The 72,089-nt window shown below is 44.2% G+C and overlaps 1 protein-coding gene across 1 annotated transcript; it reads left to right on the top strand.

Annotated features, from left to right (window-relative positions):
• Positions 1-15,628: 15,628 nt before the first annotated feature.
• LOC123167833 (sm-like protein LSM2) lies at positions 15,629-20,988 on the top strand. The gene is made up of 3 exons (XM_044585693.1): positions 15,629-15,915; positions 15,987-16,145; positions 20,731-20,988. Exons 1-3 carry the CDS (start codon positions 15,913-15,915, stop codon positions 20,848-20,850), a joined length of 282 nt encoding a protein of 93 aa, XP_044441628.1. The 5' UTR covers positions 15,629-15,912; the 3' UTR covers positions 20,851-20,988.
• The last annotated feature ends 51,101 nt before the right edge of the window (positions 20,989-72,089 follow it).

Raw genomic sequence — 72,089 nt, 5'->3', positions numbered from 1 at the left:
ACCTATTGGGTAGCGTAGCAGAAATTCAAAATTTTCTACGCATCACCAAGATCAATCTATGGAGTAATCTAGCAACGAGGGTAAGGGGAGTGCATCTACATACCATTGTAGATCGTGATGCGGAAGCGTTGCAAGAACGCGGATGAGGGAGTCGTACTCGTAGCGATTCAGATCGCGGTTGATTCCGATCTAAGCACCGAAGAACGGTGCCTCCGCGTTCAACACACGTGCAGCCCGGTGACGTCTCCCATGCCTTGATCCAGCAAGGAGAGAGGGAGAGGTTGGGGAAGACTCCATCCAGCAGCATACGATGGCGTGGTGGTGGTGGAGGAGCGTGGCAATCCCGCAGGGCTTCGCCAAGCACCGCGGGAGAGGAGGAGGAGGGAGAGGGGTAGGGCTGCGCCGAAAGAGAGACGTTCTCGTGTGTCTTGGGCAGCCCAAACCTCAACTATATATAGGGGGGAGGGGGCTGCGCCCCCCTTAGGGTTTCCACCCCCAAGAGGAGGCGGCCAGCCCTAGATCCCATCAAGGGGGGCGGCCAAGGGGAGGAGAGGGGGGGCGCCCCACTAGATGGGCCCTAAGGCCCATCTGGACCTAGGGTTTGCCCCCTCCCACTCTCCCATGCGCCTTGGGCCTTGGTGGGGGGGGGCGCACCAGCCCACCTGGGGCTGGTCCCCTCCCACACTTGGCCCACGCAGCCTTCTGGGGCTGGTGGCCCCACTTGGTGGACCCCCGGGACCCTCCCGGTGGTCCCGGTACATTACCGATTTCACCCGAAACTTTTCCGGTGACCAAAACAGGACTTCCCATATATAAATCTTTACCTCCGGACCATTCCGGAACTCCTCGTGACGTCCGGGATCTCATCCGGGAATCCAAACAACATTCGGTAACCACGTACATACTTTCCTATAACCCTAGCGTCATCGAACCTTAAGCGTGTAGACCCTACGGGTTCGGGAACCATGCAGACATGACCGAGACGTTCTCCGGTCAATAACCAACAGCGGCATCTGGATACCCATGTTGGCTCCCACATGTTCCACTATGATCTCATCGGATGAACCACGATGTCGGGGATTCAATCAATCCCGTATGCAATTCCCTTTGTCTAACGGTATGTTACTTGCCCGAGATTCGATCGTCGGTATCCCTATACCTTGTTCAATCTCGTTACCGGCAAGTCTCTTTACTTGTTCCGTAACTCACATCATCCCGTCATCAACTCCTTGGTCACATTGTGCACATTATGATGATGTCCTACCGAGTGGGCCCAGAGATACCTCTCCGTTTACACGGAGTGACAAATCCCAGTCTCGATTCGTGCCAACCCAACAGACACTTTCGGAGATACCCGTAGTGCACCTTTATAGCCACCCAGTTAAGTTGTGACGTTTGGCACACCCAAAGCATTCCTACGGTATCCGGGAGTTGCACAATCTCATGGTCTAAGGAAATGATACTTGACATTAGAAAAGCTCTGAGCAAACGAACTACACGATCTTGTGCTAGGCTTAGGATTGGGTCTTGTCCATCACATCATTCTCCTAATGATGTGATCCCGTTATCAACGACATCCAATGTCCATGGTCAGGAAACCGTAACCATCTATTGATCAACGAGCTAGTCAACTAGAGGCTTACTAGGGACATGGTGTTGTCTATGTATCCACACATGTATCTGAGTTTCCTATCAATACAATTCTAGCATGGATAATAAACGATTATCATGAACAAGGAAATATAATAATAACCAATTTATTATTGCCTCTAGGGCATATTTCTAACAGTCTCCCACTTGCACTAGAGTCAATAATCTAGTTCACATCACCATGTGATTAACACTCATAGGTCACATCACCATGTGACCAACATCCAAAGAGTTTACTAGAGTCAACAATCTAGTTCACATCACTATGTGATTAACACTCAATGAGTTCTGGTTTGATCATGTTATGCTTGTGAGAGAGGTTATTAGTCAACGGGTCTGAACCTTTCAGATCCGTGTGTGCTTTACGAATATCTATGTCATCTTGTGGATGCTACCACGCGCTATTTGGAGCCATTTCAAATAATTGCTCTACTATACGAATCCGGTTTACTACTCAGAGCCATCCGGATTAGTGTCAAAGTTCGCATCGACGTAACCCTTTACGACGAACTCCTTTTCACCTCCATAATCGAGAAAATTCCTTAGTCCACTAGGTACCAAGGATAAGTTCGACCGCTGTCATGAGATCCTTTCCCGGATCACTATTGTACCCTCTTGACCAACTCATGGCAAGGCACACTTCATGTGCGGTACTCAGCATAGCATACTGTAGAGCCTACGTCTGAAGCATAGGGGACGACCTTCGTCCTTTCTCTCTCTTCTGCTGTGGTCAGGTCTTGAGTCTTACTCAATACTCACACCTTGTAACACAGCCAAGAACTCCTTCTTTGCTGATCTATTTTGAACTCTTTCAAAATCATGCCAAGGTGTGCGTTCTTTGAAAGTATCATCGGGCGTCTTGATCTATCTCTATAGATCTTGATGCCCAATATGTAAGTAGCTTTATCTAGGTCTTCCTTTGAAAAACTCCTTTCAAACAACCCTTTATGCTTTCCAGAAATTTTACATCATTTCGGATCAACAATATGTCATTCACATATACTTATCAGAAATGTTGTAGCGCTCCCACTCACTTTATTGTAAATACAAGTTTCTAACAAACTTTGTATGAACCCAAAAACTTTGATCACTCCATCAAAGCGTATATTCTGATTCCGAGATGCTTGCTCTAGTCCATGGGAGGATCGCTGGAGCTAGCATACCTTTTAGCATCCTTAGGATCGACAAAACCTTTCTGATTGTATCACATACAACCTTTCCTTACGAAAACTGGTAAGGAAACTTGTTTTGACATCCATCTGCCAGATTTCATAAATGCAGCTAATGCTAACATGATTCCGACGGACTTAAGCATCGCTACGGATGAGAAAATCTCATCGTAGTCAACTCCTTGAACTTGTGGAAATACTCTTTGCCACAAGTCGAGCTTCATAGACGGTAACATTACCGTCCATGTCCGTCTTCTTCTTAAAGATCCATTTATCTCTGATTTCATGGCTTCTAACCATTTGTCGGAATATGGGCCCACCATCGCTTCTCCATAGCTCGTAGGTTCATTGTTGTCTAACAACATGACTTTCAAGACAGGATCACGTACCACTCTGAAGTAGCACGCATCCTCGTCGTCCTACGAGGTTTGGTAGTGACTTGATCCGAAGTTTCATGATCACTATCATAAGCTTCCACTTCAATTGGTGTAGGTGCCACGGGAACAACTTCCTGTGCCCTGCTACACACTAGTTGTAGTGACGGTTCAATGACCTTATCAAGTCTCCACCATCCTCCCACTCAATTCTTTCGAGAGAAACTTTTCCTCGAGAAAGGACCTGTCTCTAGAAGCAATTACTTTTGCTTCCAGATCTGAAATAGGAGGTATACCCAACTGTTTTGGGTATTCTATGAAGATGCATTTATCCGCTTTGGGTTCGAGCTTATCAGCCTGAAACTTTTTCACATAAGCGTCGCAGCCCCAAACTTTTAAGAAACGACAACTTAGGTTTCTCTAAACGGTGTCGTCTCAACGGAATTGCGTGGTGCCCCTTTTAAAGTGAATGCGGTTGTCTCTAGTGCCTAACCCATAAACGATAGTGGTAATTCGATAAGAAACATCATGGTATGCACCATATCCAATAGGGTGCAGTTATGATGTTCGGACACACCATCACACTGTGGTGTTCCAGGCGGTATTAATTGTGAAACACTTTACACAATGTATTAATTGTGTGCCAAACTCGTAACTCAGATACTCATCTCTATGATCATATCACAGACATTTTATCCTCTTGTCACGACGATCTTCAACTTCACTCTAAAATTACTTGAACCTTTCAATAATTCAGACTTGTGTTTCATCAAGTAAATACACTCAGCATCTACTCAAATCATCTGTGAAGTAAGAACATAACGATATCCACTGCATGCCTCAGCACTCATTGGACTGCATACATCAAAATGTATTACTTCCAACAAGTTGCTCTCTTGTTCCATCTTACTGAAAAACGAGGCCTTTCAGTCATCTTGCCCATGTGGTATGATTTGCATGTCTCAAGTGATTCAAAATCAAGTGAGTCCAAACGATCCATCTGCATGGAGTTTCTTCATGCATATATACCAATAGACATGGTTCGCATGTCTCAATCTTTTCAAAAACGAGTGAGTCCAAAGATCCATCTACATGGAGCTTCTTCATGCGTTCCATACCAATATGACTCAAGTGGCAGTGCCACAAGTATGTGGTACTATCATTACTACCTTATATCTTTTGGCATGAACATGTGTATCACCACGATCGAGATTCATTTTAGGTGCAAGACCATTGAAGGTATTATTCAAATAAACAGAGTAACCATTATTCTCCTTAAATGAATAACCGTATTGCGATAAACATAATCCAATCATGCTCAACGCAAACACCAAATCTCGATGGTAGAGGGAGCATGCGATGCTTGATCACATCAACCTTGGAAACACTTCCAACACACATCGTCATCTCACCTTTATCCAGTCTCCATTTATTCCGTAGCTTTTATTTCGAGTTACTAACACTTAGCAACCGAACCGGTATCTAATACCCTGGTGCTGCTAGGAGTACTAGTAAAGTACACATTCATATAATGTATATCCAATATACTTCTGTCGACCTTGCCTGCCTTCTCATCTACCAAGTATCTAGGGTAGTACTGCTTCAGTGACCGTTCCCCTCATTACAGAAGCACTTAGTCTCGGGTTTGGGTTCAACCTTGGGATTCTTCACTAGAGCAGCAACTGATTTGCCATTTCATGAAGTATCCCTTCTTGCCCTTGCCCTTCTAGAAACTAGTGGTTTTACCAACCATCAACAATTGATGCTCCTTCTTGATTTCTACTTTCGCGGTGTCAAACATCGCGAGTTGCTCAAGGATCATCATCTATCCTTGATATTTATAGTTCATCACGAAGCTCTAATAGCTTGGTGGCAGTGATTATGGAGAACTATCACTATCTCATCTGGGAGATTAACTCCCACTCGATTCAAGCGATTGTGGTACTCAGACAATCTGAGTACATGCTCAACGATTGAGCTTTTCTCCCTTAGTTTGCAGGCTTAAGAAACTTGTCAGAGGTCTCATACCTCTTGATGTGGGCACTAGTCTGAAATCCCAATTTCAGTCTTCGGAACATCTCATATGTTCTGCGACGTTTCAAAAAACGTCTCTGGTGCCACAATTCTAAACCGTTAGCATTACGCACTGAACTATCATGTAGTCATCAAAAACGTGTATGTCAGATGTTTCGTAACATCTACAGATGACGCTGAGGTTCAGCACACCGAGCGGTGCATTAAGGACATAAGCCTTCTGTGCAGCAATGAGGACAATCCTCAGTTTACGGACCCAGTCCGCATAATTGCTACTACCAACTTTCAACTAAATTTTCTCTAGGAACGTATCTTAAACAGTAGAACTAAAGCGTATGACATAATTTGCAAAGAATTTTGACTATGTTCATGATAATTGAGTTCATCTGATTAATGAACTCCCACTCAGATAGACATCCCTCTAGTCATCTAAGTGATACATGATCCGAGTCAAACTAGGCCGTGTCCGATCATCACGTGAGACGGACTAGTCATCATCGGTGAACATCTCCATGTTGATCGTATCTGCTATACGACTCATGTTCGACCTTTCGGTCTCTTGTGTTCCGAGGCCATGTCTGTACATGCTAGGCTCGTCAAGTCAACCTAAGTGTTTTGCTTGTGTTCCGAGGCCATGTCTGTACATGCTAGGCTCGTCAACACCCGTTGTATTCGAACGTTAGAATCTATCACACCCGATCATCACGTGGTGCTTCGAAACAACGAACCTTCGCAACGGTGCACAGTTAGGGGGAACACTTCTCTTGAAATTTTATAAGGGATCATCTTACTTACTACCGTCGTTCTAAGCAAATAAGATGCATAACATGATAAACATCACATGCAATCATATAGTGACATGATATGGCCAATATCATTTTGCTCCTTTGATCTCCATCTTCGGGGCACCATGATCATCTTTGTCACCGGCATGACACCATGATCTCCATCATTGTGTCTTCATGAAGTTGTCACGCCAACGATTACTTCTACTTCTATGGCTAACGCGCTTAGCAATAAAGTAAAGTAATTTACATGGCGTTATTCAATGACACGCAGGTCATACAAAAAATAAAGACAACTCCTATGGCTCCTGCCGGTTGTCATACTCATCGACATGCAAGTCGTGATTCCTATTACAAGAACATGATCAATCTCATACATCACATATATCATTCATCGCATCCTTTTGGCCATATCACATCACATAGCATACCCTGCAAAAACAAGTTAGACGTCCTCTAATTGTTGTTGCATGTTTTACGTGGCTGCTATGGGATTCTAGCAAGAACGTTTCTTACCTACGCAAAAGCCACAACGTGATATGCCAATTTCTATTTACCCTTCATAAGGACCCTTTTCATCGAATCCGTTCCGACTAAAGTGGGAGAGACAGACACCCGCTAGCCACCTTATGCAACTAGTGCATGTCAGTCGGTGGAACCTGTCTCACGTAAGCGTACGTGTAAGGTCGGTCCGGGCCGCTTCATCCCACAATGCCGCCGAAACAAGATAAGACTAGTAGCGGCAAGAAGAATTGACAACATCAACGCCCACAACTACTTTGTGTTCTACTCGTGCATAGAAACTACGCATAGACCTAGCTCATGATGCCACTGTTGGGTAGCGTAGCAGAAATTCAAAATTTTCTACGCATCACCAAGATCAATCTATGGAGTAATCTAGCAACGAGGGTAAGGGGAGTGCATCTACATACCATTGTAGATCGCGATGCGGAAGCGTTGCAAGAACGCGGATGAGGGAGTCGTACTCGTAGCGATTCAGATCGCGGTTGATTCCGATCTAAGCACCGAAGAACGGTGCCTCCGCGTTCAACACACGTGCAGCCCGGTGACGTCTCCCATGCCTTGATCCAGCAAGGAGAGAGGGAGAGGTTGGGGAAGACTCCATACAGCAGCAGACGACGGCGTGGTGGTGGTGGAGGAGCGTGGCAATCCCGCAGGGCTTCGCCAAGCACCACGGGAGAGGAGGAGGAGGGAGAGGGGTAGGGCTGCGCCGAAAGAGAGACGTTCTCGTGTGTCTTGGGCAGCCCAAACCTCAACTATATATAGGGGGGGAGGGGGCTGCGCCCCCCTTAGGGTTTCCACCCCCAAGAGGAGGCGGCCAGCCCTAGATCCCATCAAGGGGGGCGGCCAAGGGGAGGAGAGGGGGGGCGCCCCACTAGATGGGCCCTAAGGCCCATCTGGACCTAGGGTTTGCCCCCTCCCACTCTCCCATGCGCCTTGGGCCTTGGTGGGGGGGCGCACCAGCCCACCTGGGGCTGGTCCCCTCCCACACTTGGCCCACGCAGCCTTCTGGGGCTGGTGGCCCCACTTGGTGGACCCCCGGGACCCTCCCGGTGGTCCCGGTACATTACCGATTTCACCCGAAACTTTTCCGGTGACCAAAACAGGACTTCCCATATATAAATCTTTACCTCCGGACCATTCCGGAACTCCTCGTGACGTCCGGGATCTCATCCAGGAATCCGAACAACATTCGGTAACCACGTACATACTTTCCCTATAACCCTAGCGTCATCGAACCTTAAGCGTGTAGACCCTACGGGTTCGGGAACCATGCAGACATGACCGAGACGTTCTCCGGTCAATAACCAACAGCGGGATCTGGATACCCATGTTGGCTCCCACATGTTCCACGATGATCTCATCGGATGAACCACGATGTCGGGGATTCAATCAATCCCGTATGCAATTCCCTTTGTCTAACGGTATGTTACTTGCCCGAGATTCGATCGTCGGTATCCCTATACCCTGTTCAATCTCATTACCGGCAAGTCTCTTTACTCGTTCCGTAACTCACATCATCCCGTGATCAACTCCTTGGTCACATTGTGCACATTATGATGATGTCCTACCGAGTGGGCCCAGAGATACCTCTCCGTTTACACGGAGTGAAAAATCCCAGTCTCGATTCGTGCCAACCCAACAGACACTTTCGGAGATACCCGTAGTGCACCTTTATAGCCACCCAGTTACGTTGTGACGTTTGGCACACCCAAAGCATTCCTACGGTATCCGGGAGTTGCACAATCTCATGGTCTAAGGAAATGATACTTGACATTAGAAAAGCTCTGAGCAAACGAACTACACGATCTTGTGCTAGGCTTAGGATTGGGTCTTGTCCATCACATCATTCTCCTAATGATGTGATCCCGTTATCAACGACATCCAATGTCCATGGTCAGGAAACCGTAACCATCTATTGATCAACGAGCTAGTCAACTAGAGGCTTACTAGGGACATGGTGTTGTCTATGTATCCACACATGTATCTGAGTTTCCTATCAATACAATTCTAGCATGGATAATAAACGATTATCATGAACAAGGAAATATAATAATAACCAATTTATTATTGCCTCTAGGGCATATTTCTAACACTACCACTGATGGACCCCACCCCCGTCACTCGGAGGGAGCCAGCTGGACGGGTGTGGGACAGACTGACGACCAGGCAGTCGGCTTTTGACCGGCTCAATGACCAGACCGGCAGCCGTGCAGTGATTGGCGGGATGTCCCCAATTATTTCAAACGGGTTGGGCGCGGATCAGGTGGGGGTGGATGCCGCGGGTGGAAGCATCGCGCCCACCAACTCGCTCGTGGTAAGAGATCCACTGCATGTGGCGGGCTCGGAGAGGATTCTGGAAGCACCTGCGGGCACGGTAACCCCGCCAACCACGGGTGACGCTGCTGACACGACGGTTGCGGCGTCGTTTGATTTGGGAGGCAACAACTCTTGCGAGCCAATCCCGGTGATCCCTGTCGCTGGACCCCAGGCTCTGGGCCCGGTGGTGGGGCAGACCTTGGTCGTGGTAGACCCCAAGGAGGTGGATGTGGCTGCCGCGGGTGCCCCCCCTGGAGACAGCGACACGGCGCCCCGTCCGGGGGAGGCAGATACCGCGAGTGGGCCCCCTGGTGAAAGCGACTTGCCACCCCGTCTGGAGACATGCTCGGATCCCAAGGAAGATGCGCTAGTTGTGGCCTGTGTGCCGGATATTGGTGGGGCCCTTGATGGGAATCATGCAACGGGACGTGAATCACGTTGCTCGGCTGCTTTGGAGACGGCGATCTCTGCTGGTATGGATGTAAACCCTCCCCCGGATGTGAACATGACTGCCCAGGAGAATCAGACTGCTCCATTGGTGGGGGAGTTGGACGACCCAGCAGCCACTTCGGCTGACCATGGCATGCATAACACAGTGCTGAACTTGAACGCTGAGGGCGACATGCAGCCCGTGCAATCGTCAGATCTGGGAGGAATGAGGCCATAGGAGGTAGTTGCCTTTGATAAGCTCAAATGGTTCTTCTCATGCCTTGTGAATAAGCTTTCCCCCCATTGCTCAAGGAAGTTCAAGCATCCGGACTCAGGCCCGAGGCGGAGCCTTTCACACCGCGGCGCACTACACGTGCTACGAAGAGGGCACCCCACAGCAAGCAAGGCAAGGCCTCTCCGGCCGAGAATGTTCTCATGCATGCGTTGGGATTGGCGCCGCAAGACCTGGAGGTGGACGAGGCTATAGTGGATGAGCTACAGCAGCTATTTGACTCCCCTCTTTGAGCCCAGCATGTTAGGGTGATTGCTGCGTTGTTTGGGAAGGAGGTTCCATCAGGGATTGAGCTGCGCAACGAGCCTGGGCTGTCGGTTGTTGCACACTAATTGTGCGCTCGGTGTTGGATGTTTCTTCTTCTATATGGATCTAAACCCGCACATTTTGTGTTGGAATGTTAGGGGCCTAAACAGCCCGGCTAGGAAAAAGGCTGTTAGAGAATTTGTGTCTTCGGTGAAAGTAAATCTAGTATGTCTTCAAGAGACTAAGCTTGATGTAATCGACCCCTTCATTGTTATGCATTGCATTGGACCGTCTCTTGACGGTTTTGCTTATCTTCCGGCGCATGAAACACGTGGTGGTATCCTATTGGCATGGGACAAAACGGTAATGGAGGTTGACAACATCATGCTTGACAACAACTCCCTTACTGGTCTTGTGCACACTAAGGATGGAGTGAATTGGTGGCTCACAGTGGTGTATGGCCCCCAAGGAGACGATCTTAAATCTCAATTCCTGGAGGAGCTTAAGAATAGAAGGGTGGCTTGTCAGGGCCCGTGGATGATTCTTGGAGACTTCAACATGATCCTACGTGCCTCGGAGAAAAACAACACCAATCTCAACCATGCGATGATGAGAAAGTTTAGGGACTTTGTGGACGAGCATGAGCTAAAACAGCTATACATGCATGGTCGAAATTTCACCTGGAGCAACGAAAGGGATGCGCCGGTCATGACCAAAATCGTTAGAGTCCTGGTGTCGGTTGATTGGGAGCTCCACTTTGCGGACAGCTTGCTGCAAGCAATGTCCACTAATGTCTCGGATCACGCGTCGCTGCACTTGTCTACTAGTGCACAATTCTGCCCTAAAAAGAGATTTCGGTTCGAGATTTTTTGGAATAATCTTGATGGTTTCATGGAAGCGATTCAGGAAGCTTGGGTCTGCGACGATTCCATCACGTACCCCTTCAAGAGGCTAGACGCGCTACTCAGGAATACCGCGACGTTTCTACAAGCTTGGGGACAGCGGAAAGTTGGAAATATCAAACTCCAAATGGCTGTGGCTAACTATGTTATCCTCCGATTGGAGAGAGCCCAGGAGTCTAGACTGCTTACCCTCGAGGAGTTGTGGCTTCGGCGCTCCCTTAAGCTTGCTGTGCTGGGCCTGGCGTCCTTGGAGAGAACTATAGCTCGGCAGAGATCTAGGATCAGATGGTTGAGAGAAGGGGATGCCAACACAAAACTTTTTCAGATTGTGGCCAATGGGAGAAGAGCTAAAAACTATATCCTTAAAGTTAAAAAAGGAGAGGAGATTGCCACCGATCAGGAGCGCAAGGGTGAGATCTTCACGGAAGCATACGAGGAGTTGTTGGGAGGGGGGATGCTAGGGAGGAAAGCCTCGACCTGGATTATCTGGACATAGATGAATGCGACGTGCATGAGCTCGAGGGCATGTTCATGGAAGAGGAAGTGTGGAACACCATTAGAGAGTTGCCGCCGGATCGCGCCCCCGGTCCGGATGGCTTCATTGGTGCTTTCTACCAGAAGGCCTGGCCCATCATTAAGCATGACGTGGTGGCAGTAATGATGAAGTTATATGTAGGAGATGGCAGAGGGTTTGGCAAGCTTAATCGAGCACACATTGTGCTTATCCCTAAAAAGCCGGACGCGGAACTTGTTGGTGACTATCGACCCATAAGTCTAACTCACAGCCCGGCTAAGCTGTTTGCTAAAATGCTCACGCTCAGGGCAAGGAAGAGGATGAAAGAGGTCGTTGATTCGAACCAATCGGCTTTTATCCAAGGACGAAATCTGCATGACAATTTCTTGTTGGTAAGGCAAGTGGCTAGGAAGATCCATGAACGAAGACAACCTGGGGTGTTTCTCAAGCTTGATATCTCATGCGCTTTCGACTCCCTGTCGTGGCCTTTTCTCTTTGAGGTTTTGAGAAAGAAAGGATTTGGTGCTAAGTGGATTGGATGGATCTGGATCCTGCTCAGAACTGCTTCAACTAAGGTGATGGTGAATGGCGTTCCTGGGAGAAGTATTACTCATGCTTGTGGTCTTAGACAAGGAGACCCGGTGTCCCCCTTGTTGTTTGTGATTGCCATGGACGTCCTCACGAAGATTTTCAGCAAGGGTGTGGAACAGGGAGTTTTGAGCTCGTTTCGCGGGATCTAGGCCATGCAAAGGGTGTCTATTTATGCGGATGATGTCGCCCTTTTCGTCAGGCCCTCGGAAGGGGACTTGAGCTTTGTCAGCAGCGTGCTTCATGCCTTTGGAAAAGCTTCGGGGCTATGCGTTAACTACCAAAAGTCGTCGACCATCCTCATCCGTGGCAATGAGATTGATCAAGCACGTGTCGAGGCGATGTTGCAGTGCAATATTGGGGAGTTTCCTTGCAAGTATCTCGGACTGTAGTTGGCGATCAGGCAGCTTACGCGTGCAGAGTGGCAACCGATCATGGACAAGGCAAAAAAGCTAGTTCCGGCTTGGCAGAGGGGACTCATTCAATGCCCAGGTCATCTCATCCTTGTTAAGTCGGTAATGTCAGCGAGGCCGGTGCATCACTTCATGGTTATGGATGCCCCGAAGTGGGTTTTCGAGGAATTGGACAAGTGGATGCGAGCTTTCTTCTGGACGGCGGAGGAGAAAGTGAATGGTGGGAAGTGTCTTGTTGCTTGGGACGCTATTTGCAGGCCAGTTTGTTTCGGCGGGCTGGGCGTCAAAAACTTGCAGTTACAAGCGTTGGCACTTCGAGTTAGATGGAAATGGCTACGGAGAACCGATCCAAGCAGGCCATGGCAGGATATGCACTTGATAGTTGACTTGGAAGCTAGACAAGTTTTTGATAGTTTGGTCTGCATCACAGTGGGAGACGGAGCCAAAACTCTCTTCTGGCGAGATCGTTGGCTGCATGGAGCGTCCATTCGGGATTTGGCACCCCTGGTTCATGGCATGGTGGACTTAAGAAGAAGAAATTATCAAACGGTTCAGCAAGCTCTGGATAATAACAGTTGGATCCAGGACTTGGAGGGAGAGCTTAACTTTACTGGCCACATCCAATTCCTAAACCTTTGCCAGGCTATAGCCACTTTCCCACGGGATCCTCACACCCCAGACCAATTCACATGGCCAGCGGATGCTTCGGGGCAGTACACGGCTCGATCGGTTTACAACAGGCTATGCCAGGGCTTGGAGAGGGTGCCTTACGCTAATTGCATATGGAGGAGTGGGGCGCCGCTAAAATGTAAAATTCATATCTGGCTTGCTATCCAGCATCGGATTTGGACGTCGGATCAGCAAGCTCGCGATGGGCTGCAAGACCACCCATCAACTTGCTTCACGTGTTTGCAAGAGGAAGACAATGCGGAGCATATACACATCCAATGCCCCTATGCGAGACAAGTGTGGCACCAATGCTTCACTACTTTGAATCTGGTAGTAACTCGGCCGCATGGGCAGGATAACCTGCTGGAGTGGTGGTTGCTAGCTAGAAGCAACTTCACTAGGGCTAGCAAGAAAGCTTTTGACACGCTGGTGGTTGTCGTGGCATGGTCGCTTTGGAAGCAAAGAAACGCGAGGGTGTTCAACCGGATAAATCAACAAAAAACGGTCGATGAACTACACCAACACATCATGGACGAGATCAAAGAGTGGAAGGAGGCCGGATTAGGTGCTGGATGTTTAGATAGTTTTATGAGAGAGTAGGCTTTGCTGCATAGGTGTGGGTGTAGGTGTTTCTTTTTTCTTTGTGTGATGCTCGCATCACTCGCAACTTCTTGTAAATATTTCTGCCTTCTATAAAAATATGGTATGCCTTTGGCGTACTCTCGAAAAAAACCGTGCCATTGAATGGTTTGAGATAAAATTTCCTCATTTGTGCAACGAACCCTAGCTCTTAAAACCCCATGTTTACGTGGGACCCTAGCAGGCAATCTCCCCACCCCTGAAGATCCCATCGCCCACAAAACATAGAGTTGCTGGGATCCAACAGAGTAGTCGCTGGTGCCATTGTCGTGTGAAGGGGCCTCGATGGATTTCGTCGAGTGTGATGAATCCTTGTCGGACGTGAGCTTGGGAGAAATCGTCTGCTAGGGTTCCAGGGAGACAGAGGAACTCGAGAGCTAGGGTTCATCTTGCAAACGGGAAAATTTCTTCCCAAAGCGTTTAGTGACACATCATCGTACCATTCATAATTCAACCAGCCTTATTACAACCGAAACCACCCTCGATGTGTCGCAAAACCACTCAGAGGCTACATTTACCCTTTTCTTTATTAATCATGGGTCATGGCTCTGTTGAAGTGGATTCGGGGTGAAAAGTATACTTTTCTGAAATCACTAGTTGGAGGGTACCCGTTACAAAGAACACTCCTATCTTCTCTTATGGTGACGAGTGACTCACTGCATGTGTAATACTTGTCGCAATCTGAGAGTTTCGTATTTTTTCTAAATGTATTATCTCTTGAACCATACACCTAAATCATTTTCATCGTTGTCTTTCTCGCATCGAGATCCTCTAAAATAGATCCCATGTTAATAGGTTTGGACGGATTCTTTTCATGAACCATTTTTCCGAGAAGAATAGTTGTGCTTCTCACGGAAGCACAAGTATGCTTTTTTACTTTTCAAAAAGCAAAGTTGTGATTTCTGTGCTTCCCTAAAATGAAAAGCATGTCTGCGCTTTACTGTGAAGCACACTATGTTTTTTCACACGGAGTGCTTCACACGATAAAAAAAGTCAAAAATAGTATTTCCCCACAAAAACCTAGGAAAAACAAGCAAAATCCACCCAAACCAAAAAGTTTCCAAAATGCATGCAGAAATGAATATAAAAAGACGTCCCCGCAGGTGTGCCAAGTGCGTGACATGTGACGGCGGCTGGGTGCACCATTTGTCAACGCAGGAGCGTCCCGAGTGACCCCTAGAGGTCCTCGCGAAGGGGTATCCTCTAGTTAGTCGCCAGAGCTATGTATCACCCATTGCAATGTGAAGTTCAATCTCGCCTCTCGTGAGCGCTCTACTGGCCCGACCCTTTACTGTAGGACAAGGTTTTTCTGTTTCTCATGTTATGCACAATTTTGTTCTCGTTTTTTTTCCTTTCTTTGGATTTTTGTCAGTTTCTTTCTTCTTTCCATTTTTCATCTGTTTTCCTCTCTTTATTTTCAATTTTTTTAACACGTGTCTACTCTTCTTTACATAGAATGTACATTTATTATACACGCTTAAGATATTTCAAATATATATATTTTCCAATATATGCCTTTGACATCTGCTTTTTTCATGTACGTTGTTTTCCTATACACCAGGAACATTCTTTTATACCAGTTTAACATTTTTATACATAATTAACATTTTTTCTATGTTTTGATGTCTAATTTTTTTTGTGTATGTTTTACATTTTGATGTTTTCATATCGGTTGTACATTTTTTCGTATACATTAGGAATATTTTGTATAGATGTTTAACATTTTTTCTAAATACCCGGTTAACCTTTTTTTAATATCACATGCATTTTTTCGAAACACGTGAACATGTTTTTGTTACTATATGTATTCATAAAATTGTTTGCATTTTTCAACGTTTTCAATATTTTTTAATTTCCTGAACTTTATTGAAAATTTAAGTTTTTGTAGGTAATATTGAAAATCCAAGTAGTATATAAAACAAAAAAAGATAAAACACGCTGAGCAGTATGTGGGTCGGCCCATTGACCGGGCTCCCCAGAGGTGAGTTGCTGCTTCCTCGAAGAAGTCGTGCCCCCCGGTGAAAAAAATCGCCGAACAGTATATTTTTTTTAATTTGCCTACTTTAGGCGGTCGGATTTGCTCAAAAAACAAAAGTTAGTCGGTCGGTCCCATACTTTCGTCGTGAAAAAAACAAGTTGTCGAAAGAGCAGGCTGGGCCTTGTCCGCCCAATCAGCCCGCGACGCTAGCCTAGGGTTCTCGTCGTCCGTCTCCCAGAAACCAGAGTCCCTGCCACTCAATCTCCCTCTCCCCCCTTCACCACCCCCATCCGGCGGCGGCGCCCCAACCCCGTCAACCACCGCCTGGCTCTGCCGACCAGCGTCCTCACCCCCTCCGGTGAATCGGCGGCGAGCTTTCTGAAGCCAATATGGTGAGTAGCTCAGGCTTTTGAGCCAGGTCCTGAAGCCGGCATGGTTGATTTGATGCTCGTTTGTTGTACAGCTGTTCTTCTCCTACTTCAAGGAGCTCGTCGGGAAGGAGGTTACGGTCGAGCTCAAGAACGACCTGGCCATCCGCGGCACGCTCCACTCGGTGGATCAGTACCTCAACATCAAGCTCGAGAACACTCGGGTCGTCGACCAGGACAAGTATCCTCACATGGTATGATCATCTTCATCCGGCTTATGCCAGTGCGTAATTAGTCAATGCCTATAAGCCGCCTGCCTGTTTTAGTAGAGCACTATATGGATCGCTTGATTCCCTAGATGAAGACTAACCCAATATCTTGCTGCTTAGGTGATTGTTTTTGTGTCATACTCTTGTTATAGGCTGCAAGGTGCGTTCGTTGACTTAGGAAACACAGGGTAGTGGTTGGTTCCTGTTGGGATTGTAGACTTGCGATTCCAGATTCTTGGTGCAATGGTTAAGGTTTATCTTAGAAGTAAATACCAAAGAGTAGCTTTAAGCAAGCGATCTAATTGTAAGTTATATACTAGTGATGGTTGCTCTGCTTCATTCGACTTCCTAGCAGTCTACCTTAATATCATTAGTTATAGCTCAATTCAGGGGTGTTGTCTAAATGGATGGTATCCACGCTTCCTGAAATACATACAATTTGGGTCTAAAGTTCTAAAGACATGGTAGAAATAATAAGTAAGGCATCACGTGTGCGACCTGATTATATTCTGTATATTCTATATGTTGATTCAATTAAAGTCTTAAACGAGTATCTCTAGTGGGTCTCTGTGTTATGTTTCACATACCTCATATGTTGATTCCGTTAAGTTTTAAATTAGTGCCTCTAGTGTTAACCAGACATGGTTAGCTCGTTCTGTACCAAAAATCTGCTAGTACTCGTTTGATCTTGGTAGGTTAAGCTTCTTGTAATAAATAATGCCAGGTAATTTCATAAGGTTAAGATTCTAGCCGCATACATGCAACAAATTTTGTAGATTGGTAATGAGTGCTTCACCTGGTTTATAACATGTTATAGAAGGTGTTGTTAATACCTGAACATGAAATGTTGGTCCCTTAATCCCAGTACACATTACTCATGTAACAATCTGAACAGTCGGAATTGAATTGTTGTGTGAACCTTGTGGTTTAAAAGCTAACATTGTGCTGTGATCAATGTTTGTAAGGCGAGGCGAGGCACTAAAACGCAAGGCAAGACGACGCCTTAGACACATACATATACAATATATGGCAGACAATTAGGAGATTTAACAACTAGCACTAACATAATAAACTGTACATACATATGTGTTTAAGGAATTGCACATCTCTATCCTAATCTCCATGGATGCCTCGGGACACTTATCCACATCACTAGAACCCCCAGAAAGGTGCTGCTTCAGCCTTCTCACTCCAGCATGGATCATCTTGCCACACAATGTACACTGGAGTAAGTCCTTCCTCTCTAAATCTGGCCAGAACCCATACTTCCAAGCCGGATCGTCGGATGTAGCTCTTCTCCTAGGATCGTTGAATAGATCATAAGCATTACCAGCCACAGGATCCATGAGGACACCTGGCTACTGCAGCAACACTGAGAGAAGGCCCAATCAGCCATGAAATAAAAAGAGAGAAGAGCCAAATCACTAGAGCAACCAGATCAAATATGGGGAAGGAGAGAAGAGGTGGTGGGGCTGCTGCCTTGTGGATGGAGAAGCAGATTTGGGAGGATCTGGATGCAGAGGAGAAGGAACAGGCAAGCAGCCAAGCACATCTAGCTACACTGCAGGGAGAAACAGAGTATTGGAGGGGTGGGATAGAAGCAGTGAAGGGCAGGTGAGAAGCGAGACTAGAATGGGAGCCACACCTTGCTGTTGCACCAGAGGAGGGGGAGCTGAGCCCGGAGAGGAGAGGCACAGATCGGAGCCGTGGAGGAAGGAGCCGCCACCAAAGGTGAGAGAGGAGAAAAGGAATCCCTCTTGCGTGGATTGGACGTTTGGTCCGATCCTCTCTCCTGCCCTCCGCCTTGTACCTGTTTGCGGTTGCGTGTGGGCCCAATCTTTCCCATGAAAGTTTCCCGCTCGGGCCACTCTTCCCCGCGTGGGAGCAGCCAATGGCATCTGATCTGGCCCAAGGCGTCACCTTGCATGCCTAGGAAGACGATTCATATACCCTATGGTCTAAAGTGAATGCTTTACGAAGCTGTCTAGGGCAGGCTCGACGCTTTGCCATCGGAGGGCGCCCCTATTGCCATTACATACGCCTTAGAAACAATGGATGGCATATCCTTTTTTCCATACAACCAAATAGGTGATGCATGCCATTTTGGATAGCATATAATGCACTGATCTAGTATTGTAGATATGTAGTTGTCCTTTTGGGCAGCTAAGTTGAACTAATGATATTCTGTGGAGGTATTTCAGAGTGGATACCCTTTTGAACTGCTCTCATTGGTATTTAGAGTAGATAACCATTAGTGAAGATTGCTTGTTACTAGAAGTGTATGGGCGCTATGCCGCACCGCTTGCCTCCGAGCGTCTCTCTGGTTGCTTCAGTGTTCCTTGTATTGATAGAACACGGTCAGCCACATACACAAGAACAAAGGCCTAGGCAACACAAGAACAAAGAAACCGAAGGACTCCAACCAACAAACGCAGAGAAATAACAACAAAATCGTAAGACACCGCCCCTAATAAAGTGACAGACGGCACCATCCTCCCCAACGCAAGAACACATAGCACGTGCGCACCATCGCAACAACCATAACCCCAAAGATCCATCAAATCAAAACGGAAACAAGTCGCCCAAAACCCATCAACCAAACACCCCATCAACATTGAATCTCAGGATTCAGAATGACAGGACCTCTCCTCATTGCCTATCCCCAAACCAAATGAAAACTGAAAGAAGGATCACAGCAAAAGGGAAAATAAAGGATGGTCAATGAACTAATCGAAATGCAGTCACACGACATGAAGTAGTTCTTACACATACTCGCTGGACTCGCAACATATTCTGGTGGCCTTGGTGATGTTGATCCCAACCTTGGGCTCCATGATGCCGACACTGAACTTGTCCTTCCCCTCCTTCATCCTTCGCAAGTTGAACTATCTGTGCCTATACGACCAAAATCAGCACCCACGAGGCCAAGAAATCATTCATCCATTGTGGCGGCATTACATCGGTTCATAGTGTCAACGGTGAATAGAAGGTGGTGAACCCCGCGAGCTTGAGGGCCATGCTGAAACAGTCGAGGTCCAACACGGAGGAGTGGACGACTTCTACACTCTGCCCAATCTTGTTGATGCAATAGGTCGAGGTTCAACATGGAGGAGCAGACGATGTCTACACTCTGCCCAATCTCGTTGATGCAGCAGGTGCGGAAGAGCACGGACTTGAAGGGAAGCTAGAACAGAAAGATAGAGCGACACAACAGTCGAATGAACTGACGCCACAGTCTCCGGTTGCAAGTAGCAAAGTGACCCTTCTCGTCTCTCCTAAGGACCCCAATTAAGCAAACACATGTGCAGCCGACACACACCGCCGAAAAGGGCAACTAAGTGACACGGGACATCATACCGGGCTAGGTGTAACAAGTGTCCGGTAGGGGTGGGCAGAAATCCATGAACCGAAAACTGGATCGAGAAAACCAAGACCAAAGTCGAAAAAGGTTAGCAATGTTCAAAACCGAACTTAGCTCTTTGGACTGAGATATTGCATCAAGGCCTAGCAAACTAAGCCGAATAGGCAATAGCCCATCTACCAATTACACCTACGTAGCCTTACATCCGCCCAAACGTACGCAACCCCCAATCCTAATGCGTTCCATTCTTCACCATAGCGCCTCCTCCGTTCTCCTACCTCGCATAGTCCCAGCGTCCATGACTTGTACGCGGCTGTGGCCATGGCTCCTTCTGTCCTTCATGGCCGGAGGTTGTGCCAGAATCTCCTAACGCATAGTGTCCGGTCGTTCACATGGCTTCACATGGCTTCCTCGCGCGATGGCCATGGCTTCTTCATGGCCGATGATAGCATTCATAGCACTCGCATAGCGGCCGGCGGCTCGCCTGCAACGATTTCTGGCATTTCCTTCCTCCTACCATTCCTGCGAGTGCTTGATTTCTGCTCGTATGTTCCATCGTTTCTTGCTTATTAAGATTTGACTCGTGATTTGTTCCTCTCAGAAAATAGCGGTCCTCTTCAGTCATGACCGAGGGCTGAACCGAGTTCTAGGTGCAAAAATCAATCGGTTTTGCATTTGTGGAGTAACCGACCAGTCATCACATATACGAAGGAACCAAATTTCTTTATTAATTGAAGAACCGAACTGATCGATTTGGTTAGACCAAACGCCTAGTCTAACTGACATGCCATACAGTGACAAAAAGTAAATCCCATGTAGGTCACCCACCGAGTGACCAAGTCAAAGTCGTGGGGCAAAATCTGAAATTGTACACCTTAATTGATTGTGAGAGCTTTAACCCCTAGGTAGCTTAGAGTGAATTAAAGGACGAGTGCATGAACATGGGGTATTCCCAAAGGGAAGTAAAGCTAGTATCATATAGTGTAATGTTTTGTTGGCCGTGATAGTTGCCTGTATGTCAGATATCGTTCATGTCCATGTTTGGTCAACAAACCATGTATGTTACGCCACTCGTGTCATACTCGACCGGTTAATTAGTATATCTGTAAAACACTCGATGCATCTGTTCGTGGCTACTATGGAAACTAGTAAAGTAGTACTAACATTGATCTCATTTGCACACGCTAATCTGACAATTCCTGTTGGCAGCTATCGGTGCGGAACTGCTTCATCAGGGGATCTGTGGTGCGTTACGTCCTGCTTCCGCAGGACGGGGTTGACATCGACATCCTCCATGACGCCACCAGGAGGGAGGCACGGGGCGGCTGATTGATATAGTTTATTCCCTTTTCTCGGCCGTGAGATAATTCTAATCTGATTTGTGGAACTGGAACATGTATGGACTGACATCGGCATTGCTTAACTCCGCTCGTGGTACACTTGCAGTGCAAATTATCCAATGTTACATATGTCAATGTGCTATTATCAAAGAGCAACAACCAAGCATTGCCATGCTATACTGCTGGTGTTGATGCAAATTTCGATTGACGTCATTAGATCAGGTCCTTCGGTTTTTTGAGATTTTTCAGGCCCTGTTTGGAACGCCGAACATTTCCCTGCGACTAATGAAAACTGTGGCCTGTGTGACAATCCCTGAAATTTCCTGAGACTCAACCTATGTTGTTGCGTGTTTTCCCATGGTTGCTTGGGCAATGTTGCTGAGAAGTGCTAACATTGTTGGCATGTACTCCCTCCGTTCCTAAATATAAGTCTTTTTAGAGATTGCACTATGGACTACATACGGAGCAAAATGAGTGAATCTATATTCTAAAATATGTCTATATACATCCGTACGTAGTTTGTAGTGGAATCTTTAAGAAGATTTATATTTAGGAACGGAGGGAGTAGTCATGTACTGGCATGCTGCTGACTGAGTGGTCAAAGATGGATGAGTAGAGCATGCTGCTGACTGAGTGGTCAAAGATGGATGAGTAGAGCGCATGGTTTGGTTGGGAATCAGGTTGAGTGCGACCTGTACTTAAAGCGAAGCACAAACACTGCTGGAAGCAAAAGATGGGCATTTCAACCTTTTACAGTTGGTGATGAGATGACGCCACCATCCCTCGTTGTTCGTGTGTCTGTCTGTGTAAGATGTTGGTAGTATTAACGGTGACTTGTACTCTACTCCTGCGCTTGGTTGCTCCCAAGCAAAGCACCTAGAGATGCTATCCTCGAGAGAAAGAGAAAAGTAAGGTGTGGTGTGGGTCGAGAGAATGATACACGTTTTCTTCTGCTAGCATCAGGAGACGCGTACAATAAGACGATGTAAGCATGCCGTAAGAATTAAAGTGGTATTATAATGTATTTCGAAAATGATAAGTACATGACGTCGGGTACGAGCATATGGCAGATCGAACCTTTTTATGGAAATTCTGGTAATGTAAGGATAACAAGTTAATTGACACACAACAATTTTCTCTCAAAAAATAAACTGAAGCACGAAGTTACTATACTTGCCAGCTAAAGTTGTCATCCTCGCGTCACTAAACTTATCATCGAAAGCGTTCGATTTGCCATGTGCTCGTACATGATGTTCGGGCGTTACAAGATTCCTTACATTTTTGTTGAGTTGGATGAGAGAGAAAGAGTAGAGAGAAGAAAAAAATGTAGATTAAAAGATAACTGCAACACGAAATCTAAGAAAAAAAGTGAGAGTGTAAGTTAAAACAAAAGAGAGGCTAAAGGCACAAATCCTTAAAAAACTTATAGAAATTATAAAACATATCCAGATACTTGAGGATGTCGATGTCTTCTTCCTCCTGCATCTATCAGCGGGCAACGTGAGCAAAGTTTGCTACACCTCCGTCTCAGCATATCAAACTTGTTTAAATCAAGGAGGTTGTATAAGCAGTGGCCTTGGAAGTTGTCGATGTAGACCAGAAGACGTCGGCAAGTAGAACGCCCTACGTTGCAAGTCGCTGTCTCGGAGAAGAAAACACAAAGTGGGCATGTAGAACGCCCTAGTTCCAGTAGATGAGGCCGAGGCTGGCAAACCTTCTCGTCAGTCGAACCTGTAGTCGGACGCGCAACCACTTTGTTCATTTCGCATAACCGATACAAATCTGCATGAAAAAAAGCCAGACCCAAAGAACCAGATGAGGGACACACCATCTTCCACATGCCTCATGACACGACACGTAGAATTATCATCGGTTCAAGGGCGAGGTGGGGAGACCTTATTCCGCATTGCTGATGATACCATCATGTCGTTAGCACTGAACAGAGACAAACCCCAAAATTTATTCTTAGCCATCCCCGTCACCATAGTGAAAAATGAAAGGAAAGAGTCCCTCAGACTTGCCGGAAAGTAGTGTAGATCAATCGCCGCCGCCCGTTGCTTAGGTCAAAGTGGCAGGAGCGGAAAGTGATGTCTACTATGCAACTTTTATTCTTGTAGATTCGGTTGGGTATCCAATCGCGGAGTTTTGTAGGACAGTAGCAAATTTCCCTCAAGTGGATGGCCTAAGGTTTATCAATTCGTGGGAGACGTAGGATGAAGATGGTCTCTCTCAAACACCCCTACAATCAAATATAAGAAATCTCTTGTGTCCCCAACATACCCAATACAATGGTAAATTGTATAGGTGCACTAGTTCGACGAAGAGATGGTGATACAAGTGTAGTATGGATAGCAGATATAGGTTTTTGTAATTTAAAATAATAAAAGCAGCAAGGTAGCATGTAGTAAAAGTGAGCACAAACGGTATTGCAATGCTTGGAAAGAAGGCCTAGGGTTCATACTTTTACTAGTGCAATCTCTCCACAATGCTAACATAATTAAATCATATAACAATCCCTCAACGTGCGACAAAGAATCACTCCAAAGTTTCTACCAGAGAACGTAGGACAAAAACGTGTATCAACCCCTACGCCTAGATTACGCCAATGTCACCACAGGAATCCACAAGTTGATTAGCAAAACATACATCAAGTGACTCAATAGAATACCCCATTGTCACCACGGGTATCCACATGCAAGACATACATCAAGTGATGTCAAATCCAATATTCAATTCATATAAGGAAACCTCAAAGAGCAAGACTCAATTCATCACAACAAGATAGAGAGGGAAAACCACCATATGATCCGACTATATTAACAAAGCCCATGGTTACATCAAGATCATGCCGGATCAAGAACACGAGAGAGAGAGAGAGAGAGAGAGAGAGAGAGAGAGAGAGAGGGAGAGAGAGAGAGATAGAGAGAGAGATCAAACACATAGCTACTGGTACATACGCTCAGCCCCGACGGTGAACTACTCCCTCCTTGCCATGAAGACCGTCGGGATGAAGAAGATGGCCCTCGGTGATGATTTTATTGGAGATATGCCCTAGAGGCAATCATGTATGATGATATTTCCTATGTGTTTATGAATAAAGATTGTCCTTGGACATTATCAATGACGTGTATCAACAAGTACGTGACTTATTTGTGGGACTATGCATTGTATGATGACTGTCCTAAAAAGGTCCCTAGTCGAAAGGGTTGTGTGGACGCCCAGCCGACTAGACTAGCATATGACACGGTGGATGACTCGGTCTCACTAGCCATGGAGCATTGGATGGTAGCCAGATAATATGGGCTCGGGAGGATCTGGTCAAATTTGACATAGTCAGATCCGAGTCGAGATAAGGTCTGAGTCGGACATACCTGACTATGAGACGCAACGATAGGTTAACTGTGAGTCTCTAGTACAACATATGTTCTATGTCCTAAGACCTGAGCCGGCGCATGTACTCGGGATGGTGACAGACCTGCTTTGCGCCGACCAAACGCTACTCCGTGACTATGTAGTTACAAAGGTAGGTTCCGGGTTTGTCCAGACCCATGCCGCGAGACATGGTCGAGCAAGATGGGATTTGCCCCTCCGTTCGGGAGAGATATACTCTGGGCCCCTCATGTGATCCGACCAAGATAAGCATGGCCATGCGACAAGGATTATGAGATAATCCGGTTTGTGGTTGGCATCACTAGAACGAGAAAGAGGTCGGGCTAGCACAAGGATGATAGACTCGCCTTGAGCCCAACAACATATATCATGTGGCAAAGGGAACAGAAGTGTGACATGTTATACAGGTTCACCAACCGGCTTCATTGTCTACTTGGTGGTCGGCACGCCTTGCTAGAGGTCGCTACCAGCCGAGTGTTGGGAAACGTAGCATGCAATTTCAAAACATTTCCTACGCTCATGCAAGATCTGTCTAGGAGATGCATAGCAACGAGGGGGGAGAGTGTGTCTACGTACCCTCGTAGACCGAAAGTGGAAGCGTTTGACAACACGGTTGATGTAGTCGAACTTCTTCTAGCTCCGACCGATCAAGTACCGAACGTATGGCACCTCCGAGTTCTGCACACGTTCAACGCGATAACGTCCCTCGCCTTCTTGATCCAGTGATGTCTCCAACGTATCTATAATTTATGAAGTATTCATGCCATGTTTACAACAATTTTATATGGTTTTGGTATGATTTGCATGGAACTAACCCGGACTGACGTTGTTTTCGGCAGAACTACCGTGGTGTTGTTTTTTGTGCAGAAATAAAAGTTCTCCAAATGAGCTAAAACTTTTTGACAATTTTTTTGGAACAAAAGAGACCCTCGAAGCTTCGTGGAAGGACCAGAAGGTGAAGGAGTAGGGCACAAGACACCGGGGCGCGCCTGGGCCCTTTTCCGTGCCCCGGTGGGTTGTCCTCACCTCGAGGCCCATCTTCGCGTGAAACTGACGCCAAAAAATCCTATAAATAGAGAAACCATCAGAAGTTAACCTAGATCAGAAGTTCCGCCGCCTCAAGGCTCTGTAGCCACCGAAAACCAATCTAGACCCCGTTCCGGCACTCCGGCGGAGGGGAAAATCATCACCGGTGGCCATCTTCATCATCCCGGCGGCCACCACAGTGAGGAGGGAGTGGTCCACCCTTGTGGCTGAGGGTTTGTACCAATAGCTATGTGTTTAATCTCTCTCTCTCTCTCTCTCTCTCGTGTTCTTGAGATGTCACGATCTTGATGTATCACGGGCTTTGTTAATATAGTCGGATCATATGGTGTTTTCCCCTCTCTATCTTGTTGTGAATTGAGTTTTCCCTTTGAGATTTCATTTTATCGGATTGAATACTTTTATGGATTTGAGAAAACTTGATGTATGTCTTGCTATGAATACCCATGGTGAAAATGGGGTATCGTATTGATTCACTTGATATATGTTTTGGCACTCAACTCGTGGATTCCCGAGGTGACATTGGGGTAATCTACGCATAGGGGTTGATGCACGTTTTTGTCTTTGTTTCTCCGGTAGAAATCTTGGGGCACTCTTTGAGGTTCTTTGTGTTGGATTGAGTATTTTGAATCTGAAATTATTTGGTGTTATTTTAGTACGAACTCTTGGATAGATCGATCGAAAAGAATAGCTTCGAGGTGGTTTCGTACCCTACAAATAATTTCTTCTTATGTTCTCCGCTAGATAGGAACTTTGGAGTGATTCTTCATCGCACTTTGAGGGGTGGTTATATGATCCAATTATATTAGCAATGTTGAGAGATTGCACTAGCGAAAGTACGGACCCTAGGCCTCATTTTCAAGCATTGCAATACCGTTCGTGCTCCGTTTTATCAATTGCTACCTTGTTGTTTTTATTGTTCCTATTACAAAAATCAATATCTACCATCATTACTACACTTGTATCACCATCTCTTCGCCGAACTAGTGCACCTATACAATTTTCCATTGTATTTGGTGTGTTGGGGACACAAGAGACTTTTTGTTATTGGGTTGCAGGGTTGTTTGAGAGAGACCATCTTCATCCTACGCCTCCCACGGATTGATAAACCTTAGGTCATCCACTTGAGGGAAAGTTGCTACTGTCCTACAAAACTCTGCGCTTGGAGGCCCACCACGTGTCTACAAGAATAAAGTTGCGTAGTAGACATCATCCAGCAAGGTGTCGAGGAAGTAGATGAGTTCCGTCAACACAACGGCGTGGTGACGGTGATGGTGAAGTGATCCACGCAGGGCTTTGCCTAAGCACCGCGAAGATATGACTGTGGGAGTAAACGGTGGAGGGGGGTGCCGTACACAGCTATGCAATAGTCTGTTGTGTGCTATGCGCCCCCTCCCACATATATATAGGTGGGAGGGAGGGAGGAGCAGCCAAAGGAGGCGTCCAAGTAGGAGGAATCCTACTTGGGGTCCCTCCCAAGCCGTGCCTCCCCTTTCCTTATTTGTAGTGCGGGGAAAGGCAGGGGAGGGTGGCGCCCCCCCTTTTCCTTTCTCCCATGAGAGGGAAAGGCTGGAGGGGCTAGCCCTCCCCCTTTTCCTTCCCTAGGGCTGGCCAAACAAGGGAGGGGGCGCACCAGCCCCCTTGTGGGCTGGTATGTCCCCTCCTTTGGTCCATAAGGCCCATAACTTGCCGAGGGGGTGCCCGAAACCCCTTCCGGTGACCCGATTCTTTCCCGGTACGCCCCGAAACACTTCCGGTGTCCAAATTGTTGGGGGAACGTAGCATGCAATTTAAAAAAAATCCTACGATCACGCAAGATCTATCTTGGAGATGCATAGCAACGAGGGGGAAGAGTGTGTCCACATACCCTCGTAGACCGAAAGTGGAAGCATTAGCTTAACGCGGTTGATGTAGTCGAACGTCTTCCCGATCCAACCGATCATGCGCCGAACGTACAACACCTCCGAGTTCTGCACACGTTCAGCTCGATGACGTCCCTCAAACTCTTGATCCAGCAAAGTGTCGAGGGAGAGTTTTGTCAGCACGACGGCGTGGTGACGGTGATGGTGATGTGATTCGCGCAGGTCTTCGCCTAAGCACTACGAAATATGACCAGAGGAGTAAACTATGGAGGGGGGAACCGCACACGACTAAGAGAACAATTGATCTGCTTTGGGGTGCCCCCTGCCCCCGTATATAAAGGAGGAGGGGAGGAGGCCGCCGGCCGTAGGGGGCGCGCAATGGGGAAACTGACTAGGATTCCTAGTCCAAGTTGCCCCCCTTTCATTCTCTTGGAGGTGGAAAGGGGGAAGGAGAGGGAGAGGGGGAAGGAAAGGGGGGCCGCGCCCCCTTCCCCTTGTCCAATTCGGACAGCCCATGGGAGGGGGGCACCCCTTGCGGGCTCCCCTCTCTCTCCCCTATGGCCCATGTAGGCCCATTACTTTCCCCGGGGGGTTCCGGTAACCTCTCAGTACTCCAACAAATATCTGAAACGTCCCGAAACCATTCCGGTGTCCGAATACTATCGTACAATATATCAATCTTTACCTCTCGACCATTTCAAGACTCCTCGTCATGTCTGTGATCTCATCCGGGACTCCGAACAATCTTCGGTCACCAAAACACATAACTCATAATATAAATCGCCATCGAACGTTAAGCGTGCGGACCCTACGGGTTTGAGAACTATGTAGACATGACCGAGACACATCTCCGATCAATAACCAACAGCGGAACCTGGATGCTCATATCGGTTCCTACATATTCTACGAAGATCTTTATCGGTCAAACTGCAATGACAACATACGTCATTCCCTTTGTCATCGGTATGTTACTTGCCCAAGATTCGATCGTCGATATCCTCATACCTAGTTCAATATCGTTACCGGCAAGTCTCTTTACTCGTTTCATAATGCATCATCCCGCAACTAACTCATTAGTCACATTGCTTGCAAGGCTTATCGTGATGTGCATTACCGAGAGGGCCCAGAGATACCTCTCCGATACTCGGAGTGACAAATCCTAATCTCGATCTATGCCAACCCAACAAACACCTTTGCAGACACCTATAGAGCATCTTTATAATCACCCAGTTACGCTATGATGTTTGATTGCACACAAGGTGTTCCTCCGATATTCGGGAGTTGCATAATCTCATAGTCAAAGGAATATGTATAAGTCATGAAGAAAGCAATAGCAATAAAACTTAACGATTATTATGTTAAGCTAACGGATGGGTCTTGTCCATTACATCATTCTCCTAATGATGTGATCCCGTTCATCAAATGAGAACACATGTCTATGGTCAGGAAACTTAACCATCTTTGATTAACGAGCTAGTCAAGTAGAGGCATACTAGGGACACTTTGTTTTGTCTATGTATTCACACATGTATCAAGTTTCCGGTTAATAAATTCCTAGCATGAATAATAAACATTTATCATGATATAAGGAAATATATAACAACTTTATTATTGCCTCTAGGGCATATTTCCTTCAGTCTCCCACTTGCACTAGAGTCAATAATCTAGATTACATTGTAATGATTCTAACACCCATGGAGTCTTGGTGCTGATCATGTTTTGCTCGTGGAAGAGGCTTAGTCAACGGGTCTGCAACATTCAGATCCGTATGTATTTTGCAAATCTCTATGTCTCCCTCCTTGACTTGATCGCGGATGGAGTTGAAGCGTCTCTTGATGTGTTTGGTTCTCTTGTGAAATCTGGATTCCTTCGATAAGGCAATTGCTCCAGTATTGTCACAAAAGATTTTCATTGGATCCGATGCACTAGGTATTACACCTAGATCGGATATGAACTCCTTCATCCAGACTCCTTCATTTGCTGCTTCAGAAGCAGCTATGTACTCCGCTTCACACGTAGATCCCGCCACGACGCTCTGCTTGGAACCGCACCAACTGACAGCTCCATCATTCAATACAAATACGTGTCCGGTTTGCGACTTAGAGTCATCCGGATCAGTGTCAAAGCTAGCATCGACGTAACCATTTACGACAAGCTCTTTGTCACCTCCATAAACGAGAAACATATCCTTAGTCCTTTTTAGGTATTTTAGGATGTTCTTGACCGCTGTCCAGTGATCCACTCCTGGATTACTTTGGTACCTCCCTGCTAAACTTATAGCAAGGCACACATCAGGTCTGGTACACAACATTGCATACATGATAGAACCTATGGCTGATGCATAGGGAATGACTTTCATTTTCTCTCTATCTTCTACAGTGGTCGGGCATTGAGTCTGACTCAACTTCACACCTTGTAACACAGGCAAGAACCCTTTCTTTGACTGATCCATTTTGAACTTCTTCAAAACTTTATCAAGGTATGTGCTTTGTGAAAGTCCAATTAAGCGTCTTGATCTATCTCTATGGAGATTGATGCCGAATATATAAGCAGCTTCACCAAGGTCTTTCATTGAATTTTTTATATTCAAGTATCCTTTTATGCTATCCAGAAATTCTGTATCATTTCCAATCAACAAATGTCATCCACATACAATATTAGAAATGCTATAGAGCTCCCACTCACTTTCTTGTAAATACAAGCTTCTCCAAAAGTCTGTATAAAACCATATGCTTTGATCACACTATCAAAGCGTATATTCCAACTCCGAGAGGCTTGCACCAGTCCATAAATGGATCGCTGGAGCTTGCACACTTTGTTAACACCTTTTGGATCGACAAAACCTTCTGGTTGCATCATATACAACTCTTCTTTAAGAAATCCATTAAGGGATGCAATTTTGACATCCATTTGCCAAATTTCATAATCATAAAATGCGGCAATTGCTAACATGATTCGGACAGACTTAAGCATCGCTACGGGTGAGAAGGTCTCATCATAGTCAACTCCTTGAACTTGTCGAAAACCTTTCGCAACAAGTCAAGCTTTGTAGACAGTAACATTACCATCAGCGTCAGTCTTCTTCTTGAAGATCCATTTATTTTCTATTGCTTGCCGATCATCGGGCAAGTCAACCAAAGTCCATACTTTGTTCTCATACATGGATCCCATCTCAGATTTCATGGCCTCAAGCCATTTTGCGGAATCTGGGCTCATCATAGCTTCCTCATAGTTCGTAGGTTTGTCATGGTCTAGTAACATGACTTCCAGAGCAGGATTACCATACCACTCTGGTGCGGAACGTATTCTGGTTGACCTACGAGGTTCGGTAGTAACTTGATCTGAAGTTTCATGATCATTATCATTAGCTTCCTCACTAATTGGTGTAGGTATCACTGGAACTGATTTCTGTGATGAACTACTTGCCAATTCGAGAGAAGGTACAACTACCTCATCAAGTTCTACTTTCCTCCCACTCACTTATTTCGAGAGAAACTCCTTCTCTAGAAAGGATCCATTTTTAGCAACAAATATCTTGCATTCGGATCTGTGATAGAAGGTGTACCCAATAGTTTATTTTTGGTATCCTATGAAGACGCATTTCTCCGATTTGGGTTCGAGTTTATCAGATTGGAGTTTTTTCACATAAGCATCGCAACCCCAAACTTTAAGAACCGACAGCTTAGGTTTCTTGCCAAACCATAGTTCATACGGTGTCATCTCAACGGATTTAGATGGTGCCCTATTTAACGTGAATGCAGCTGTCTCCAATGCATAACCCCAAAACAACAATGGTAAATCGGTAAGAGACATCATAGATCGCACCATATCCAATAAAGTACGGTTACAACGTTCAGACACACCATTATGTTGTGGTGTTTGAGGTGGCGTGAGTTGTGAAACTATTCCACATTGTTTCAAATGAAGACCAAACTCGTAACTCAAATACTTGCCTCTGCGATCAGATCGTAGAAACTTTATTTTCTTGTTACGATGATTTTCCACTTCACTCTGAAATTCTTTGAACTTTTCAAGTGTTTCAGACTTATGTTTCATTAAGTAGATATACCCATATCTGCTCAAATCATCTGCGAAGGTCAGAAAGTAACGATACCCGCCGCGAGCCTCAACACTCATCGGACCGCATACATCAGTATGTATTATTTCCAATAAGTCAGTGGCTCGCTCCATTGTTCCGGAGAACAGAGTCTTGGTCATCTTGCCCATGAGGCATGGTTCGCAAGCATCAAGTGATTCATAATCAAGTGATTCCAATAGCCTATCTGCATGGAGTTTCTTCATGCGCTTTACACCAATATGACCTAAACGGCAGTGCCACAAATAAGTTGCACTATCATTATTAACTTTGCATCTTTTGGCATCAATATTATGAATATGTGTATCACTATGATCGAGATTCAACAAAAATAGACCACTCATCAAGGGTGCATGACCATAAAAGATATTACTCATATAAATAGAACAACCATTATTCTCTGATTTAAATGAATAACCGTCTCGCATCAAACACTATCCAGATATAATGTTCATGCTTAGCGCTGGCACCAAATAACAATTATTCATGTCTAAAACTAATCCCGAAGGTAGATGTAGAGGTAGCACGCCGACGGCGATCTCATCGACCTTGGAACCGTTTCCGACGCTCATCGTTACTCGTCCTTAGCCAATCTCCGTTTAATCCGTAGCTCCTATTTCGAGTTGCAAATATGAGCAACAGAACCAGTATCAAATACCCAGGCGCTATTACGAGCATTAGTAAGGTACACATCAGTAACATGTATATCAAATATACCTTTCACTTTGCCATCCTTCTTATCTGCCAAATACTTGGGGCAGTTCCGCTTCCAGTGACCAGTCCCTTTGCAGTAGAAGCACTCAGTTTCATGCTTAGGTACAAACTTGGGATTCTTCCTGGGAGCAGCAACTTGTTTGCTATTCTTCTTGAAGTTCCCCTTCTTCCCTTTGTCCTTTTTCTTGAAACTAGTGGTCTTGTTAACCATCAACACTTGATGCTCCTTCTTGATTTCTACTTCCGCAGCCTTAAGCATTGCGAAGAGCTCGGGAATCGTCTTGTTCATCCCTTGCATATCATAGTTCATCACGAAGCCTTTATAGCTTGGTGGTAGTGATTGAAGAACTATGTAAATGACACTATCATCCGGAAGATTAACTCCCAGCCGAGTCAAGTGGTTATGGTACCCAGACATTCTGAGTATGTGTTCACTGACAGAACTATTCTCCTCCATCTTGCAACTATAGAACTTGTTGGAGACTTCATATCTCTCAACTTGGGCATTTGCTTGAAATATTAACTTCAACTCCTGGAACATCTCATATGCTCCATGACTTTCAAAACATCTTTGAAGTCCCGATTCTAAGTCGTAAAGCATGGCACACTGAACTATTGAGTAGTCATCAGATTTAGCTTGCCAGACATTCATAACGTCCGGAGTTGCTCCTGCAGCAGGCCTTGCACCTAGCGGTGCATCAAGGACGTAATTCTTCTGTGCAGCAATGAGGATAGTCCTCAAGTTACGGACCCAGTCCGTGTAGTTGCTACCATCATCTTTCAACTTAGCTTTCTCTAGGAACACATTAAAATTCAAGGGAACGGTAGCACGAGCCATTGATCTACAACATAGATATGCAAAAAACTGTCAGGACTAAGTTCATGATAAATTTAAGTTTAATTAATCATATTACTTAAGAACTCCCACTTAGATATACATCCCTCGAGTCATCTAAATGATCACGTGATCCATATTAACTAAACCATGTCCGATCATCACGTGAGATGGAGTAGTTTTTAATAGTGAACATCTCTATGTTGATCATATCTAGTATATGATTCACGTTCGACCTTTCGGTATCAGTGTTCCGAGGCCATGTCTGTACATGCTAGGTTCGTCAAGTTTAACCCGAGTATTCTGCACATGCAAAACTGTCTTGCACCCATTGTATGTGAACGTAGAGCTTATCACACCCGATCATCACGTGGTGTCTCGGCACGACGAACTGTCACAACGGTGCATACTCAGGGAGAACACTTATACCTTGAAATTTAGTGAGGGATCATCTTATAATGCTACCGCCGTACTAAGCAAAATAAGATGAATAAAAGATAAACATCACATGCAATCAAAATATGTAACATGATATGGCCATCATCATCTTGTGCCTTTGATCTCCATCTCCAAAGCACCGTCATGATCTCCATCGTCACGGGCTTGACACCTTGATCTCCATCGTAGCGTCATTGTCGTCTCGCCAACTATTGCTTCTACAACTATCGCTAACGCATAGTGATAAAGTAAAGCAATTACATGGCGATTGCATTTTATACAATAAAGCGACAACCATAAGGCTCCTGCCAGTTGTCGACAACCTTCTACAAAACATGATCATCTCATACAACAACGTATAACTCATCATGTCTTGACCACATCACATCACAACATGCCCTGCAAAAACAAGTTAGACGTCCTCTACCTTGTTGTTGCAAGTTTTACGTGGCTGCTACGGGCTTCTAGTAAGAACCGTTCTTACCTACGCATCAAAACCACAATGATTTTTCATCAAGTGTGCTGTTTTAACCTTCAACAAGGACCGACCGTAGTCAAATTCGGTTCAACTAAAGTTGGAGAAACAGACACCTGCCAGCCACCTTTATGCAAAACAAGTTGCATGTCTGTCGGTGGAACCAGTCTCATGAACGTGGTCATGTAAGGTTGGTCCGGGCCGCTTCATCCAACAATACCGCCGAATCAAAATAAGACGTTGGTGGTAAGCAGTATGACTATGATCACCCACAACTCTTTGTGTTCTACTCGTGCATATCATCTACGCATAGACCTGGCTCGGATGCCACTGTTGGGGAACATAGCATGATGATGACCCACAAGTATAGGGGATCAATTGTAGCTCTTTTCGATAAGTAAGAGTGTCGAACCCAGCGAGGAGCAGAAGGAAATGACAAGTGGTTTTCAGCAAGGTAATGTCCGCAAGTGCTGAAATTGTAAGTAGTAGAGTAGTCTGATAGCAAGGTAATTTGTAACAAGCAAGTAACGATAGTAGTAACAAAAGTGCAGCAAGGTAGCCCAATCCTTTTGAGGCAAAGCACAGGCCAAAACGGTCTCTTATGATAAGCAAAGCATTCTTGAGGGTACACGGGAATTTCATCTAGTCAGTTTCATCATGTTGGTTTAATTCGTGTTCGGTACTTTGGTAATTTGATATGTGGGTGGACCGGTGCTTAGGTGCTGTTCTGACTTGAACAAACCTTCTACTTATGATTAACCCTCCCGCAAGCATCCACAACTACGAGAAAAGTATTAAGAATAAATTCTAACCATAGCATTAAACTTTTGGATCCAATCGGTCCCTTACGGAATAGCGCATAAACTGGGGTTTAAGCTTCTGTCACTCTCGCAACCCATCATCTAATTGCTACTCCACAATGCATTCCCTAGGACCAAATATGGTGAAGTGTCATGTAGACGATGTTCACATGACACCACTAAGGGAATTACAACATACATACTATCAAAGTATCGAACACATATCAAGTTCACATGATTACTTGCAACATGATTTCTCTCGTGACCTCAAGAACAAAAGTAACTACTCACAAATGATAATCATGCTCAAGATCAGAGGGGTAGTAAATAGCATAATGGATCTGAACATATAATCTTCCACGAAATAAACCATATAGTAATCAACTACAAGATGTAATCAACACTACTAGTCACTGGCAAGCACCAATCTATAGTTCCGGTAACAAGATTGAACACAAGAGATGAACTAGGGTTTGAGATGAGATGGTGCTGTTGCAGATATTGATGGAGATTGCCCTCCCCAAGATGGGAGAGTTGTTGGTGACGATGATGACGATGATTTCCCCTTTCGGGAGGGAAGTTCCCTCGGCGGAATCGCTCCGCCGGAGGGCAAAAGTGCTCCTGCCCAAGTTCCGCCTCGAGATGGCGGCGCTCCATCCCGAAAGTCCTCTCCTTATTTTTTCTAGGTCGAAATGACCTATATACCAGAAGATGGGCACCGGAGGTGGGCCTGGGTGAGCACAACCCACCAGGGCGCGCCTGGGCTCCCTAGCGCGCCCAGGTGGGTTGTGCCCACCTGGTGGGCCCCCTCTAGTAGTTATTTGCTCCAATATTCCTCAAATATTTGATAAAAAATCTCTGTGAAGTTTCATCTTGTTTGGAGTTGTGCAGAATAGGTGGCCTGACGTAGCTTTTCCAGGTCCAGATTGCCAGTTGTCGGAATTCTCCCTCTTTGTGTATACATTGCATATTATGAAAGAAAAGGCATTAGAATTACTCCAAAAAGCATTATTATGGATAAAAACATCATAAATACCAGTAAGAAAACATGATGCAAAATGGACGTATCAACTCCCCCAAGCTTAGACCTCGCTTGTCCTCAAGCGAAAACCGAAATCGAAAAACATGTCCACATGCTTAGAGAGAGAGAGGTGTCGATAAAAACAAAATACGGACATAGAATCATCATGTAGATTATTATAACAGCAACAAAATTAAACATAAGACTTTTATCATATAACTTTCATCATATACTTCTCATGAATAAGTAACAATTCATCACACAATTGAAGTATAAAGCAAAAACTCTATTAAAAACCATCAAACTATGTTCTCGGTCAACTTTGCAATTACAATTCATCATCTTTTCAGGAAGGGTCACGTATCGGAGCCTTTAGGCAAGTCCACATACTCAACCATCATATAGTCTTCTATGATTTCTAACACTCACCGTGTACACATGAGCAAAACGTTTCAACCGGACACATAGAAAGATAGGGGCTTATAGTTTCGCCTCCCAGCGTATTCACCTCAAGGGTGATGTCAACAATAATAACTCATGTTATCTATATTCAACTGGACATATGTGTCTAGATCTTTCCTCACCACATGATGCTTGACAAAGGAGAAAAAAATAAAAAGGAATATAGGGAAAACTTTTGACTCTTTGCATAAAAGTAAATACATAAAAGTAAAAGAGCCCTTCGCAGAGGGAAGCAGAGGTTGCCATGCACTTATTTGTTTGTATGCTCAACCCCTTAGTGCAAAAGAACGTTACGTTGCATTGCCCCTTGTGATAGCGACCTTTATTATGCAATCTGTCGCTTTTATTCTTCACCATCACAAGTTCGTGCAACACTCAATTTTCTCTTACACTAAATGATCTTACACTTTTAGAAGCAATTTTTATTGCCTTTTTTCACCGATGACAACTTACTTGAGGGATCTTGCTCAATCCCTAGGTAGGTATGGTGGACACTTGAAAATAAGATTTGGGTTTAAGGGTTTTTGGATGCACAAGTAGTATCTCTACTTAGTGTGGAATTTTTGGCTAGCAAAGATAGGGGGCAAGCACCACATGTTCAAGGATCTATGACAATATGACTTCTATGTGAATGTAAACAAACATAAACCATTAAGTTGTCTTCCTTGTCCAACGTCAACAATTTTGGCATATAATATTTTGATGAGGGCTCACAATCACAAAAGATTTCTAGGATAGTATATTTATATGTGAATCTTATCTTCCCTTATTAATTCTTTCATGAGTTGCATCATCAACTAATGCTATGTTTGTCAATCTCAAACAAAATTTTCTACTTATACTTTTCCTTATGTGGTGTCATCACCTACCATAATATTAGTATATGATCTTTTCTTCATTTACTTCCTTTATTTTAGTTTTTCTCTTTTTCTTTCTTATTTCTTTTCTTTTATTTGCAACATGAAAGTGAAGAAAGCAAAAACTCAAACTAAACTTTATTATATAACTTGCACACGATTACAAGGATAGATCACTAAGCAAACTCTCAAAGAAGAAAGGATCGAAATAACTTTTATTCATCTAAAGCAAAAGATCAAACTAAAATAAATAAAGGCAAAAGATAGTGGGATGATACGATACCGGGGCACCTCCCCCAAGCTCGGCAGAAGCCAAGGGAGTGCCCATACCCGATACTCAGTTTTCTTTTGGTAGTGAAGAAGATGATGTTGGTGATGAAGAAGAGATCTTGTCCTCAGATTTCCATGGCAGTGGTCCACCATCATAAGAAGAGGAGTGAGTCCCACGGGTCCTACAAGTAGCAACCAAACTCATACCTTTGAACCTTGTCTCATATTCAAAGACTTGGTTTTGGAGGTCGTAGATCTGGCTTTAGAGGAAGTTGATTTGCTCGTTGAGGGTGAAGACGATGTCCTTCATGGGCTTGCCATCCACCTTGAGATCACGGGAGAGGTCCGTGATCATGAGGTGATTGGCATTGAGTCCACGCTCCACCATCCCCTTGCACTGGAAGACATCTTGTTCCATAGCTTCAAGCCTGGCCTCCACGGTTCCCGTCCCTTTGGGGCCTTGCACATCACGGATGTGGAGCAACCCCTCATGCATCTGGATGACCTGAGGGTGCTGCACCACCTCCCGCAGATATGGGTTGATGATGTTCTTGAAGAACTTGTCCATAGAGGAACCGGAGGTGGCCATGGTAGATGGGATCTGGCAGAAAACAACAAGGAAAAGAAAATAGAGGATTTCTCTGCGATACGGTGTTTAACATGTTCGGGAAGTATATATAGATTTTTTTAATCTTGGGAAACAAGCAAGCTGTGGAAAAACGGAGTCCAGAAGGTGTCCCAGGTGGGCACAACCCACCTGGGCGCGCCAGGCAAGCCTGGCGAGCCCTGGTGTCTTGTGCCCACCAGGGTACGCTTCCTGGGAGTTTGTTATTTTCCAAATATTCTAAATATTCCAAAACTGATAAAAAATATTTTTGCGGATTTTTCGGAGTCCGTTTACTTACCGTATCACGTACCTCCTTATTTTCACGATTCTAGGGTGTTCCCGAAGAACTCTTTTATGTGTTCTTCCGGTATCAAAGTTTGGATAATATTACTTTCAACATTAATGGGTGTACCTGAGATATAATGTTTTATTCGTTGCCCATTGACAACCTTCGGGTTAGTACCTTCGGAGTTATTTATTTTGATGGCTCCAAACCGATAAACCTCCTCGATAACATAGGGCCTTCCCATTTTGAGAGGAGTTTTCCTGCAAAGAATCTGAAACGCGAGTTGTACAAAACAACATATTCTTCGACTTTAAACTCACGCTTTTGGATTCTTTTTTCATGCCATCTTTTAACTTTTTCTTTGAGTAATTTTGCATTTTCATAAGCTTGGGTTCTCCATTCAACTAAAGAGCTAATATCAAATAACCTATTTTCACCAGCAAGTTTGAAATCATAATTGAGCTCTTTGATGGCCCAATAAGCTTTATGTTCTAACTCAAGAGGCAAATGACAAGCTTTTCCATAAACCATTTTATAAGGAGACATACCCGTAGGATTTTTATATGCTGTCCTATAAGCCCAAAGTGCATCATCTAATTTCTTAGACCAATTCTTCCGGGACCTATTGACAGTCTTTTGCAAGATTAATTTGATTTCTCTATCGCTAAGTTCAACTTGACCACTAGACTGATGATGATAAGGTGATGCAATTCTATGGTTAACATCATACTTGGCAAGCATTATACGGAAAGCACCATGAATAAAGTGTGAATCACCATCAGTCATTAAATATCTAGGGACTCCAAACCTTGGGAAAATAACTTCCTTAAGCGTTTTAATAGAGGTGTTGTGATCAGTACTACTGGTTGGAATAGCTTCTACCCATTTAGTAACATAATCAACAGCAACCAAAATATGTGTATACCCATTAGAGGAAGGAAAAGGTCCCATATAATCAAATCCCCAAACATCAAATGGTTCAACAACAAGTGAATAATTCATAGGCATTTCTTGACGCTTACCGATATTACCTATTCTTTGACATTCATCACAAGATAAGACGAACTTACGGGCATCCTTGAAGAGAGTAGGCCAATAAAATCCAGATTGCAATACCTTGTGAGCAGTTCTATCTCCAGCATGATGCCCTCCATAAGCTTCGGAGTGACATTTCCGTAGGATTTGTCCCTATTCATGCTCAGGTACACAACATCTAATAATACCATCTACTCCTTCTTTATAAAGATGTGGGTCATCCCAAAACTAATGTCTTAAATCATAGAAGAATTTTTTTCTTTTGTTGGTATGTAAAGCTAGGTGGTAAATATTTAGCAACAATGTAATTAGCATAATCAACATACCAAGGAGTATTATGAGTAACATTTATTGCAGCTAACTGCACATCAGGAAAACTATCATCAATAGGTAGTGGGTCATCAGGCACATTTTCAAGCCTAGATAAATTATCAACTACTAGGTTCTCAGCTCCTTTTCTATCAATGATATGTAAATCAAATTCTTGTAACAAGAGAACCCATCGAATAAGTCTAGATTTGCATCTTTCTTTTCCATAAGATATTTAATAACAGCATGGTCTGTGTGAACAGTTACTTTGGAATCAACAATATAAGGTCTAAATTTATCACAAGCAAACACAACTGCTAAGAATTCTTTTTCAGTAGTAGCATAGTTTCGTTGAGCACTGTCTAGAGTTTTGCTAGCATAATGAATAACATTCAGTTTCTTCTCAACTATTTGTCCTAGATCAACACCAACAACATAATCACTAGCATCACACATAATTTCAAAAGGCAAGTTCCAATCAGGTGGTTGAACAATAGGTGCAGAAATTAAGGCTTTCTTGAGTGTTTCAAAGGCTTCTAAACAATCATCATCAAAAACAAAAGGAATATCCATTTGCAAAAGACTCGTAAGAGGCCTAGAAATTTTAGAAAAGTCTTTGATAAATCTCCTATAGAAACCAACATGACCTAAGAAACTACGAATACCTTTTATATCTTTAGGACATGGCATTTTATCAATTGCATCAACCTTAGCTTTGTCCACTTCAATACCTCTTTCAGAAATTTTATGACCCAAGACAATGCCTTCATTAACCATAAAGTGGCACTTCTCCCAATTCAAGACAAAATTTGTTTATTCACATATCCGCAAAACTCGATCAAGATTGCTTAAAAAATCATCAAAAGACTTCCCATAAACAGAGAAGTCATCCATGAAAACCTCAACAATGTTTTCACAAAAGTTAGAGAATATAACAGTTATACATCTTTGAAAGGTAGCAGGCGCATTACATAAACCGAAAGGCATACATCTATAAGCATAAGTTCCGAAGGGACAAGTAAAAGCGGTATTTTCTTGATCAGGTTGAGAAATAGGTATTTGTGAAAAACCAGAATATCTATCAATGAAGCAAAATGTGTGTGCTTAGATAATCTTTCAAGCATTTGATCAGTAAAAGGCAGAGGGTAATGATCTTTTCTAGTTTCTTTGTTTAATTCACAAAAATCAATTACCATTCTATAACCTATCACAATTCTTTGTGGAATAAGTTCATTCTTATCATTAGGAACAACAGTTATACCTCCTTTCTTAGGGACACAATGAACAAGACTTACCCATCCACTATCAACTATAGGATAGATTATACCTGCTTCCAGAAGTTTTAATATTTCCGTTCTTACCACTTCTTTCATCTTCGGATTTAACCGACGTTGGTGATCAACAACGGGTTTAGCATCAGGTTCCATATTAATTTTGTGCTGACATAGAGTGGGACTAATGCCCTTTAAATCATCAAGAGTATATCCAATATCAACTCTGTGCTTCCTTAGAACTTTCAATAATCTTTCTTCTTCATGTTCTGAAAGGTTAGCACTGATAATAACATGATATATCTTCTTTTCATCAAGATAAGCATATTTCAAAGTGTCTGGCAATTCTTTTAATTCAAACACAGGATCACCTTTAAGTGGAGGAGGACCCCCTAGAGTTTCAATAGGCAAATTGTGTTTACGTAGAGGATGTTGTTCAAAGAAAATATTATATATTTATTTTCTTTCATGCATATGAAAATCATTTTCATGGTCTAGAATTGTTCTAAAGGATTAGTAGGTGGTACAACAATAGAAGAAAGACCAGTTAATTCATACTTACTAGGCAATTATTTTTCATGAAGCTTTCTACTAAACTTGGAAAAATTAAACTCATGAGACTCATCACCAAAACTAACACCGACAGTTTGTTTCTCACAATCTATCTTAGCATTAACAGTGTTCAAGAAAGGTCTACCAAAGATAATGGGACAAAAGTCATCTTGTGGGGAACCAAGAAGAAGAAAATCAGTAGGGTATTTTATTTTCCCACACAAGACTTCAACATTTCTAACAATCCCAATTGGTGATATAGTGTCTCTATTAGAAAGTTTAATAGTAACATCTATGTCTTCTATCTCTGCGGCTGCTATGTCATTCATAATTTGTTGATATAAGGTGTAAGGAATAGCACTCACACTAGCACCTATGTCACATAAACCATGATAACAGTGATCTCCTATTTTAACTAAGATGACGGGCATGCCAACAACAGGTCTATGTTTATCCTTTTTATCAGGTTTGGCAATTCTAGCAGCTTCTTCGCAGAAATAAATAACATGCCCATCCATATCTTCTTCCAAAAGATCTTTAACCATAGCAATACAAGGTTCTACTTTAATTTGTTCATGAGGTTTAGGTGTTCTAATATAGCTTTTGTTGACCACAGTTGAAACTTTAGCATGTTCCTTTATGCTAACAGGGAAATGTGGTTTCTCAATATAAGTGGAAGGAACAACTGGATCAACATTGTAAAGTATAGTCTCTTTTTTAACCGGTACCGGTTCTTTAACTTCTTCTTTAATAGGTGGGTGATATTTAAACCACTTCTCCTTAGGGAGATCAACATCAGTAGCAAATGATTCACAAAAGGAGGCTACTATCTCAGAGTCAAGTCCATATTTAGTGCTAAACTTTTGAAAAGCATCGGTATCCATAAAAGATTAACACAATCATACTTAAGTTTAATACCTGGCTCTTTACCTTTGCCGAGTTCCCAATCTTCAGAGTTGTGTTTAATTCTTTCCAAAATATCCCATCGGAATTCAATAGTATTCTTGATAAAAGAACCAGCACAAGAAGTATCAAGCATGGTTTGATCATTACGAGAAAGCCAAGCATAAAAATTCTGGATAATATTTTTTCTTGAGAGCTCATGATTGGGGCATGAATATAACATTGAATTAAGCCTCCCCCAAGCTAGAGCGATACTTTCTCCTTCACGAGGCCAAAAATTATATATATAATTCCGATCACGATGAACTAGATGCGTAGGATAATTTTTTTGGTGGAACTCCAATTTCAAACGATTCCAATTCCAAGATCCAATATCATCGCATAGCCTATACCATGCTGATACGTCTCCAACATTTCTATTATTTTTGATTGTTCCATGCTGTTTTATTATCAATCTTGGATGTTTTATAATCATTTTATAGTCATTTTATATCATTTTTTGGTACTAACCTATTGACATAGTGCCAAGTGCCAGTTGCTGTTTTTTCATGTTTTTTACATCGCAGGAAATCAATATTAGACGAAGTACAAATGCCACGAAACTCCACGATGATCTTTTATGGGGCAGAAGGAAGGCAATGGGCCCTGGTTGCACCTGGGGGGGTGCCCCATGGGAGGGCACAACCCACCAGGGCACGCCAGGAGGCCCAGGCGCGCCCTCGTGGGTTGTGCCCACCTCGGTTGCCCCTCGGACCACCTCTTTGCTCTATAAATACCCCAAAAATACCAGAACCCTAAAGGAGTCGATGAAATATTCATCTAGCCGCCGCAGAGTCCAGAACCACCAGATCCAATCTAGACACCATCTCTGATGGGGTTCACCACCTCCATTGGTGCCTCTCCGATGATGCGTGCGTAGTTCCTTGTAGACCTTCGGGTCCATAGTTAGTAGCTAGATGGCTTTCTCTCTCTCGCTGAATTCTCAATACAATGGTCTATTCGAGATCCATATGATGTAACTCTTTTCGCGGTGTGTTTGTTGGGATCTGATGAACTTTTAGTTTATGATCAGTCATATTTTTTATATCCATGAAAGTTATTTGAGTTTCTTTGATCTCTTATATGCATGATCTCTTATAGCCTCGTATTTCTTCTCTGATATTTGGGTTTTGTTTGGCCAACTTGATCTATTTATCTTGCAAAGTGGGTTCGATCTTACGGTGCTTGATCCCAGTGACAGAAAGGGAACCGACACGTATGTATTGTTGCTACTAAGGATAAAAAGATGAGATCTATATCTACCGCCATATAGATAAACGGATCTTGTCTACATCATGTCATCGTTCTTATTGCATTACTCCGTTTTTCCATGAACTTAATACACTAGATGCATGCTGGATAGCGGTTGATGTGTGGAGTAATAGTAGTAGATGCAGGCAGGAGTCGGTCTATTAATCTTGGACGTGATGCCTATGTAATGATCATTGCCTGGATATCGTCATAATTATTTGAGGTTCTATCAATTGCCCAACAGTAATTTGTTTACCCACCGTTTGCTATTTTTCTCGAGAGAAGCCACTAGTGAAACCTACGGCCCCCGGGTCTTCTTTCTCATATATTTGCTTTGTGATCTATTTTATTTGCACTTTTATTCAGATCTATTAAACCAAAAATACAAAAATACTTTGCTGCACTTTATTTTATTTGTGATCTATTATTTCAATCTATTACAAATTTCTCCCGTCCACGCACCATTTCTGGCGCCGTACCCCGAAAGGGATTGACAACCCCTTTAACACGTCGGGTTGCGAGGTGTTGTTATTTGTGTGCAGGGGCTATTTACATTGTGTTGCTTGGTTCTCCTACTGGTTCGATAACCTTGGTTTCATTTCTTAGGGAAATACCTACCGCCGCTATGCTGCATCATCCCTTCCTCTTTGGGGAAATACCGACGTAGCTTCAAGCGACATCAAAAGGAATTTCTGGCGCCATTGCCAGGGAGGATCTTCATCATAACCAAGTTCCTAATCACAAATCCCATCTCCTTGCAATTTACATTACTCGCCATTTGCCTCTCGTTTTCCTCTCCCCCACTTCACAAAAATTTGCCGTTTTATTCGCCTCTCTTTTTCCGTCCACCGTTTTCTCGTCAGATCTATTCTCTGCTTGCAATCATGAGTGATTTCGGTATGGCACCAACAGATGACGGCCTGACTCCTAAGATGGGACGTACGGGAAATCTGGATGGTAAAACTTTTATCTTGGGGCAAGGGAACGTTATGGGAAAAGAACGTATCCAAGAATTTTTCAATTGTGTTGGGAATCTAGGTCTTGATGATGCTCCTATACTTAAAACTACTAGATCTTATGCGGATGCTGTTTAAGCACTAGTTCTGAAACTTGAAAGTAAATTTATTCATACCCATCCTACTTTGCGAAGGTTGTTTTTTGAGCTCCCAGATATAAAGAATCTCAAGGCTACAAGGTTGGCCACTCTCGTTCTTATGAACGAGTTTGACTACATAATTCGGGAAGCTAGAGAAATGTTTGACTTTTATGGTATGAATCATGAAAAACCTGTGATAGATGAAATTCTTTACAATAGTGACTATGCTTTGAGACATTTGCTTGGGGATAATAAGATCTTTGATGAGAATCTTAAAAAGGAGGTCCCCATTCTAGAAATAATCCAACAAGTTTTTAATAATGTTAATCAACACTGTTCTTGGATTGTTGCGGGAAATCAAAGGGGTTATGATGAAAACCAACTAAGGAATTCTAAAGTTTCCATGGATAATATGTTTTACGTTGTGTTTACAAAACCCCATGATGAAAACACTTCTAAGAAAACTAAGAAGAAGAAAGATGACAAAACTTAGATCCTTGCTTTATGCCTAGCTAAGGGCGTAAAACTATAGCGCTTGTTGGGAGGCAACCCAATGAATAAAATTTATTTTTGCTTTTTTGCTTTCTGTTCTTGAGTGTTAGAACAATTATGCTACTGTTATGATTGTGTTTTTTGTGTTTTAGTTAGTGTTTGTGCCAAGTAGAACCAATAGGATCTTCTTGGGTGATAGTTGTTTGATCTTGCTGAAAAAGACAGAAACTTTGTGCTCACAAAAATAATTGTAAAAATTCACCAGAACGTGATAAAATGCTAATTCTTTTTGCAGAAGATCAATATACAAATTATCTTGGTTTTCCTACGTTTTCAGAATTTTTGGAGATCCAGAAGTATTCGAACAAATCATATTTCCAGAGGCTGTTCTGTTTTGACAGATTCTGTTTCTTTGTGTTGTGTGCTTATTTTGATGGCTCTATGGTTTTCTTTGATGAGTTTTTGCCATAGAAAAGTTGGAATACAGTAGATATAATACAAAAACAAAATAAGAATTGGTTTGATACAACACTTATAGTAGTCGTCTATTTTTCTTACACTAACGGATCTCACAAAGGTTTTGTTGAGTTTTGTCTGATTGAAGTTTTCAAGTTTTGGGTTATCTTACGATGGATGAAGGAAGGATGTAAGAGCCTAAGATTGGGGATGCCCCGGCATCCCAAGCTATTACCCAAAAATGAGCAACCAACTAAGCTTGGGGATGCCCCCGAGTGGCATCCCCGCTTTCTTCCAACAACTATCGATATTTTACTTGAGGCTATATTTTTATTCGTCACATGATATGTGTTTTGCTTGGAGCGTCTTGTATGATATGTGTCTTTGCTTGTTTTATTTTGTGTTTTAAGTCATCAATCCTTGCTGGACACACCTATTTGAGAGAGCCAAAATTATATAATGACTTGTTAGAATTGCTCTATGTGCTTCACTTAAATCTTTTATGAGCTAGGACTTGCTCTAGTGCTTCACTTATATCTTTTTGAGCATGGTGTGCTTTGTTATTTTTGAAGCAATGCTCTCTTACTTCACTTAGATTTATTTGAGAGTTAGTAAAATTTTGAAGAAATTCTCTCTTGCTTCACTTAAATTATTTTGAGAGAAATAAAATTTGTTATGCTCATGATCTTCACTTATATTTGTTTGAGCTTATGAAAAGCAACACATGAAAATTAGTCCCGAAGTGATAGATATCCAAGAAGGATAAAGAAATAAAGAAAAAATGTCATGAAGATCATTGGACAAAATAAACTTGATTCTTAGTAATAGTTTTGAGATATGATGATGTGATATATGAGTTATGTTGATGAGTAATTGTGCTCTAGTAAGAATATTGGTGTTAAAGTTTGTGATTACCTATGCATGCACGAAAGTCAATAATCATGCAATGAAAATTATATCCTACTTGTGGTGCATTATTCGGTGTTAATTATGCTTAATGCTTGCTTATGAGATTATTCGTTTCTTGGTTGGTCGCTTCCCAATCTTTCACTAGCCTTCATTTTGCACTAAGTATGACCTCTACTTGTGCATCCAAAATCCTTTAAACCAGTTTTGCCACATGAGTCCACTATATCTACCTATATGCGGTATTCTTTTGCCGTTCTAAGCAAATTTGTATGTGCCATCTCTAATTTTCAAAATAAACTTCTCTTTTGTGTGTTTGTTTTGCTCGCGGAATGGTAACGGGTGGCTAATATTTCCATGCTGGATGTGTTATTCTCAAGATGAGTGTTTATTCACTTGTCATTACACAAGAGTAAGCCAAAGGTCTTAGGGATGCCCAGTCCCAAAATGCAAAAATGAATTTACTTTATGTTGTCAAATAATAAATTCCTTGGAATGTGTTGGTATGGAGGGCACCCGTGGATACGGTTAGCCATGGAAAGTGAAAGTATGGTGGAAAAAGGAATAAACTTTATTTTCTGTTTGGGAACCGCCTATGGCATATCTAGCATGGAAAGTGTTGGGATCTCAAAGTCGTTTTTGTTGGTGGATTGGATACACCTCCCAAAATGTTTTTATCTCTAAGTTTTTTGCTTTGAGCTCTGGCACCTCTACAAATCCCTACTTCCCTCTGCGAAGGGCCTTTCTTTTACTTTATGCATTTTTTATTTTTGAATTTGAGTCACCATCTTCTCTCATAAAAAGCACCAACTAGGAGGCAATATGATCGTTCTTAAGTATTGGGTGTAGTTAATATTCGAGTGTGTTTCATGAATGCATCAATGTTTGAGCATCATGGGCTAGGGATAACTTATTTTAGCATTGATATTTTGAAAGACATGGTTGCTTGTTGATATGCTTGAGTATCTAAATTATTATGTCAAAACTAGACTATTGATTTGAATCCATAAAAGTCCAATTATCCATGCTATAAAGAAAAGAAATATGATATGACATGATGAACAACACTCCACATCAAAAATTCTGTTTTTATCACTTACCTACTCGAGGACGAGTAGGAGTTAAGCTTGGGGATGCTGATACGTCTCCAACGTATCTATAATTTTTATTGTTCCATGCCATTTCATTATCAATCTTGGATGTTTTATAATCATTTTATAGTCATTTTATATCATTTTTTGGTACTAACCTATTGACATAGTGCCAAGTGCCAGTTGCTGTTTTTTCCATGTTTTTTACATCGCATGAAATCAATATCAGACGAAGTCCAAATGCCACGAAACTCCACGATGATTTTTTATGGGCCAGTAGGAAGGCAATGGGCCCTGGTTGCACCTGGGGGGTGCCACGAGGAGGGCACGACCCACCAGGGCGCGCCAGGAGGCCCAGGTGCGCCCTGGTGGGTTGTGCCCACCTCGGGTGCCCCCGGACCGCCTCTTTGCTCTATAAATACCCCAAAAACACCAGAACCCTAAAGGAGTCGACGAAATATTCATCTAGCCGCCACAGAGTCCAGAACCACCAGATCCAATCTAGACACCATCTCGGATGGGGTTCACCACCTCCGTTGGTGCCTCTCCGATGATGTGTGAGTAGTTCCTTGTAGACCTTCGGGTCCATAGTTAGTAGCTAGATGGCTTTCTCTCTCGCTGAATTCTCAATACAATGGTCTCTTGGAGATCCATATGATGTAACTCTTTTGGCGGTTTGTTTGTTGGGATCTGATGAACTTTGAGTTTATGATCAGTCATATCTTTTTGTATCCATGAAAGTTATTTGAGTTTCTTTGATCTCTTATATGCATGATCTCTTATAGCCTCGTATTTCTTCTCCGATATTTGAGTTTTGTTTGGCTAACTCGATCTATTTATCTTGCAATGGGAAGAGGTGCCCGGTAGTGGGTTCGATCTTACGGTGCTTGATCCGAGTGACAGAAAGGGAACCGACACGTATGTATCGTTGCTACTAAGGATAAAAAGATGAGATCTATATCTACCGCCATATAGATAAACAGATCTTGTCTACATCATGTCATCGTTCTTATTGCATTACTCCATTTTTCCATGAACTTAATACACTAGATGCATGCTAGATAGCAGTCGATGTGTGGAGTAATAGTAGTAGATGCAGGCAGGAGTCGGTCTACTAATCTTGGACGTGATGCCTATGTAATGATCATTGCCTGGATATCGTCATAATTATTTGAGGTTCTATCAATTGCCCAACAGTAATTTGTTTACCCACCATTTGATATTTTTCTCAAGAGAAGCCACTAGTGTAACCTACGGCCCCCGGGTCTTCTTTCTCATATATTTGCTTTGCGATCTATTTTATTTGCACTTTTATTCAGATCTATTGAAACAAAAATACATAAATACTTTGCTGCACTTTATTTTATTTGTGATCTATTATTTCAATCTATTACAACTTTCTCCTGTCCACACACCGTTTCTGGCGCCGTACCCCGAAAGGGATTGACAACCCCTTTAACACGTTGTCGGGGATATACCCCGCGGCGTAAACCGGCCGGAAGTATAACCCGGCCGGACTTGGCGGTTTACTTGAGACCCGGCTGAGAATTGACGATCCACTAGCGACCCGTTTGGACCTGGCAGTTTACGATTCATTGGTAATCCGGCAGGCTGGTCAGAGGAGCGACAAGACCCGGTGGCCCAACGGGCGGTTCATGAAGGCCGGTTCATACTATGGTGGTCCGGTTTACAAGGAAAGGCATAAGGAATATTTACCTTACAAGGAGTTAAGACCTGGACTTGTATCCGGTTTGTATTAAAGATAGACTAGTCCTAATCCTAATAGGAATCCACATGTAACCTGCCCCTTCAACATATATAAGGAGGGGCAGGGCTCCCCAAAGGGGACAAGCAAGAAGCAATAATCTCTAGGGCTAGACACAAAGAGCCGGTTTACCGGCGACTCCCTCGTGATCATAATGAGACCTAGCCTCAAATAGCATGTAGGGTTGTTACCGGATGATGTTTCCCGGGGCCCGAAGCTGTCTAAATCCTCGTCTTGTGTTGCGTCTCTCGATTCCGCTCAACCCCTCTCAAGCTACTACATAGATGCGCTGGCCTCGCGACTAAGTCCTGACACTAAGGACATTTGCCGTGACAAAACCACGACACACGTCGGGTTGCGAGGTGTTGTTATTTGTGTGCAGGGGTTGTTTACGTTGTGTTGCTTGGTTCTCCTACTGGTTCGATAACCTTGGTTTCATTTCTAAGGGAAATACCTACTGCCGTTGTGCTACATCATCCCTTCCTCTTTGGGGATATACCGACGTAGCTTCAAGCGACATCACATGCCAATGCTTTTCCCTTCAAAGATAAAGGGAAAACCTTTTTCATAACTTCATCCCCGGGTAAACCTGCAAGCTTGAACAATCCACAAATTTGTTCTACATATATCAAGTGCATATCAGGATGTTCGGTTCCGTTTCCTGCATAAGGATTAGCTAACAGTTGTTCTATCATACCCGAAGGAATTTCATATTCAATATTTTCAGTAGGTGCAGTAGGTTGAGGGGTAGCTAATTGTGGTTCCGGCCGAGGTGAAGATACCCCGAACAAACCCCTCAAAGGATTGTTTTCCATAATAACAAGTGACAATAAATTTCAGCACACTATATAAATGTTTCCTTACCAAATTCCACTTACCAAAGGCGCTTCACTCCCCGGCAACGGTGCCATAAAATAGCCTTGATGACCCACAAGTATAGGGGATCAATTGTAGCTCTTTTCGGTAAGTAATAGTGTCGAACCCAACGAGGAGCAGAAGGAAATGACAAGTGGTTTTCAGCAAGGTAATGTCTGCAAGTGCTAAAATTGTAAGTAGCAGAGTAGTTTGATAGCAAGGTAATTTGTAACGAGCAAGTAACGATAGTAGTAACAAAAGTTCAGCAAGGTAGCCCAATCCTTTTGAGGCAAAGGACATGCCAAAACGGTCTCTTATGATAAGCAAAGCGTTCTTGAGGGTACACGGGAATTTCATCTAGTCACTTTCATCATGTTGGTTTAATTCGTGTTCGGTACTTTGATAATTTGATATGTGGGTGGACCGGTGCTTAGGTGCTGTACTTACTTGAAAAAACCTCCTACTTATGATTAACCCTCCGGCAAGCATCCGCAACTACGAGAAAAGTACTAAGAATAAATTCTAACCATAGCATTAAACTTTTGGATCCAATCGGTCCCTTACGGAATAGCGCATAAACTGGGGTTTAAGCTTCTGTCACTCTCGCAACCCATCATCTAATTTCTACTCCGCAATGCATTCCCTTAGTCCCAAATATGGTGAAGTGTCATGTAGTCGATGTTCACATGACACCACTAAGGGAATTACAACATACATACTATCAAAATATCGAACACATATCAAGTTCGCATGAGTACTTGCAACATGATTTCTCCCGTGACCTCAAGAACAAAAGTAACTACTCACAAATGATAATCATGCTCAAGATTAGAGGGGTATCAAATAGCATAATGGATCTGAATATATAATCTTCCACCAAATAAACCATATAGTAATTAACACTACTAGTCACCCACAAGCACCAATCTATAGTTTCGGTAACAAGAGTGAACACAGGAGATGAACTAGGGTTTGAGATGAGATGGTGCTGTTGAAGATGTTGATGGAGATTGCCCTCCCCATGATGGGAGAGTTGTTGGTGATGATGACGATGATTTCCCCCTCCGGGAGGGAAGTTCCCCTGGCGGAATCGCTCCGCCGGAGCGTAAAAGTGCTCCTGCCCAAGTTCCACCTCGAGAGGGCGGCACTCCGTCCCAAAAGTCCTCTCCTTATTTTTTTAGGTCAAAATGACCTATATGCCAGAAGATGGGCACCGAAGGTGGGCCTGGGTGAGCACAACCCACCAGGGCGCGCCTGGGCTCCCTGGCGCGCCCAGGTGGGTTGTGCCCACGTGGTGGGCCCCCTCTGGTAGTTATTTGCTCCAATATTCCTCAAATATTTGATAAAAAATCTCCATGAAGTTTCAGCTTGTTTGGAGTTGTGTAGAATAGGTGGCCTAACATAGCTTTTCCAGGTCCAGATTTCCAGCTGCCGGAATTCTCTCTCTTTGTGTATACCTTGCATATTATGAAACAAAATACATTAGAATTACTCCAAAAAGCATTATTATGGATAAAAACATCATAAATAATAGTTAGAAAACATGATGCAAAATGGACATATCACATGCAATTTCAAAAAATTTCCTACGATCATGCAAGAACTATCTAGGAGATGCATAGCAACGAGAGGGGAGAGTGTGTCTACGTACCCTCGTAGACCAAAAGCGGAAGCGTTAGCTTAACACGGTTGATGTAGTCGAACATCTTCGCGATCCAACCGATCAAGCACCGAACATATGGCACCTCCGAGTTCCACCAACACCACGGCGTGGTGACGGTGATGGTGAAGTGATCCGCGCAGGGCTTCTCCTAAGCACCACGAAGATATGACCGTGGGAGTAAACGGTGGAGGGGGGCGCCGCACATGGCTATGCAATAGTCTGTTGTGTGCTATGAGCCCCCCTCCGACATATATATAGGTGGGAGGGAGGGAGGAGTAGCCAAAGGAGGCGCCCAAGTAGGAGGAATACTACTTGGGGTCCCTCGCAAGCCGCCCCCTTTCCTTATTTGGGGTGCGGGGAAAGGCAGGGGAGGGTGGCGCCCCCCCCTTTTTCTTTCTCCCATGAGAGGGAAAGGTAGGAGGGGCTAGCCCTCCCCCTTTTCCTTCCCTAGGGCAATCCAAACAAGGGAGGGGGCACACCAGCCCCCTTGTGGGCTGGCCTGTCCCCTCCTTTGGCCCATAAGGCCCATAACTTGCCGAGGGGGTGCCCAGAACCCCTTCCGGTGACCCGATTCCTTCCCGGTACGCCCCGAAACACTTCCGGTGTCCAAACATCATCGTCCTATATATCAATCTTTACCCCTCGACTATTTCGAGACTCCTCGTCATGTCCGCGATCTCATCCGGGACTCCAAACAACATTCGGTCACCAAATCACATAACTCATAAAATACGAAATTGTCATCGAACATTAAGCGTGCGGACCCTACGGGTTCGAGAACTATGTAGACATGACCGAGACACCTCTCCGGTCAATAACCAATAGCAAAACCTGGATACTCATGTTGTCTCCCACATATTCTACGAAGATCTTTATCGGTCGAACCGTTATGACAACATACGTTATTCCCTTTGTCTATCGGTATGTTACTTGCCCGAGATTCGATCGTCGGTATCCACATAGTTCAATCTCATTACCGGCAAGTATCTTTGCTCGTTCTGTAATACATCACCTTGTAACTAACTCATTAGTCACTTTGCTTGCAAGGCTTCTTATGATGTGCATTACCGAGAGGGCCCAGAGATACCTCTCCGATACTCAGAGTGACAAATCCTAATCTCGATCTATGCCAACCAAACAAACACCTTTGGAGATACCTGCAGAGCATCTTTATAATCACCCATTTATGTTGCGACGTTTGATAGCACACAAGGTATTCCTCCGGTATCCGGGAGTTGCATAATCTTATAGTCGAAGGAATATGTATTTGACATGAAGAAAGCAATAGCAATAAAACTGAATGATCAATATGCTAAGCTAACAGATGGGTCTTGTCCATCACATCATTCTCCTAATGATGTGGTCCCATTCATCAAATGACAACACATGTCTATGGTTAGGAAACTTAACCATCTTTTATTAACGAGCTAGTCTAGTAGAGGCTTACAAGGGACACGGTGTTTTGTCTATGTATCCACACATGTATCATGTTTCCGACTAATACAATTCTAGCATGAATAATAAACATTTATCATGATATAAGGAAATATAAAATAACAACTTTATTATTGTCTCTATGGCATATTTCCTTCAGTCTCCCACTTGCACTAGAGTCAATAACCTAGTTCACATCGCCATGTGATTAAAACAAATAGTTTACATCACCATGTGATTAACACCCATAGTTCACATCGCCATGTGACCAACACCCAAAGGGTTTACTAGAGTCAGTAATCTAGTTCATATCGCCATGTGATTAACACCCAAAGAGTTCTAAGGTGTGATCATGTTTTGCTTGTGAGAGAGGTTTAGTCAACGGGTCTGCCACATTCAGATCCATATGTATTTTGCAAATTCCTATGTCTACAATGCTCTGCATGGAGCTACTCTAGCTAATTGCTCCCACTTTCAATATGTATCCAGATTGAGACTTAGAGTCATCTGAATCGGCGTCAAAGCTTGCATCGATGTAACTCTTTACGACGAACTCTTTATCACCTCCATAACCGAGAAATATTTCCTTTGTCCTCTTAGGTAACTAAGGATAATTTTGACTGTTGTCTAGTGATCTACTCCTGGATCACTATTGTACCTCCTTGCCAAACTCATGGCAAGGTACACAATAGGTCTGGTATACTTCATGGCATACTTTATAGAACCTATGGATGAGGCATAGGGAATGACTTTCATTCTCTCTCTATCTTCTGCCGTGGTCGGGTATTGAGTCTTACTCAACTTCATACCTTACAACTCAGGCAAGAACTCCTTCTTTAACTGATCCATTTTGAACTCCATCAAAATCTTGTCAAGGTATGTACTCATTGAAAGTCTTATCAAGCGTCTTGATCTATCTCTATAGATCTTGATGCCCAACATGTAAGCAGCTTCACCGAGGTCTTTCATTGAAAAATTCTTATTCAAATATCCTTTTATGATACCCAGAAATTCTACATCATTTCCAATCAACAATATGTCATGCACATATAATATCAGAAATGCTACACAGCTCCCACTCACTTTCTTGTAAATACATGCTTCACCATAAGTCTGTATAAAACCATATGCTTTGATCACCTTATCAAAGCGTATATTCCAACTCCGAGATGCTTGCACCAGTCGCTAGAGTTTGCACACATTGTTAGCACCTTTAGGATCGACAAAACCTTCTGGTTGCATCATATACAACTCTTCTTTAAGAAATCCATTAAGGAATGTAGTTTTGACATCCATTTGCCAGATTTCATAAAATACGACAATTGCTAACATGATACGGACAGACTTAAGCATCGCTACGAGTGAGAAAATCTCATCGTAGTCAACACGTTGAACTTGTCGAAAACCTTTTGCGACAAGTCAAGCTTTGTAGATAGTAACACTTCTATCAGTGTCCATCTTCCTCTTGAAGATCCATTTATTCTCAATGGCTTGCTGATCATTGGGCAAGTCCACCAAAGTCCACACTTTGTTCTCATACATGGATCCTATCTCAAATTTCGTGGCCTCAAGACATCTGTCGGAATCTGGGCTCATCATAGCTTCTTCATAGTTCGTAGGTTCGCCATGGTCTAATAACATGACTTCCAGGACAGGATTACCGTACCACTCTGGTGTGGAACGTGCTCTATTCGACCTACGAGGTCCAGTAGTAACTTGATCTGAAGTTTCATGATCATCATCATTAGCTTCCTCTCTAGTTTGTGTAGGCATCATGGGAACGGATTTCACTGATGTGCTACTTTCCAATTCGAGAGAAGGTACAATTACCTCATCAAGTTCTACTTTCCTCCCCTCACTTCTTTCGAGAGAAACTCCTTCTCTAGAAAGGTTCCATTCTCGGCAACAAAGATCTTGCCTTCGGATCTGTGGTAGAAGGTGTACCCAATTATTTCCTTAGGGTATCCTATGAAGATGCACTTCTCCGATTTGGATTCGAGCTTATCAGGCTGAAGCCTTTTGATATAAGTGTTGCAACCCCAAACTTTAAGAAACAACAACTTAGGTTTCTTGCCAAACCACAGTTCATACGGTGTCGTCTCAACGGATTTAGACGGTGCCCTATTTAACATGAATGCAGCTGTCTCTAATGCATAACCCCAAAACGATAGTGGTTAATCGGTAAGAGACATCATAGATCGCACCATATCTAATAAAGTACGGTTACGACGTTCGGACACACCATTATGCTGTGGTCTTCCAGGTGGCGTGAGTTGTGAAACGGTTCCACATTGTTTTAAATGAAGGCCAAACTCGTAATTCAAATATTCGCCTCCGCGATCCGATTGTAGAAACTTTATGTTCTTGTTACGGTGATTCTCCACTTCACTCTGAAATTCTTTGAACTTTTCAAATGTTTCAGACTTGTGTTTCATTAAGTAGATATACCCATATCTGCTCAAATCATCTGCGAAGGTCAGAAAATAACGATACCTGCCGCGAGCCTCAACACTCATCGGACCACATACATCGGTATGTATTATTTCCAAGAAGTCATTAGCTCGCTGCATTGTTCTGGAGAACGGAGTTTTAGTCATCTTGCTAATGAGGCATGGTTTGCAAGCATCAAATGATTCATAATCAAGTGATTCCAAAATTCCATCTGCATGGAGTTTCTTCATGCGCTTTACACCAATATGACCTAAACGGCAGTGCCACAAATATGTTGCAGTATCATTATCAACTTTGCATCTTTTGGCATCAATATTATAAATGTGTGTATCACTATGATCGAGATTCAATAAACCATTTACATTGGGTGTATGACCATAGAAGGTTTTATTTATGTAAACAGAACAACAATTATTCTCTGACTTAAATGAATAACCGTATCGCAATAAACATGATCCAATCATATTCATGCTCAACGCAAACACCAGATAACATTTATTTAGGTCCAACACTAATCCCGAAGGTAGAGGGAGTGTGCGATGGTGATCTTATCAACCTTGGAATCACTTCCAACACACATCGTCACCTCGCCCTTAACTAGTCTCTGTTCATTTTGCAACTCGTGTTTTGAGTTACTAATCTTATCAACTGAACCGGTATCAAATAGCCTGGGGTCACTATGAACACTAGTAAAGTACACATCAATAACATGTATATCAAATATACCTTTGTTCACTTTGCCATCCTTCTTATCCGCCAAATATTTGGGGTAGTTCCGCTTCCAGTGACCATTCCCTTTGCAGTAGAAGCACTCAGTTTTAGGCTTAGGTCTAGCTTTGGGATTCTTCACGGGAGTGGCAACTTGCTTGTCATTCTTCTTGAAGTTCCCTTTCTTTTCCTTTGCCTTTTTTTTCTTGAAACTAGTGGTCTAGTTAACCATTAACACTTGATGCTCTTTCTTGATTTCTACCTTCGCCGATTTCAGCATCGCGAAGAGATCGGGAATCTTTTCCGTTATCCCTTGCACATTATTGTTCATCACGAAGTTTTAGTAGCTTGGTGATAGTGACTAGAGAACTCTGTCAATCACTATCTTATCTGGAAGATTAACTCCCACTTGATTCAAGTGATTGTAGTAACCAGACATTCTGAGCACATCCTCACTGGTTGAGCTATTCTCCTCCATCTTGTAGGCAAAGTACTTGTCAGAGGTCTCATACCTCTCGACACGGGCATGAGTCTGAAATACCAATTTCAGCTCTTGGAACATCTCATATGCTCCGTGGCGTTCAAAACGTTTTTGAAGTCCCGGTTCTAAGCCGTAAAGCATGGTGCACTAAACTATCAAGTAGTCATCATATCAAGCTTGCAAAACGTTCATAACGTCCGTACACTACAAAAAAAGACACTTCCGTGATGATACGTGTTTGTCACAGTAGGTCACGTTTTCTGTCATGCATGTACATCCATGACAAATTTATGACAGAATCAAGATAGTCATACCTGTGCTGTCGTAGAAGTGTTCCATGACATTACGAAAATTATCATCACGGAAGTGTCCACTTCCATGACGATAAATCATGCGTCATAGAATTGCTTTCATCAAGGGTGACCGACATGTGGCATCCACCGTAACGGGACGCCGTTAAGCTATCGGGTCCGGTTTTGGATCCGATAACCAGTTAACAGCCCAGACCAATGGGAATTTTCCACGTGTAAAATTCTCATTGGCCGGAGGAAACACGTGTCGGCTCAACGTTCGGACAGATGTCATCCACTCATTGGACAGGAGGCGCCTATGATACGTCGACACGTGGCACGGCCCAACAAAGGCCCATTCCAGTGAAAAGGCTAGGTCTGTCAAAATAAGCGGGCCGGCCCATTAGCGGCCTACTTGAATCAGGCCCATTTACAAGTACGGCCCATACAAGTTACACAGAATCATCCCGTCAAAGGCCCATTCTAGATTCGACAATTTCCAGCCCATCGTCAGTTTAAGCCCATTAACGGCCCGCTATGTTTTTGGGCCCAATTGCGGCCCGAGCTTCTTTCGGCCTGTTAGCAGCCCATCGTCAGTTCCAGCCCGTTAACGGCCCGGAACGTTTTTCGGCCTTTTCTCGGCTCATTCTACAGTTGGGCCAATTCTAGCCCGCTGCGACTTTAGGCCTGTCCTCGACCCATTCAGTAAATGGGCCAACTCTTAGCCCATTTTGTCTCTCGGCCTATTAAGGGCCCGCACAATAGTTGGGCCTTTGACTTTAGGTCCATTAGGGGCCCACGTTCCGCAGGGCATCATTTCATCCCAACGCGACTTTCGGCCTGTTAAAAGCCTAGTTTGCAAATTGGGCCTCCTCTGGCCCATAACACTTTCGGCCTCTTACTGGCCCGTAAAGTAAAAGGGCCGAGACAAAATTGACATTTATTTCGGCTTGCTAAAGGCCCGCAGGCCATTTCCATTTATACGGCCCTATCGAGCTTTAGGCCTGTTGACGGCCTGCTAAGAGCCGTTGTTACGGTGGGCCCATTTGGGATCCACTTAATATTATTTTGACCAGCCCAATTAAGACCCGCTTTGACTGCACATTCTTGTTCATTTGTATGGCGTCCAGGAAATGTTTGGGCGTGTTGGCCCTCGTTTCAACGATATAGCATATTCAAGAATTATACTACTCTATACTATCGCCTCTAAAAAACATACACTGTGCAATAAAAAGCATAGAAACATAGAATAATCCTACACTATACAATAAAGAAATTACAGCCGAATATACCCACTGGGCATTATAGTTCGGCACCGGTGATTATAAAGTGTACACAAATAGCAAATTACATACACTGGACAAATAAAGCTTATACATCATGGACACGCATCAACAGAACTTACCATTTGAACTATAATCTCTTCAGAAAAAAGGATTGGCCGGATTCAGATAGCACAAAATTCAGTCTGCAAAATCTCCAATTCCTTCATGGTTACCTTAGTGTCTTGTTTCATTTTTTGAGTCCTGCATCTAATACCTGCATGTCCAGTCTCAACTTGTTGATTGTACATTGAGAATCATGTACACGTTGTCTTGCCACCTCTAGTTGATGCTCGAGAACATCAGCACATTCCAATTCTAATCCATAATCATTCAGTAACGGCCATGCCGCACTGCTCGCAGATCTTTGTGTTGATGTCACTTCATCCTAAAAATGTTTCTTTAAGTACACATGACCAGGGCAAAAATATAGTTACAACAGTGAAGCAAGCAAGACAGACTATTTTGTACATGGAAAAACGGGACTAACAATAATGTTACACGTCATGAAGCATAAGCAGGTGATATTTTAAAAATTATAAAAAAGGTAGTCTCTGCATCCTGCATACAGAAATCTGTCTTAGCTCACCAGAGGAGCATGATGTTGGGGCCCAATCCAAAACACAGACAAGTTACAAATTTAGACAGCATGTTGCGTATAAGTAAGCAAGCAGTTGGCCATTCTGGAGCTCAATTAAAGTCTTAGGGAGCATAATGAACAACAGAGGGATTCATACAAACCTACTACAACAAGGAAAACTATGCAATCATTAGCCTAGTATAAACTAGATTGTGAGCCTCATGCAATAATAGTTGGTTAATAGTCTTCAAAGCTTCAGGCGCACTTCGCCAGAGTAATTAAATGGTAAGGCCTTTAATTATGTCAACTAATAGTTATACAAGTACCCAACATCAGGCATCATTGTTTGGGCATCTCATTAACTGAGGACAAATAAAGCAATTGAAAAGAGCAAATTAACTATGTCTGAAACAAACAAGGAATTGAACTGTTGAGTTGGATACAGTGACTTACCTTCACTGGTTGAACAGGCTCAGCGCAACTCCTACTTCTCTTGCAAGGCTCCTTCCTAACATCTTGTACTTGGAAATCCTCAATCTTATCTTCATTGCACCCCCTTTGCAAGGTGACACAAACTAGTTACTCGTCTCCTTGGAAGATAAATATGCATACTTTCCAGTCTGTGAACAACACAAAAGGATGAGATTATAACAAAACAATACCACATAATGAAACATGCCACATCTCTTGCACTTGCACACAATGAAATGAGCATTTACTATGTCTGCACTATGTAAAAACTAGGCATACCTTCAAACTGGATCTCCAGGTACTCTTGGAGAGCCTACTTTAGTGTACAGCCAAACCTTTATGTCACCTATGAGTTAGACGAGGCCCCACTACAGCAACCCTTAGTGCTTAAATCATTGACAAGCTCTGTTAGAGTGTTAGGTCAAGAACAACAAGTAATCAAAGCAAACAGTCCTAGTATGGCTGGCTGATGCAAACAACAATTGAACAGATGTGTGAGCAAATCTTACATATCAAGAAAAGAAGCAAAGAAGGAGGCTTAAAGACCATCACTTGACTGACCAGATTTAAGGGGCATTTAAACATCATGCGCAACGTATGAACTAACATAAACATTGCATATTCCAGATTCTACAATGGAATGCACATGTATTAGGTTATGCCATGTATGATGATGCCTAAATGTACACTATAGCAGGCAGGAGTGATTCATCATTGCACGCACAATTGAATTGCAGGTTAAGGGCCAGTTCGATTCCGCCTTTTCAGGGCTTATTGTCAAAATAAGCCATAAAAGATGTAAAGAATTCATTTTTTGAGTTATGGGCTTGGGCTTAACTTATTTCGCTTTGGAGGGGGGTGTTTCAGGTAGAAGCTCACTAAAAATTGAAGGGAAGGGCAATAGTGAAATGACTCTGTTGTCTGCCTATATTACACTCAAAATGCAACTGCTCATGCCCGCGTCACACCTGACCCTCAAGTAAAAACAAACACGCAAGCGTTCATTGCCCTGCCCGCTTGCATCTCCTCTCCCCTTTCCCTCTACCTCGATCCCCTGCCTGCAGCCCTAGGGTTCCTCCAGCGAGTCGTCGCCTCTAGTCCCATCTGGCCTGGTCCTCGACGATGCTCTGTCCAACTAGGCTACATGGCCGGCAGGTAGGGGCAAATCTCCCTGGCTGCTCCTCCCTCTGGCGCCGCCCCTCATTCTCATGGTCTCCAGCAGCTGCTCCACTGTGGTCCGTCCAACGCACTACTCCGGCGGGCGCCGCACAACTACGGCTGATGCCACACTGCAGCAGAAGGCACCTTATTCCCCCTCCCCTCCTCCCAGGCCGTGGCCTTGAGGTGCTGTTGAAGGATGAGCTCATCCAACAAGGTGAGGATCTCCTCTGATTTTTTGCCAAATTTTCATTCTGATCCACTATACGATGAATTGCTATCAGCTGCTTCTACTGCTGCTATATGATGCATTGCTATGAGCTGCTCCTGCTGCTGCTATATGATGAATTGCTATGAGTTGCTGCTGCTATATGATGAATTGCTATGAGCTGCTCCTGCTGCTGCTATATGATGAATTGCTATGAGATGCTGCTGGTATATGATCAATTGCACACTGCTGTTGTTGTCTGATGAGTTGCTATGAGCTGCTGCTGCTATATGATGCTTTCAGGTGGTGCTGCAATATGATAATAACCAGCCACTTGGACCATCAAATTTCAATAAATAATTGTTCTTCATTTAAATGTGGGTCATGCATTCTTCGTTTAAATTAGGTAATGGGATCTCTATGGAAGACATTGACCAAAGTAGATTGTGCCAAGTAGATGGTATCTTTGTATTTGCATTTTGAACAAATAGTGATGGTTTGTTTTCCTATCATATTAATTACTGCACTGGGTTCAATTTGTGATGTTTGCAAGTCAAATTATTTTTCATATGGGCAGCAAAATGAAAAAATATAATGCAATCTAGACTTTTCACTGATCATACCAAAGATAAGCTGAAAAGAAAGGCAATGAAAAGAACTGGTTGGCTTATTACCTGGAGCTTATATTCACAGGTGCTTATTTTCTTAGGATAACTCGTAATAACTGTCCCTAATAAACTTGGCCAATAGAACTGACATACAAATAACATGTCACGATGATTGCAATGGAGGAGTGACCTACCATAGCACACTGTATAGGCTCACCGCTGCCTCTCCTTTTTTGCGATGTTCCATGAAATTGCCACATACATCTTGTACTTTTTCATTGTGTAACCCTATCTGCAAGTTGACACGGCTAATTTCAGACATCTCTACATGATAATACATTGCATACCCCTTGCGCATATTTAAACCACCTATTAATGATTGTGTGCGTAGCATAAACTAGCCATGACTCTGTGTGCTGGACTAGCAGGCACTCTAAGGGAGCCTAATGTAGTGCATTGGAATTCCTACATGCCACCTACGATTTTGTGTAATGTACTGCCTCTATTCCTAAATATATGTCTTCGTAGAGATTCTAGTATGGACCACATACAGATGTATAGATGCATTTTCGAGTGTAGATTCACTCATTTTGCTCCGTATGTAGCCTATAGTGGAATCTCTAGAAAGACTTATATTTAGGAACGGAGGTACGAGGTAGTATCATGTATGACATCTACATATCTAATTTAGCAGCCAGTATTAGAAATCATTGTCTGCACAAAGGGATTACTGGTCGAAAATCCTAGCAAAGCACGCTGGCAGGCACACAACAATACAAGAGAGAGACGCACTTACAAGATCATAGCAATGCCTCAGTCCAGGATCTTGGTTGACCAAGCTGTTAGATCCAGAAGAAACATCGTCCTTGTAGTTTTTGCCAGCTGCATAAAGTTAACAGCGACCTGTTAGTATATTTGAAGTACATCGGGCAGGTGATGCTGGATGGGTTTAAAGGTGACAAGTACCTAGGCCGTGGCGCGTGGTTGGCATCTTGCCAGACGGTGGGAATCAGGTTAGAAACGTCAAGGGTGATGATTCTGCGCTGGCTGTCGGGGTCCGGTAAGGAGATCTAGAACCGTCGAGTAGGGTGTTTGTGGAGCGGCTCCGGTAGGGTGGACTACGGTGTGGGCGAAGCGGATCTGTGGCTGTGGACGAGGGCGTCGGTGAAGCTGCTCCGGTGGTTGGGTTAAGGATAGTGTCAACAATGCGGATCTGCGGTCGTGGACGGGGCGTCAGAAGCTGCTCCGGTAGGTTGGATGAGGGTGCGACGAAGCGGATCTGTGGCCGTGGACTTGTGAGTTGGCAAAGCGGCCCCGGTAGGGTTGAGAATGGTGTAGGCGTAGCTACTCCGGTAGGGTTGACGATGGTGTCGGCGAAGCGGCTTTGGTAGGGTTGAGGAAGGTGTCGGTGAAGAGGATCGGAGGCCGTCGGTGGGGCGGCTCCGGGGGGTGTGGACGAAGCGTCTCCGATGGGGAGTACGAATGAGCCGCTGCAGATGCGCTGCGGTTGACGAGAGTACCGACGAAGCAGATCCGGCACCGTGGACAAGGCCGGCACTGAATGGGCTATGGTACAGTGGTGGATGAGCAGTCTACTTGTTTCTAGTGGAGGTGGGAGGGGTAGATGCGGCCGCAGAAGCAGATCCGGCGAGGTGGACGCCGCTGGCAGTGAATGGGCTCTGGTACACCGGTGGATGAGCAGTCTAGGGTTTCGAGTGGGGAGGGGTAGAAAGGCCGATGAAGTACGGACGACGTGATGTAAGATGCTCTGGTGCTGTGGAGTTAGTCGTTTTTTCGGGAGGGGGAGAGGAAATGCGGGTGCCGTGTGGTGGGGGGAACCGGAAGTTACGAAAGCATCCCCGACCTATTATGTAGATGAGGGCGGTATTGTTACTGTTGTTCTCCGTGCACCAAGGACAAAAGGGGAATTTCGTATGCTAAAGACTAGGTGGCGGAAATTTTAGAAGGAGGTGGGAGATTTTGCCGCCCACGGGATCGTTCGTATCCAGTTTCAACTAATTTTGGACCGTGCTAGCGGGAAGGTCATGCGAGACTGTGTACACGGGGCACGCATCAGCAGTTAATAACTGGTGTGAAGTCCACCCCAAAAAAAGACAATAACTTGGGATGATGTGCCGGTAACTTGACGTTCACACGGGCGCGGCCAATCGTATGGGTGTAGAGGCGCGTTCACAAAAAGAAGGGATCAAACGCTCAGCCTATGTATTTCTCGTGTAAATAGATAATTTAGTGCCTTGGTTATTTACTTTAAACATAATGCATTGATGTGTTAGTGTAGAGGCACACAAAAAGAAATGGATATTGTAGTCCCACAAAAGAAATGGAAATTGTAGTCCGCTACTTAAAAGTGTTATCTCATATGATTACACAGCCTCCATTTCATAAATTGCGTTCCCGTTGAATTCATATATGAATATTACATATATTACTTCATAATAGAACCTTAAATCATCCAAGACTAATGAATTTGAATGCAAGAGTAACAATGGTGCATGTACATGATAGCTACATTGGTTGTTTGAAGAAACATCACTGTAACTTTGGCATGCACAATTGAAAAGGTTTATTTAGATAGAAAAAATGTGATATGTGAGTGTCCAATCTTTATAGCGTTGAATCGATATTGTACCTTTGGCCACGATACGAAGTAGATATTGATTTATGTTCAAGCGATGCACATCCACAATCGCTAGATAGTGATATGTGAAAGAATTGTGCAATCTCTCTCACACGCATACATATCTCATTTCCCCGTGGGCATCGGAATCACACACGCGCACTTCGTGTATTTCTCTCCCTCCGTCAAGGTTAGAATTCGTCTTTCTACCCTGTCCTACAAGTCTCTCACATAGAAACACACACGCTCTCTCTGTCGAACATGCCCACCCACAACCACTAATGTCTCAAAGGATAATTATGTCTCTCACACATATGCCTAAGGTTAACTCGAGTTCCGGAACCATATGAATACATAGAATCGGATTCCAACAGAGCACCTTTTGTTTTGAGACCTCGCTCTCTCTCTCTCTCACACACACACACACACACGCGCGCGCGCGCGCGCGCGCAGACATTGTTTATCGCTTCATTTTTTCCAGCACTTGCATGCACACTGTTTGTTTATCTCCGTGATACTTTAAGTATGCCTCGCACACATCCTATCTACCTATCCCTTAATATAGATATAGGTCACACAAACTCCTTCTCCCTACTAGCAAGATGCCCATGCGTTGCACGGAACATCAAGATGCATTTGTATGATTAGTTTATCTTGTGGGAGAAAAAGATGAACGAGGGAATGCCTTATTTGCAAATGTGGAGAGGGGTGTGGGTATCTTTTTGCAAAATTACCATAGTTTCCTTCCTATCCGTCAGATATAAATCGGATGGCCTATATTGCAAGATGGCAGGAACACCATCATCACCAACTCTATTTTTTTTTATAAAAGTAGAGATATGTAAGTGTCACTGCCCCCCCACCCACCCACCCCCCACACACACACTTCCCGACACCGAAGGAATAGGGTGACACCTCAATCTTGATACTAATCTATCGACTGGCTTCTCTCTCAAACACACACACACACACTACCCGACACCGAAGGAGCAGGGTGGCACCTCGATCTTGATAGTAATCTATCTACTCCTCTTTCACACACACAGATACACACACACTCGCTAGTTGTGCCTCTGTGCCTATCGCACACACTCTCGATACGTCTTTCTCTCCGTCCCCTTTCCCACCCCCAACCCCAACAATGACAGCAGAAGGGTGACAACTCGATCTGTGCCTCGCTTAAACACACAAGATACATCTTTTTCTCCGTAGCCCCCTCGATATGTAGGCTGCTCGCGCGCGCACAGCTGTAGTGACGATGACGCTGAACCCAATGTGCCTTGTTTTCACCGGCCTCATGTGATAGTTTTCACCCTGTTTTCTGTTAATTAACAAGACAACCTTTTCTTTGTTACTACTAGTGAATCTGAAATCATTCGGGGTAGACATATAATATATCACTTCAACCCAATTATCGTAGTAACTATTTTAAAAGAAACTAGCTAGATGCCCGTGCATTGCACGGAACATCAAGATGCATTTGTATGAGTAGTTTATCTTGTGAGAGACTAGCAAGATGCCCATGCGTTGCACGTAACATCAAGATGCATTTATATGAGTAGTTTATCTTGTGAGAGAAAAGGATGAACGAGGGAAGGCCTTATTTGTAAATGTGGAGAGGGGTGTGGGTATCTTTTTGCAAAATTGCCATAGTTTCCTTCCTATCCGTCAGATATAAATCGAACGGCCTATATTGCAGGATGGCAGGCACACCATAATCACCAACTCTGTTTTTTATCTCTAACTCCTATAAAAGACTCAGTTGGTGATGATGGTGTGTCTGCCATCCGTCATTTCTGACCATCAGATCTGCATCTAACGACTATGATGTAAGTTGTGGCATTTCTGCAACAAGCCCCACTTCTCTGCTCCAATTTGCAGAAACCCCTTAGTATCTTGAAACCAACCACATCCCTCCCCCACCTCATCAAAACAACTACAAGGAATATATTTTGAGTGAAACCTAATACGAGTATATTTTTAGTGATATATACACCAAACTAGAGTGTTTTTCTTTCAAGTTTGTGAACATGTATTATTCTATTCTGGATCCGTTGCAACACACGTGCACATTGGTAGTAAGAGTAGAGAAAAGGATGAACGAGGGAAGGCCTTATTTGCAAACGTGGAGAGGGGTGTGGGTATCTTTTTGCAAAATTGCGATAATTTCCTTCCTATCCGTTAGATATAAATCCGACGGCCTATATTGCAGGATGGCCCGCACACCATCATCACCAACTCTGTTTTCTACTCCCTCCGTTCCTAAATATTTGTCTTTTTAGAGATTTCAACAAGTGACTACATACGGTGAAAAATGAGTGAATCTACACTCTAAAATATGTCTACATACACATCCGTATGTGGTACTCCATTTGAAATCTGAAAAAGACAAATATTTAGGAACGGATGGAGTAGAAGAGTAGACATGGAGATATATCTCCAACATGGTCTAGAACAAAAATGTGCTGGACTGGTTAGCGCCGGATGCTCGCAACGCGATGACCTGAGTTCGAATTCTGTCTTTAACTTTAGATTTTTATATTATATATTACTTATTTAATATATACTTCTTTCGCTACTGCACTGACAGTGGAACCCACAGAGTACTTAGAATACAAGATTAAGGATGGACTTGTTTCTTTTTAACTTTCTGTACGAAGCTGTAGCCACCCTGCAAGTCACGTGTACACTGTACATGCAATTAACTTTTTATAGAGGGAGAATCATACACGCAATGAACTCAAATGGATTGGATGTGACTCTATTATTTCCAGCATAAGAGCATCTCCAACGGCAGCCGGCAAATTTCCTCCCGCTTCCTTCCGCGGAGGACGACATCAAACGCTAGCGGCATACATTTTCACAACTCTAACCAACCAGATGAAATTCATGCAAATACGGACTCTTTTCATATAAGCATGCAGGATTTCGTATAAAAAAGCCGGATCTTCATATAAACATGATTGATTTCATTACATTTACATGAACTAAGCGGTGCTAATCCGGCTCTCTTGGTATAATTAATACTCCCTCCGTCCAGAAATACTTGTCCTAGAAATGGATGTATCTAGACTTATGTTAGTTATAGACACATCCAATTTATCCATTCTTAGAACAAATATTTCCCGCCAGCAGGAGAGGGAGTACCTAATCTAAATGGCCGCCCGCGGATCCCATTGTCTTCCTCATGTCCGGCAGACACTTGTGGCCTTCATGGGACCCAAGTGGCGGCAGCCTCCCGTGTTCTACTTCTCCTTGATGATGGCGGCGGACACGGAGAAGCTGGCCACCGACTCGTCGCTCTCCACACACCCAGCTTCTGTCTCTGCCTGCATGGCATTGCCGCAGGCACGGGAGGCACGCCCACTGACACAGGAGGCGCGTCCACCGCATACACTAGTGGCGCGGTACGATGCAGCAGCGACGACGCCCGTACCGGCGTGCTCGCCGCCGTGCCGGCGTGGAGCAACTCGCCACTCCTCATCGAGCTGAACTGGAGCGGCGAGTTACTGAACCACGCGCCGGATTGGGGCGGCAACTGACTCCGTCGGGCCAAGCGAGGTTGATGAAGCACCAAGCGGCCTCGCCCGTATCCGGAGGGCTCGGCGGGCCACCCAGCCGGTAGTATGCCGGAGAATGGCTCCTGGGAAGCCATCGGAAGAGTGGAGAAAATGGTGAAGGAGGAGATGGGGGAGCGGCGGAGGGGTGCGATTCTTGCCCGCTGTCTGTCTGGCCTCGTTTAAATAGAGGGCAGACGGTAGGAGCTTGGCCGGCATCTAGCATAGTTTAAACTGAGGGCGGACGGGAGGAGCTCGGCCGGTGTTGCATTTAATTCCGACCCGCTCATGAACGGACGTGTGGCCGGAGTAGGTTTCTCGGTTTGCATGCGGGTTTAACGGAGGGGTTTGATGGAGGCGAGGAGGCGTGTACAGCCGGCGTGCAGCGGGCGGCGCAGTACTATTCGATTTGACAGCGGGAGGCGCAGTTCCCGATACGGCTTTAATGCAGACGAGGGAGGGGTAGCGGTTCCCGAAATGTTGAACGGCCAATGATGCATCCTTCTTCAATTAGCATTGTGCATGCATGAGGGAAGTAATGGGAGGAGGACCGGGAAAAGAGGCTGCACGATGTGAATGCAACGCAGTTTGCACTCATATAAAGGTGCCCCTCCATTCCAATGCATCTACCACATCGTACGCACCTAAGCATTTGCCTAAGCACCTACACTAAGCGCAAAAGTGCTCACTCCAGACCCATCGCGGCGATGCGCGCGAGCGGCAAGCGGCTGTGCCAGATGGTCCACGACGCCGGCCTGCGGCATGGCACCGAGGATCGTCTCCAGACGGTGTTCGCGACCGGCTGGTGGATGGCCGCCGTCGATGCCAACTACGACTCTCAGTTGGACCAGATGATCGTTGCCACCACCAAGTTCACCATCCTCAAGAAGCTCGGGGACGACATCGCCGTACTCCTCCAGCCCATGCGCCCGAGCTCCTCATTGCCTGCCACCCTAATCGGCCTCCATGGCCAGAACCTCTTTCAAGCACTGGTGGCCCTGCGACTGCCCGCCGACGCCACGAAGAATGTCCACCTAGAGGTCGCGCTCGCCGCGAGGCGCCTCGCCCTGCAAGAATTCGTTGACCTACACATCCACATGTACGAGCAAATCGTGTACATAGGTATCTACAAGGCCATTGAGGACGCTACGACGTTGGCCTTCCTCAACCGGCTGGAAGCCTTGGATGCCTTTGCTGAGAAGCACCTTGACCTCGCCACAAAAGCCGCCGCTCCTTAGCCGCCGGTCGGTGGCCCAGCGCACTAAGTTGAGGAGGAGGAGGTTGTACGTTGATGGATGCATCTTTCTTCTTGCCTCCTGTAACCACCACTGTGATCGCATCATCGCGGCCTTAATTCTTATTGTGCTATTGCATTCTCGTTGCAGTCAATACCGACATGTGCGATCCCTTTGCTTAATTATATGCATCACTGTAACTAGTACTCCATCCGTCAATTTATAACTTGTGCTTTTCCATCAACTTCGTGCAACGCATGGGCATCTTGCTAGAAACACTAGAACAAGTCGGACCGCATGTGACCAAACCGACGATGCGCCAACCTAGCTACCACGTACCCTGCTTATCTGGAGGAAATAGCCCCGCCCTAGCGTTTCCAATCGTTATTTCCATCTATCGTTCGTGCCAAGGAGCAGAAACCAATGTTACAATTTATACATTTTTCTCTACTCCTACTCCTATAAAAGACTCCGTTGGTGATGATGGTGTGTCTGCCATCCGTCGTTTCTGACCATTAGATCTGCATCTAACGGCTGTGAGGTAAGTTGTGGCATTTTTGCAACAATAGCCCACTTCTCTGCTCCAATTTGCAGAAAACCCCTTATTATCTTGAAAGCAACCACATCCCTCCCTCACCTCATCAAAACAGCCTGAGAAATATATTTTGAGTGAAAAGTAATATATTAGGAGTATATCAAAACAAGAGTGATTTCTTTCAAGTTTGTGAACAAGTACTACTATTCTACTACTTTGGATCCGTCGCAACGCACGGGCACGTTGGCAGTAAAAGGAAAAGGCCTGCCACGTTCACGTCGCACCCCCACACGCCCGGGAATCGGGAGTACTCCACGGCCCGTCCAGCACGCCACATAGCTAGGGAAGGCGTGTTGCCTGGCATTTTCACTTTCATGTGGGACCGCCGTTGAGCGAACCGACCATTGACAAACCACACCCCGCCCGCCGCCGGGTTGGAAAACAGAAACGAGGGGAAGATCTAGCTGTAGCATGGAAGCCAAGAAATTTGGTGTCTAATGGGGCTCGTTGATAGAGTGTTATTTTTTCATAACTAGCAAGATGCCCATGCGTTGCATGGAAAATCAAGATGCATTTGTATGAGTAGTTTATGTTGTGGGAGAAAAGGATGAACAAGAGAAGGCCTTATTTGCAAATGTGGAGAGGGGTGTGGGCATCTTTTTGCAAAATTGCCACAGTTTCCTTCCTATTCATCAGATATAAATCGGACGGCCTATATTGCAGGATGGCAGGCACACCATCATCACCAACTCTGTTTTTTATAAGAGTATAGATATAGATATAGAGAGTAGAGATTTGGTTACGAAATCGCATGCATGCAATGCACGTGTAGCTTACTAGTTGGTTACCAAATCTCATCCGGGTTTGGCACGAGCTCGTACTGCGGGAGCACCACAAGGCGTGCCGCAGGAGTTACGGGGCTGTTTGGTTTGAGACTAAGTTTGCCTAAGGTTGCCACACCTAAGGTTAGGCAAGTTTGACCAACTTGGGTGGGTGTTTGGTTCAAGCCACACCTTAGGCAAGCCACACCTTAGGCAAGCCACACTAGGGTCCCACATCACATACACTCAAAAAGTGTGGAAAGATTCCCTTAGGCTTGACAACTTGTGGCTCTCATTTTGAAGAACTAACCTTAGGCAAGTGTGGCAACATTGTATGGCAAAGTGTGGCCTGGTTAGGCCTAGAACCAAACAACCCCTACATTTCCCTCTCGGGGCCCACAGGACCGAGCTTCAGTGGCTTAGTGCATCGGCCTATGAGTCAATGACATGCAAACCTTAAACGCGGCTGGCCCACATGTCATTATCATGGTGGTGGCGTGGTTCACGACTCACTCGTTCGAGATGAACTGGCCGGTGGTGGCGTGGCCGTGGCGAGGGTGCCACAGCTGGGCGTTGAGGAATTACGAGGCGTAGATGGCCACACCGGCGGGTACTACCTATAGTACAGAAGTACTCCAGCTGAGGATTGATGCCCGGGACAAAATGTGTCACAGCCGCTGGATGAAAATTCGATGGTGCGGGAGTACGGATCGGAGCAGGCAAACCGCGTCCAATTGGGTGTGGTTGTGGTAGAAAGTTGATGGTCGCCGCAGTTCAGCTGGCCCGCATGTCATGCACACAAAGGCAGAGGAGCGGTGGGCTGAGAGGGATGAGGCACACGTCGGGGGATGTCGTGCCGTGGGTTGGAGCGGCGTCGTGGGAATCGCGTGCGGGTGTGGCAGTGGTAGAAACAAGAAACATGATGGTCGCTGTGGTTCAACTTCCATGGACAAGTTGTCATGTTTGGTGACACATGCATTGCATACCGCTTACTGCAAGGAGCAGTAGTAGAGAAAACTTGTTCCAAAGATACCATTTTTCTGATAAAATTCTCGAGATATCATTAGTTTTTAGACATGGGATTACTCCTGCAAGGGTCAATCACAACGGGTGTTTTGTAAAAAATGCATCTTGATGTTCCCTGCAATGCACGGGCATCTTGCTAGTTATAGAAGAAGGCCACACGGGCATCTTGCCGCAGGGTGTGCCACCGATCCAAACTCAATTTTTTTTCCAGACGATTAGGTGCACCGGATGCCGTGCCATGCTACAAAATGTTAAAAAAATAGCTCCAAATTTTTTAAAACCTGTTATCTTCAAACCATCAAAACAGCCCGAGGAATATATTTTGAGTGAAGCATGATTTACTTTTACTGATATATGTATATCAAAACTAGAGTGTTTATATTTCAAGCCCGTGAACAAGTATTATTCTACTACTTTGGATCCATTGCAACGCACGGGCCAGCACATTGGTAGTAGTAGTCTCTATCTCTACTCTACTCTTATAAAAAAAACAGAGTTGTTGATGATGGTGTGCCTACCATCCTGCAGTATAGGCCGTCCGATTTATATCTGACGGATAGGAAGGAAACTATGGCAATTTTGCAAAAAAAATACCCACACCCCTCTTATACTAGCAAGATGCCCGTGCATTGCACGGAACATCAAGATCTTGTGGGAGAAAAGGATGAACGAAGCAAGGCCTTATCTGCAAATGTGGAGAGGAGTGCGGGTAAATTGTCATAGTTTCCTTCCTATCCGTTAGATATAGATCAGACGGCCCATATTGCAGGATGGCAGGCACACCATCATCACCAACTCTGCTTTTTTATAGGCCGTCCAATTTATATCTGATGGATAGGAAGAAAACTGTGGCAATTTTGCAAA

This window comes from Triticum aestivum, chromosome 7D (assembly GCF_018294505.1).
Source record: "Triticum aestivum cultivar Chinese Spring chromosome 7D, IWGSC CS RefSeq v2.1, whole genome shotgun sequence".
Lineage (NCBI taxonomy): Eukaryota > Viridiplantae > Streptophyta > Magnoliopsida > Poales > Poaceae > Triticum > Triticum aestivum.
The sequence above is the reverse complement of the archived record's forward strand: the minus strand, read 5'-3'. Positions and strand labels throughout refer to the sequence as shown.

Excerpts from the sequence above, each read along its gene's own strand:
- LOC123167833 (XM_044585693.1), top strand. Across the intron at positions 16,146-20,730 it reads AGGACAAGTATCCTCACATG|CTATCGGTGCGGAACTGCTT; the intron begins GTATGATCATCT and ends TCCTGTTGGCAG.